Source organism: Nicotiana tomentosiformis, chromosome 4 (genome assembly GCF_000390325.3).
Source record: "Nicotiana tomentosiformis chromosome 4, ASM39032v3, whole genome shotgun sequence".
Classification (NCBI taxonomy): domain Eukaryota; kingdom Viridiplantae; phylum Streptophyta; class Magnoliopsida; order Solanales; family Solanaceae; genus Nicotiana; species Nicotiana tomentosiformis.
In genome coordinates, this window is record NC_090815.1 from 69,067,137 (window position 1) to 69,139,225 (window position 72,089).

Consider the following 72,089-nt stretch of genomic DNA (forward strand, 5'->3'; position numbering starts at 1 on the left):
TTAACACATGTTTGAGTTTAACTGTGATCATTGTCACAATAAAGGTAAATCATGCTATAAATGAGTAGAATCAAAAGAGAGTTACATGCATACGTGGTTAACTATGTATTCTTACATGCATGCTTGTTGTGCTATAAACAACTTCAATCTTCAGTAATGTCACTCTAAATGGTTCAAGGCATCAGTAGCTAGCAAAAACAAGCACATGAACTCAAATAACAATTTGGCATATGAGCAATTTGGCAATCTTAGGCACATAAAGGCTTTTCATACAATTTGGCATAACAACCTTTATTTCAAATTCCAAATCAATTAACTCCATGTGAATTCTATCCCGACCTTGTTGGGTAAAACTGCATCGACCATCCTCGCAACTCAATAGTAGTGCAAGCTTGGATCCCGATCAGTGCCTCAGCAGTAGTGTCCGTAACTCGGACCAAATGGTAAATACACCCCTTGCTGATCATCTTTGTGGTCTTAAAGCAAGAAACAAACCTACCCTTTGGCATCATATTATCATCCCTTCCACTTAAAAACTGGCTCATTAGGAAATTCAAGCCTTACAGTTCTAATTCGGCAATCGAGCTTGGCAAAACATGAATAAAGCCAATCCATTTCCATAATTACATTAAAATCAATCATCCCCAATTAAATGAGATCGGCCACGGTGTCCCGACCGCGCAGTGTGACAACACAGCCCCTATAAACCCGTGCGGCCACAATAGACTTGCCAATCGGAGTAGATACAAAGAACGGCTCAAGAAGCTGTTCCAGTTCTATTCCAAATTCCATAGCAACATAAGGGGTAACATAGGACAAGGTGGAACCGATATCAATAAGAGCATATACATCATGAGTTTGAACAGTCAATATACCTGTGACGACATCTGGAGAAGCCTCTGCACTTTGGCGACCACTCATAGCATAGAAACGGCCGAGTCCTCCTGAACCCTGTGCACCACCCCTAGCTGCACCCTCCCCTATAAGCTGACCTTCCTCCACCAAATAACTCCCCAAAGTTGCCCGCGGACCGGGCCTTGCTAGTACCCTCTCGCTCCATTCTATTCTTCAACTTACGGTTCTCTGTAGCTTGAGCAAATGCTACAATCTTCCCATAGTTCATATCTGAATTCAAGGCAGTTGTAGCGGGCTCATTGATAACCAAGGGGCTAAGGCCCTGCACAAACCGGCGCACTCTAGGTTCCATAGTAGGCAACATAAGAATGGCATATTTAGACAGACGCGCGAACTCCATGTGATACTCCCAAGCACTCTTACTCTCTTGCTTAAGATTCTCAAACTCTACGGCACGGACTGCCCTAGTCTCGGCAGGCAAGAAATGGTCCATAAAGGCATCAGCAAACTCACTCCATCTTGGTGTAATGGTAGGGTGCTCGTTTATGTGTTGAGACAGTGAATGACTTGAGGGGAGGATTTCTCAGTGCATGATTTAGGGGTTCAGTGTTTAATTCTAGCGGAGGAAAGCCAATCGGACTATAGATGTCCAGGTTTGGTTGATGAAGTAATGAGACTTTATATTTTTTAGCATTGTGGAACTCTCATTTGTGATGTGGTATCAATATCCTTGTTCGAACGCATTAGGGTTCGCCGGTGCTACGGTTTTCTTTCATTTTTCCTTCGGGGAAAGGTGTTGTGAAATGGTTCCTGAGGAGCGGTTGTCAGAGATAGCGGTGTGTAGCGGTGCATAGTCGAATTGGTATTTCTAACGTTGATGGCTTGAGAAAGATGATCTTCTAGGAGGTTTTAGAGGAGATAGAAATTCATTAGTTCCGGTGCTATAGGTATAGATTTGATTAGGCAACATTTGGGCAGCGAAGTATGAGGAAGGACATGGCGAGAGGTGTCTCGCGGTGGTTGAATTACTAGTAAGCCAAATATGAAAAGTGGAGGTCGAGAAGTTTCTTAAAGGAGAGGGTTTAACCGAAGTGGGAGTGGCAGAGTAGCATATGGACTCTGTGGTAGGATAGCCACATACCTTAAGGAAGATTAGAGTGATTTGGGAGGCATGGTGGAAAGTGACCCACGCCCACGGATTATATTTGGAAGGGTGGTTGCTGTACGGAAAAAGATTGAATATGCCAGAAAGGAGTTTGCTTGAAATGAAGAGGTGTGTGAAGATTTGATTATCGTTTCGGATGCAACATTACTTTGAGTTTGGAAGGTATTGTTGAACTTTCAGTTGATGTCAATAGGGAAGGAACAGACTAGTACAGCTGGTGGACGAGCATGGGCTCAGGAGGGTTTACTGATTTCGTGGTAGTTGCACCCAGTGCAGCTATAGTTGAACATAGTAAAATAAAAAATTGATAGATTTCATTGAAATTGTTCGTTTGGAAATTTCTCGAAAAGCTAATCATAGGTTCTTCTCTCTATCATAGCAATAGGGCCGTTATGCTCATTACTAAACTTTTTAAAGAGATAAAATATAAACAAGGTATATCTTTTTTATCAGAGGTTGAATCAATCATCAGAACAAGAATTAGGCCAAAAATTAGGATACATTCTGGGAAAATTGGGAGATGTCGGTATGGAATTCCACAAGTGGGCTATCTCATGTGAACATGTCGACTGTTGTGTGATTTTGATGAAGTTTCTACGAAGAGTTCTACTTACTACGAAGTGGAAGGTCGAGTATACGAGTATGGTTAACAATTCAGAATGTTCGTGAAAAGTTTTAAAAGAGGCTACAAGAAATTTGGCGGGTTAAAAGTGCGAGATCATGGTAATTGAGAAGAAGGAATCGTTATGGGCTCTACATTATCTAATGATAGCTTAAAGCTAAGTAAGGGAGCCCATTGTCTACGATTGGATTGCATGGTGGTCTGCTTGTGTAGTTTTTTGTTATCGATGCGTTGGTGGATTATTTATGACTAAGAAAATAAAACATCAGGGGTAATTCGAGCAAGGAACTTGATGAATGAATGCTATACTTTGCCTTCTTGATTCAGGTGCAGATTTTGAGAAAACTCGGAGTTTATGCTTCTTATGAATTTAATGTACAAGGAAAAGAATTTAGCCGATTGCTTCTTTGAGAGGGTGTTCATTTGCTAGCAGAGCATTGGAGTTTGGTTATGTACGGGATCAGGTCAGAGTGGGTGACTCTCAACAACAGTCCTAGTGGGTTCAAGAATTAAAGTGCAGTGCCTAATGATTTTGGGTCCGTTGTGTGGTTAAGGATCGAGTTATTGCAGTGGATTATGAAAGGGGTCAGAGTGTTCCATGTTATCATTGGGTCTGCGGTACAATATTAGAGGAAAGGGAGAAATAGCTTTGGATTCGCAGACGGTCTTGCAGAATGGGTGTACCAGTTGGAGATGCTATTGTGCGCTTGAGAAGGGTATGAGATAGTTCATGGGCATTGAGACGATGTGGTCTCGCGATTCGGGTCATTCGGGATGAGTGCAGATTGGGTTTGTATATTTTGAATAGAGCTATTATTATTTCTAAGGCAAGTCCAGAGTAAATTGAAAGAAGTTGGGTCGGTTAGTAATGGTTGAATCAACATGATTGTGGCAATGATCAGTTCCTTCGGCGTGTGAAATTATACATGTGGTTTGTGGTTGTATGTGCGGGCATGACAACCACCATAACTTGATTGATTTGGTAGGTATTTGATTCAAATGGCTTTGTGGTGTAAATGGATTCCGGAAGAGTTATGACAATTTATATCACGACTTGAGTTTGTATTTTTTTTGCGATTTGAAAATTCAGTTGCGTGTCTCATAGGCTCTTCTGAAATGAGCTAAGTGAAAGGTTTCTAGCCAATGAAGTATTTATTCTATTAGTAGTTCAAGGGTTATGATGAATTCGTGTATTCTCGCATAGCGGCATGACAGGTGCAGTGAGCGACATGGGGATTTGAAGTTGAGGATCAAGGTTGTGGTTCGGTGTTGACAAGAATGTTGCAAGATCGGATGAGCAGGAAGGAGTTCAGATATTCATAGTAAGCTGGTATTTTTCTTTAGTGTCACCTCGGAACGGTGTCCTGTGTAAGAGGCTTTGTGTATTGAATTGCGGACTCTTAGTTGGCTTCGCAGAATTAGTGCGGTTGGTGGTGTGGAGGTGCAGACTTTGCTACTTGGTGCGAAAGGTCGTGGGCGAGTATCCTACGAGGAAATCATATAAGTGTGATATGTTAGTCACTTGATTGTAAAAGATTGAAACCAAGCATGGAGATTATGGTACTGTCGTTAATGTGAGAGTTTATGCTTGGAAGGAGCTTTGTTCCTTTGGTTATGAATTGTGGGAGTTGTTCCGAATTGAGACGGCTTGATTATTCGCACATGTGTTGAGGTATCTTGTAGCTTGTGGTGTTATATGAGTAGGATGGCTCTCGAGATGCAGGTCATTTATCGCGCTTTAGTTGTGCTTGGGTTTGTGGAGTATTACGCTATCCGTATCCCCAGAGTTGTATATTTTGCACTTGGCGTGCTTGTGGCCGATATTCTGTATTCCGTAGGTAGAAGCATTATGGCTTGATGGGTATGCCCTTATTTAATGTTATGAGTGGATCGGGTGGCACGCCGCCATGGGTACATTGTTTGGATCGGGTTGCATGCCGCAACGGCATCATGTGTGGATCGGGTTGCACACCGCAATAGTGAGATGTTGAGTATGGTTCCCTATATCTGTTCCTGTGGATTTGGTTTCTCATTCTCTGAGAAGTGTTCATAGCATCTATTTGGCCATTTTATCCGTTACGCGGGTTGGATAGTTCTTTTTCAGAGGGCATTTTTCCTTATGTATCACATTCGAGTTTGTAGCTTGTTGGCGATTTGGTGGCGTCATATGAGATTCTAGACAGCGTTTGAGGTGGCTTATTGCCCGAGCAGCTTGTACTGGGTGAGATGAGATTATTGAACCTGGGATTAGTGCGATCAGAGTTATGTAGGTTATATTAAAGAGAAAATATCGCTATTCATTTCAGAATGAGGTAATGGTTCTTGTCAGGAGGAGAGACCCCATGATTTATTGTTTTGGCAAGTGGTTACGAGTTTCTACGCATCTCTTTCGTCATGGCGGTATTGCGAGAGTTAGAACAGGGCTCACATGTGTTGGGAAAATTTTGGAAGCTTTAAGTTGGGAAAATTATCTAAGGTTTGACTTTGAGTAAACGACCTCAGAATCGGAATTTGAAGGTTCCAATAGGTTCGTATGTTGATTTCGGACTTAGGCATATGTTCGGGTTGAGTATCGGGTGGTCCGGGAGCATTTTGGCGTCTATTATGGAAAGTTGGCATTTTTGGAAGTTCAAAATTTCATATGTTTGGTTTAAAGTGAATTTTTATGTTATTGATGTTCGTTTGGGGTTCTGAGCCTTGGAATAGGTTCGTACCGTGATTTGTGACTTGTACGTAATGTTTGGCATCATTCAGGAATGTTTTGATATGAATCGGACGCGTTCGTCGAAGTTTGAATGTTTGAAAGTTTAAAGAAAGTTTCGATCGTCGATTCATGGTTTTGATGTTGCAGGTGCGGAATATTGCGCAGATGCGCGAGGCTGTGTCGCACCTACGATTGCACAGGAGCGGAAGAATTTCCGCAGGTGCGGTGGGCTGCTGACAGTGGGATTCCGCAGGAGCAAGATGTTTTCTCGCAGAAGGGGGCTCGCAGGCATACAAGGAATTCCGCAGGTACGGAAAATTGACTGGGCAGAATATATATGCTAGCCAATACGGAATTTGCTCATTTCATCTCATTTTTCTCTCTTGGAGCCGACTTTGGGGCGATTTTGGAGAGCTATTTCATCCACCTCTTGGGGGTAAGCATTTCAAACCCACTTTTGATTATATTTCATGAATATATATGGAATTGTAACATGGAAATTAGTAGAAATTGGGGGATTTTGAAAGAAACCTAGAATTCGGTATTTTGGACTTTTGACCACGAAATTGGACATGGAATTGGAAATAAATTATATATTTGAGTTCGTAATGTTATGGGTAATATATACCTTTGAAATATTTTGGAATCCGGGCACGTGGTCCCGAGGGGATGACTTTATTGACTTTTTGAGCCGAGCTGGTAATTGTTATAAATTGTAAGCGTTGGAGTATATTTTTATTGATTTGCACGTTGTTTGGCTAGTTTCAGAACGTTTGGCTTGAAGTTGAGTGTTAGAGTGGCGTTGTAGCCGGTTATGAAAATTTCGGAGCGAAGTAAATCTCATGTCTATCTCTATGTGGGGGAAGCTACTCCTAGGTGATGTATTTATTATATGCTACTTGTTGCGGGGGCTACGTATGCACAAGGTGATGAGAGTCTGTACGTAGCTAGATTCATGTTATGTCCGGGTAGACTTAGGTTCCCTCCATGCTATAAATGTACTATTTGAGTTGTCTCTTGCCTATTAAGTTCCTTTATTTTACATTGCGACTTGAGACTAGACTTGTGTAGAGTGATAGACTTGCTATTGTAGAGATTCGACGGGCTTCATGATTAGCTGCAAAATAATTATACTCCTCTTACGAATTTCTCCTGCGTTATTCATTTTCATCTAAAGGTATCCCTTAAAATATATAACTCACACGTCTATGCGTGAGTGGGGTCAAGGACCCGTTAAAGCTTCTTATTCTAATGGGATCGGGTCGTTCGCCTCGGCAGTATAATATATACATCTATGGTTTGTGTCATTCGACCCTTAGCAGTGCGCACATTATGATGGGATCGGCCATTCGCCTCGACAGGATTTTGTATCACACTCTCATGGGAGCGGGCCGTTTACCTCGGCAATATAATAGATACATCTATGGTTTGTCATTCGACCCTCGGCACTGCGCATATTACGATGGGATCGGGCCGTTCGCCTCGGCAGGTTTTTGTATCACACTCTCATGGGAGCGGGCCGTTCGCCTTGGCAATATAAAAGATGTATCTAGTGTTCGTGCCGTTCGACCCTCGGTAGTGCACATATTATGATGGGATCGGTCCGTACGCCTCGGCATTTCTATAAAATACTTTTATGAAATCGTGCGTAATATTTGGCAAGAAGCCAGTGTATACGTGAGTTTTCCTGATTTGAACCGTGACGACCTATGTGGTAAGGTCTATTGTATATATGCTCCGACTGAGGAGGTAGCTGTTTAGTGAGAGCTTGAGTTTACCATTCAGAGGAGGATTGTACCTCGTATTTATATTTGTTCATATTGTTTAGCTGCTCTACCCCAAATTTATTTATTACTTGTTGTACTTGTCTTATTGGACCACTAGAAAGTGTCGATGTTGACCCTCGTCACCATGAGCTGCATTCCATCTTACGATCCGCAGCCTGCAGAGTCTCCATCAGAGTTATTTATATTCTCCTGTCTAACTTGTATTCCAGGTAGATGTTGTATTTTATTATATCTCCTAGTTGATGCTCATGCACTTGTGACACTGGGTTTGGGGGGTTCCTACTAGTTGTTCATTATTGTAGTTCACGTAGTTATTATCATTTACCCTGTAAATTCTATTTCATACTATTTAATTAATGAAAATTATAATTTTAAAGTAATAAAATAACTAATTAAATTGATCAATCACCGTTGGCTTGCCTGACGGTGACGTTAGGCGCCATCATGACCTATAGTGAATTTTGGGTCGTGACACTGGGGAGGTGTGGCCGGCACCCGGTGCCATACTCGGCTCGAGCGTACCACTCTGTAACTGTGAACTCTAGAGGGGTATCCCTCAACTTAGGCTGACGAGGCCTACCTGCAAGCTGACAATACCAGTTGAGGCCGACGGGGCCATATTCTGAATCATATGAAAATAACGTCTCTCTCATTTGGGGGTAAACATACCCAAAAGCTCATATACATAACTGTGCAAGCCGACGAGGCCTCCATGAATGTCTCCAACCAGCAATACCAAACTGAACATATACACAAGGCTACTAAGGCAACAATACTGATATACAAAATACACAAGACTCATCTACAAGCCTCTAGAGATAACTGAATTGTATCATGGTCAGGATAGGGCCTCGACCTACCCATCAAGCATATATATATATATATATATATATATATATATATATATATATATATATATATATATATATATATATATAATGGACTTCAAGGTCTAGACCTGGTAAAGTGGAGCTTACCAACCAAGCTGATGTGTGACTATGTCTACTGGGAAGGTCTATCCAGTTGTCTAGCAGGACCTGCAAGCATGAAATGCAGCGTCCCCAGCAAAAGGGACGTCACTACGAAATAATGTACCGAGTATGTAAGGACACATACTAACTGAAAGCTGAAACTAAACTGATAATATAATAACTTAAAGTAACTAGGAGTCAAAGATAATCTGAAGATATGCTTACCTGCTGATACTGACTCAATTCTCTCAATATAGTATGTAAAATAGTTGTCCGGCCCTATAAGGCTCGGTACATGTAATTGCTTTGTCGTAGTAGGCTCGGTCATAGGCGCTCGGCCATACTAGGCTCTGTATCTCGGCCATTCTGGCATAGTTCATAGGCGCTCGGCCACCGTAGGCTTGGTATATAACTTACCATCTAATCAGAGGTTGACCAATAGGGGCCTGCCCACCGATTATAGCTTGATGGTGGTGAAAATACTGTAGTACTTCCCAATAGGGGCCTGCCCACCGATTATAGCTCGATGGTGGTTGTTGGTTCCCCAAGTACAAGTAAGTATATGTGGCCGTCAAGTAATAAAGTTACTCGAAAGTCGGATGTCGAACCTACAAAGACTTAGATTAATCGTTAACTAAGCAAACTAAAATCAATTTACTGTCCAAGATAATCAAAAGTTTGGTTTTTCTATTACAACTACTATTGCGAAATTTAAATACGTAACCAAGGGAGATATAGATTCCAGGGTTGTGGCTGGGTTATCAATCCTATGGAGTTCGTAATTATACCTGTTAATCCGAATTATCTATGGCTGCTAGTTGACCGGATCGTTTATATAAATAGTATGTTCCCACAATACTATCCTCCTATCCATAATATATCAACCCTATATTCCTATGGTATTGAATCTATCATGAACAAATATAATACAGTATTCAACTAAGCAAGATTGTTAGGTATATTCCTATCCTAAACGCAAAATCTTTCCCCGAGCCACGGGTTTAAAAACAAGATCTCTCTAATTCTACTCTAAATCTAAACACGACTTTCCCAAGCATAGCATAGATAGTAAATAGAACTCAACTACTGGCCAAACAATTAAGCAATTATGCACAGAATTAGAGAAACAATCAAAGATAATAACTTGAATTAACGATAATGTAATTAATAAACTTCAATATTCATGACAACCACAAACATAGAACGCGAAGTTTATCTCCACATAGACATGGTAGCAAAACAAAAATTCATCCAAAGAAACGTAAAGATTACTAAGTTTGATGGAAGAAAGATGGAATCTGATGAATTCCGGCCTCCACGGCGGCTCTGTGCTCTTCCTAGGTCCAAAGTATATTCGATCCCCGTCCAAAATATGTCCCCCACCACAAAAATAGGTTTAGAACCCCTTTTATACATGTTGGGGATGTTTAGGGTTGAAATCCTCAAGTCCCAGCCAAATTAGGACAAAATACGCCCTTTGGCGTTTCGCTTGGCGCCAACCATGATAGAAAAATTTTTGGTCTTCTGTCTTTGGCGTTTTGGTTGGTGCCTAGCACCAACCTGGGCACCAAACTTATACTTCCTCCAAATTCTTCCCTTTTTGACGTCAATTTGTATGAAAACTCCCCAAATCACTTCCAATTGACTCCTACACATATAAATAACATTATTAAGCTGGAGTCACAAATATTCACACAAATATTAACAAGATCGAGGTATAATGCAAGGCAAATTACATGCAAAAACATGTAATTTTAGCCAAACATCACCACTCCACACTTAAGCTCTTGCTCGTCCTCGAGCAACCAACAATTAACATTATTCTTGAGCACTTTATATTTACCACATTTAAAGCACACTACACCAATGACCACAGTTGATAGCAACAATTAAACTAGAGCATATGCATTAACTTACACTTCCCTTATGCCTTCTTCAAAAATATTCACAACAAAGACGACATGCTTATAACAATCCTAGCCTCTAAAATCGACTCAGTGTCACCATGCACTCATGGCTTGAACACCCAACATCATAGAGAAGTCTAATAACGTTACCTATCCCTCATGAAACCATATGCCCTCATAATAAGAACATGAGAGTAAGTTGAATCTATACATTCAAATCAAATGCTCAAATATATTTTAAGGACTCATATATATCAAATAAAATCGCTCACTCTCACAAAAGAGGTCATATGCATGCAATTGGTACCATAGGCTTGCCCTTAATTTAAATCTCTACTAATATAAGCTCGCTCGATCTAAAATCAATTAGGACATTTTCATGGTTGTAATGTGGGCTAAGGGACAGGTAGGATATATTTAGGAATAGTAGCTAACCCTCCTAAGCACTTTAACGCATCATATAATTAACTTTAAGCGCATATTCTTCAATCCCAACTTCAATTTCACAACTAAAATCATCCTAAACAACACTCCCTCTTTCTTTAGGCACTACTTTAATTCGTACCCACTAGCAAGAACAAGATATCAATTTATTCATCTAAATTTTTCCTTTTCTTTTTTCAGATTTTTTTTTCTTTACAATTTTCGCTAGTGGTGTATTCTTTTACAAAACAAGTGCACATTTTTTCCTTTCATTGGTTCCACTCGAAAGCCATCCAAATTCCCTCCTTACTTCTTTTAGCGCTCATTTCATAATTAAGGTGATTTAAAAGGTAAAAGGATCAAATAATGTCAATTAAGAATAAAAAGGGATATAGGCTTGTAATGCGGGTGCCAAATAAAGGTCTAAAGGCTCAAAATTGTTAAGTAGGGATACATTTTATTTGTGATAAGCATTAAACTCAAAAAGAACAAAGACAGCCTAAAATCATTTTTCAAACCGAGTCTCACCTAAAATTTTGCTTCGACTCACATTCCGGGCAAGTTCTAAACACAAGTACAATGACATGGACTATATAAAAATCTCACTTCACACATGGCACATGACTCACTAAGGACGGTCTCATTCCGACTCTCAAACTAATGCAAGTATTCACGGAGCCACAAGATATTAAGCATTAAGCACAAAGTGAATATAAGTCAAGACTACGAGACATAGGCGCCACGAGACATGCAATCCAATTTATAAAGGCATCATGATCACTTTCAAAATATAGGTAAGATACTACACATGACAAAGCCTAAATATGCTACTATCAAATAAGTCAAGGGCGCCTAGGAATCTCATCTTTCTTCCTCCATTTTTTCCTAAGGCCTACTCTAAAAAAATAAAAATTAAACTACTACCCGGTTCAAACTATATCCCGCGAAAAATAACCGAGGTACAAAGAAAAACCACATGGATTATTACTACCTAAAGGAAACTAAAAGACTTATTTTTGGATTTTTGTTTAGACTTTAATCCCTCAAGAAAACTGTCTAAGAGATCCATCATTGTGAAAAGTTCAATTTTTCTATTTTTTTTTTTCTTATTTTCCACATTTAAAAAATCAATTAAGCTACTAAATACTACATAACTACGAAAACAAAAATAAGAAGCAAAAATCAAAATAAGAAGTTAGCATTTTTACTAACATACTACTACTAATTATCTAGAGGAATTCTCTCACCCCACACTTAAAAGAGTGCAGTGTCCCCAATGCACAAATAAAGCAAAACAATAATGAGGGTGGACAAGAAACTCCCTGAAAGGCCAAAGGCCGAAGCAATAGCGGCTCACGAGGTACTCAGACTTTCCTCAAGCATGGTCCTTTGTGTGGATACCCCACACTTAGTTCTTACCATCTAGCTCACTTTTGCACTCTTCCAATGGCTCTTCTTCCTATGCTTGTAATCCTACAAAATAAAACAACACTACAAAAATAATATAAAATAAAAAAAATAAAAAAATAAAAATAAAAAGAGCAGTAAAGCTGGGTTGCCTCCCAACAAGCGCCTGATTTAACGTCGCGGCACGACTTGAACCACTTTTTGCCTCTACCTCGAACTTATGAATTGAGCCCCTAATTTGCCTTCAAGCTTTTTGCTATGCTCGCGGGGTGGTGGGATAAATGTAATTGGGGCAAGTAACCAATTTTGCATTCTACACTTCTTGGCCTTCAGATGAGGTATGTAACTCTTTCTCTCTAGCACAATAAATTTCAGAATGTAAGCACCTTGTTCCTCGTCTGTTGGCTCCTCCAAAGGCTCGAATGACTCAATTCCCATATCATCATCCAAACACAATGTCGAAAAATGCATGGAATGATGACTAATACGCTCCAACTCTAGATCTGCGTCATTATTTACATCCTCATATGTACCCACACTAGAGTCTTCAAATATAATATCATCTACTTTCTCACATGACTCTAGAACACTCTTCTCAACATTGGCATCCTCAAGAAAAATATGGTCTAATGCTTGGTATTCTCATTTTAGCTCCTCAATTTGGTCTAGAAGATTTATTTCAGTTTCACACAACTCATCATTAAATTGTTGGGCATTGAACGCATCAACCTTTGTACTCAAATCTACATCCAAGTTGTGTAAAGCCAAGCCAAACTTGTCAATTTCTTGTGCAAGATCAGCTCTTCCTTCTATTAAGTCTTTCATCCCATCTGTAATTTTCTCACTTTGAGCCTCATATATTTCTAATCTTTCAGCTTGTTCCATTAGCTAAGTTTGGCTCAAAATCTCCTCTTCTTCAAAATTTTCCTCTTGCTGGAACTCACTCTCTTCTCCAATTTTAAGCTCTTCCTGACTATCAACAAAGGTTGCAGTTTGTTGATCATCAAATGTTTCAACCCATTCTTTTACTTTGTCCTCCATTCTCTTCATTGTGGCCTTGAGATCTGCCATCTCTTTTCGACGTACATGAGTTTGCATTATTATAAAATGAGTTTGCTCCATTATTTGCCTCAAAAGCTCCATAGTCTGAGCATCATGTTCCGCACTCTCCACTTTGTTCCTATCAAACTCACAAAAATTATCAAAAACATAACAATAAGGGTTCGAAGAAAGATAAAAAGAATTAGGACAGCCATCCCAATGGGCACCTTGACCACCAGCAATATTACAATTGTTCCACTCATAAGATAGAGATGGTGCACCGAACTCTCTCTCGAAAATATTTTGATAATTTTTCCACCAGTGGGGTCCTCCACAATATGGACAAGGATCATCATAGTAAGAATATGTAACGACCTGACCGGTCATTTTGAGCTCTAGAGCGTTGTTTAGTGGTTTGAGGCCCTGAGCAGCTTCACTTCAGGTATTATGACTTGTACGCGTGGTCAGAATTTAATTTCGGGAAGTTCGGAGTTGATTTGGAAAATAAATTATAATTTCGGAAGCCTTAAGTTGGAGGAATTGACTAAAGTATGATTTTTGATTAAACGACCTCGGAATCAGGATTTGAAGCTTCCAACGGGATCGTGTGATGATTTTGAACTTGGGGGTATGTCCGGATAGGATTTTGGATAACCCGGGAGCGTTTCGGCACCTATTCTGGAAGTTGGCATTTTGGAAGAATTTCATAAATTTGGGTTGAAGTGCATTTAAATGTTATCAATGTCCGTTTGGAATTTTGAGTCTGGGAATAGCTCCGTATGGTGATTCAGGTATTGGGAGCGCGTCCGGAAGTTTATTTGGAGGTCCGTAGGTCATTTCGGGGTCATTTGGCGGAAGTTGGAAATTTGAAGTTTTTGGAAAGTTTGACCGGGAGTGGACTTTTTGATATCGGGGTCGGATTCCGATTCCGAAAGTTAGAGTAGGACCATAATGTCGAATGTGACTTATGTGTGAAATTTGAGGTCAATCGGACGTGATTTGTTAGGTTTCGGCATCGATTGTAGGAGTTAAAGATTCAAAATTTATTAGGTTTGAATTGGAGGATGATTAGTAATTTCAATGTTGTTTCGCGTGATTTGAGGCCCCAACTAAGTTCGTAATGTATTTTAGGACTTGTTTGTATAAGTTGTTGAGGTCCCGAGGACCCCGGGTGGATTCCGGATGGTTAACTGATCTAATTTGGCCTTATGAAAATGTTGAAGCTGATGTCATCTGGTGTAACCGCACCTGCGAGGTTTTGGCCGCAGGTGCGGGGCTGCCAAAATGGCCTAGGGGTCGGAGAAGGTCAGCCATTGGAAGGACCGCAGGTGCGGAGTTTTGGCCGCATCTGCTCAAGTGCAGCAGCGAAGTGTGGGGCACATAATTGGAAAAAGGTACAGGAGCGGAAGAGAGCTTGCACCTGCGATGTCGCAGAAGTGGGGAACGTTTCTGCAGGCACGAGGCATTGTGTTTGGGTGAGTTCTGCTGAAGCGGAGGCATGGTCGGAGAAGCGACGCCGCAGGTGCGGCTACTGTTTCGGAGGTGCGAAAATATCGGCTGGGCAGATTGATTTAAGAACGGGACTTGGCTCATTTTTCTCCCATTTTTCACTTGGTTGGGCGATTTTTGGAGAGCTTCAAGGGGAGATTTTCATCATCTATGTTAAGGTAAGTGATTCCCACCTATTGCAAGTTAAATACTTGGTTTATATATGGATTTAAACATGAAAATTTGTAGAAATTTAGAATTTTTAAGAAAAACCTAGAAATTGGTATTTTTGGATTTTGACAACGAAATGGGATATGGAATTTGGAATAAATAATATTTTTTTAGTTCATAATGCTATGGGTAGTGTTATTTTTGAAAATGTTTGGAATTTGAGCACGTGGGCCCGAGGGTGATTTTTATCGACTTTTCGAGCGGAGTTGGAAATTGAATTATAATGAGTATTAGAGTATATATTTATGGGTTTGCACATTTATTGACTAGTTTTGGAGTGTTGGGCATCGATTTGAGTTGTTGGAAGGGCATGGGAGACGGTTATGGAATTTCGGAGCGAGATAAGTCTCCTTTCTAACCTTGTAAGAGGGAATTAACTGTAACACCCCAGAAAATTTCGAAGTACTTCAGCGCTATTAAGAAAGTTGATGTGTGATAATTATATTATTTTGTGTGCAGACAAGGACTATTATATAGATGATATCAATTGATCATGATAATATATGTATGAGGTGCATTAATAATGGTTTATGGTTTAAGAAGAGCCCCAAGGCTAAGTCAAGTTGAAAAGTTTATGATGGGATAAAGTTTCAAGTGAGTTCACACAAGACCTAACTTCAAACAAGTATAACTACCTTGATATGACGATTTATATGGTGTATTACCGATCAAACGAAATGTCTATGTGTCTAGTTTCTAACGCTTCAAACCGTTTGTCATTTGGACATTCCTACAAGAAGTTATGACCAAATTACCAAAGGCTGGCAGAATGCGATTCTGCGACCATTATGCGATCGCAGAAGTGGTTATGCGACCGCAAAATGGTCGCAGACCTGGCCAGCACAGTCCAGTTTTGGGCATCAATTCTTGCATCAATTCTTTGATGCATTGTGCGACCCGTATACCCATTCTGCGGTCCATTATGCGACCGCAGACTTGATTTCGGAGGGTTAATTTTTCTATCTTTATAACCCGAACCCAATTAGATAAATAGGCTTTGGGGCTTATTTTGGGGCAATCATCTGAGGGTTTTTAGAGAGAAGTGAGAGTGTTCTAGAGAGAGAAAGTAGATGAAGTGTTTTGTTCATCAAGATCTTGCCCTAGCTTTGAAATCCAACAAGGAAATCTCATAAGATCTTCATCTTAGAGGTAAGATTCAAACCCCTAGTCTTCAATTTCGAGTTTGGGGTAAAAGATAGGTGATTGGGAGTATGATTCTTGGGTGTAAGAGTATTATTTATACATGCTTATACTAATAAGGTTTGTGGAAAGATTGTTGAGCTCAAATAAGTAAAGATTGGGTTGTGGAGTGAAGAAAGTCTTGTAGAAGAACCTTGTAGTTAACGTTGCACACCTAGTGTTTGATAAAATGCTCAAATGAGCTGAGACCATGAATATCTTCTTAATTATGGTTTAATTTTGTTATGTCTCAAAATAGATTGGGATTGCTAGAATTTTCGGAACATTGTAGTAATTTAAAGAAAGCTCAAAGCAAGGTATGTTGGCTAAACTACTCTCTTAGAATTGAATTCAATGATATTCTCATAAGTGTCAAGTATGGTTGTCTCAAGTTCCTTATTATATATTCCGAGTTGTTCCCAATAAATTCGATTGTCCTCAATAAGCAAAGTGTCGAGAATTAAGTATTCAAAACGTGTTTCGAATGTTCCTAACACATTATGTTATCCTTTTGGAATGTGTTCAAGAATGATATGTGTATTAAAATGCTATGTCTTTGAGTTGTGTTTCAAATGAAGGTTATGATTCCAAATTGTGTGAGAAAACTCAATATGCTTAAGACTCTTAATTGCTCATATGTGTACCTAAACTCTTGATTGGAAATGTCTTGCTATTGATAACCTATAAAGACGGTTGGAAGTGAAATAAGTGAATTGGGATATAAAGTGTGGCCAATGTGCAAGAGTGAAAGTTATACTTATGGCCAATGGTGCCAATGGAATTAGAAGATGTGAAAGAAGTATGAAATGCGATGATTGATATAAGTGAAAGTTATACTTGTGTCCAATGGTGCCAATGAAATGAAATAATGTGAGAAAGGTTATGAAATGAGCCTTGATTCAACTATTCCGAATTGACTAAATAGAATTGCCTAAAAGCTTATAAACTCAAGTCATGCCTATATGTGGCTGTTTTAACAGACGCTATGATTTGTGAGTATTTTCAATGTGTTTTGCATTGTTACATATTCGTGAGTGAAAATTATGTATTGCCCTTTTTGGAAAAAATATGTCAAGAATAAATGGTGTGTTATTTGTTGATGATTTTAACTTGCGCATCAATTGCCAATTATTTTACTCCATTTCTCGGAAAGAAATCTATTGTGCTTAAATTGTTCATTTCTAATGAACTTAAAGTTGTGATTTTCGGAATATTATATGTATGTTGATATTTATGATGATGATACATGAGAGGGAAGAAATGAAAGTGTGGAATAACAAATATGGCCACCGTGCCTTGAATAAAGAATCTTGTGAATGGCAAAAAGAGCCAAGGAAATATTGTTGTTGTTATTGGTTGAAAATACTAGTGGAAATTTATACAATGTGGAAGATGATAAGGTAAATACATTTGCACTTATGTTATTTTGTTGAATTATTCCTCTTATTTGGGATGAGATTGATGTGATAAAATTATTCCTCTTAGTTGGGATAAGATTGATTGATATAAAAGGGTTGATGTCTCGAATAAGACAGCCTAGCCGATCGGGTCGTGATCGGACACCATGTCGCACACATGGTGGTGATTGTGCTGGAAATTATAATTGAAATTGTGATTTTGGTAGATGTCTTCAAATAAGAAAGCCTAGCCGATCGGGTCGTGATCCGACTCCGTTCTAGATTCACGGTGGTATATTTGCACAGAGATTGTGATTGAGATTGTGATTTTGGTTGATGTCTTCAAATAAGACAGCTTAGTTGATCGGGTCGTGATCGGACTCTGTGCTAAAAGTACGATGGTATTGGTATTGAGAGTGATTGTGGTTGATGTCTCTAATGAGATGGTCTAGCCGATCGGGTCATGATCGGACTCCATGCTAAAAGTACGGTTGTATTGGTATTATGAACGGTGATATTGTGAATAGTGGTATATCGGTGCTAAAGATCTCCCAACCAAAAATAATATTATCATCATAATTTGATTATCACTTCACAGTGTTATCTTCATATTTTGGAAATTATTATATTTTAACTTGGCATTTGAATATCATTGATTATGACTTGTTGTTTCTATGTATTTCCCTTTCTCATTAGTATTCTATTTAGAAAGAGGACAGTTAGCTTTTTATACTAGTACTATTCCATATGTACTAACGTTCCTTTTGTCGGGGGCGCTGCATCTTCAATGGATGCAGGTGATTCATCAGCGGTGCAGCTTTGGTCCTCGTTAGCAGTTACTCCCTATTCAACAGGTTTTGGTGAGCCCTACTCTATTCCGGGCCCGATGTCACTTGATGTTACACTTTGTGTCTTGAGGTATAGCCGGGGCCTTATTGCCGGTACTTCCATACTATTCTTCTGTCATATTTAGAGGCTCCGTAGGCAGGTTATGGGAGGTGTATGATTTTGGGAATTGAATTAGAAATGTTGCTATTTGGCAAACATGTTTTTCATTATACCTATAAACTTGAAATACTTTGGAAATTATAAACATAGTTACTAATGGAATGAATGGAAGTTGTTAACAAAACATTTTCAGTGTTTGATTAATGGAGTGTATCTCCTCTTTATTCATGGATGAGTTTGGGTTGAAGGAAATCTAATAGGCTTGCTCGGCCGAATTCACTCGGTTGAGCACCGGTCGCGCTCCCCGAGTTTGGGGCGTGACATTAACCCCATAGGTGAATCAAATCATCATGTGCTTCTATTTGTGGGGGCGGGGGGGCTACGTACGCAAGAGGTGATGAGAGTCTGTGCGTAGCTATTATTATACTCATGCCCGGGGAGTATAGGACCCATATCATATTGTACTTGCGATGTTGCACCCTACTTGTTAATTTAATTGTTTAAAACATTTAGAAACTCGATAAAGGAATTGTAAAAAAGTTAAAGTTCATTTACTTGACCGTTAAATGGGAATTTGAAATTCTTTGAATATTTGCCCCTTAATAAACCATAAATTGGTTGTTTAATGTGTTTTCTCTTTTGTGGAGCAGGCCGAATGCCTCGGTAGCAGATAGATGCATCTATGATTCATTGGCCTGAGATACAAAATGATAAACGATGAAAAAAATAAATTTGGAAATTTCATATTAACAAAAGAATTGTTTACTTATTTCATGATATTGAGCTTACAGCCGTTCTACGTAATCCATGCATAATTATATTATTGGTATTTTATTTATAGCCCATAGTAAGTACCGGAGTCGACCCCTCGTCACTACTTCTTCGAGGTTAGACGGGATACTACTGGGTACGCGTTGATTTACGTACTCACACTACACTTGCTGCACATTTTTGTGCATGTACATATATGCCTAGTGGCCTTGTGGGCGCAGAGGCATGGTTATTGCGGGGAATTAGGTGAGCTGCATTCTATACTACGACTCGCAGCCAGCAGAGTCTCCTTCATAGTATTTATATTTTTCGTATCTAATTTGTATTCCGGACAGATGCTGTATTTTATTTTACATTCCTAGTTGATGCTCATGCATTTGTGACACCGGGTTTTAGGGTGATTATGGGTTGTCCTGTATTGAAATTGTCAAAAATATTATTATTTACTCTGTAAATTCCATCTTTTACTATTTAATTGAAGGAAATATGATTTCACAAATATTGAAATGAGAACCAAATTAAATATTTATCTTTGGCTTGCCTGATAACGATATCCGGCGCCATCATGATCTTTAATGGATTTTGGGTCGTGACAACATGGTATCAGAGTACTAGGTTCACTTAGGTCTCACGAGTCATAAGCGAGTCTAGTAAAGTCGTGCAGATTGGTACGGAGACGTCTGTACTTATCTTCGAGAGGCTACCGAGCTGATAGGAGAACTTCCCTTCTTGATTCCTCATCGTGCGATTTGATCCCTTTGAGGCTTATGCCTTAATTTCCTTCCTATTCAAACTTATGCGACGTGAAGCGCTTGTTATAAATTTGGAATTGAGGCATTTTAATGGTACTACAGATATGGTGCAGGATGTTTCTCCTTGCATATTTGATTGGGCTATTGTCGTAGCCTTGCGGAAGGCCGTTCTGTCATTTCAGCTCAGTATCAGTAATACCTAAAGTTTTGAGATTTGGCATTGATTGTTATGATGATTTGTGCGTTGCTATTGCATAGTGTTTGTGTAATAGTAGGATGCTTGTCTATGCATTGAGGAAGTGAATGACTTGATAGGAGGTTTTACTCAGTGCATAATTCAGAGATTAAATATTTTATTTCCAGTAGAGGAAAGGCAGTCGGACTAAGAATGTTCCGGTTGGATTGATGAAGTAACGAGACTTGGTATTTTCGAGTGTGGTGGAATCTTTATCCGTGATGTGGTGTCGTCATCCTTGATTTAATGTGTTAAGTTCGTCGGTGTTATGGCGTTCTTCAAATCGCCTTTGGGGCAGAGTATTGTGAATGGTGCCAGGGAAGCGGCTGTCAGATGTCGCAGTGTGTTGTGGTTCAGAATCGAATCGGTAATCCTAGTGTTGATGGCTCAAGGAGGATGATCTTCGAGGAGGTTTAGAGTTGGCGGCGATCTGTTGGTTCGGGTGCTACAAAGATGAATTTTGAGTTAAGGCAACAACTAGGCAGCGAAGGATGAGGAAGGACATATGGGAGGTGTCTTGCGGTTGTTAAACTTCTAGAAAGCCAAGTGTAGGGAAACAGAAGCCGAATAGTTGCTTAAAAGAGAGGGTTTGACCAAAGTGGGAGAGTGGTAGAGTAGCATATGGGTTCTGTGGTAGGATAACTGTACGCCTTGAGGAAAGTTTAGAGTGATATGGGGGATTCATGGGGGACAGTGACTAGGTCTACGGGCTTAATTTGGAATATTGGCTGCTATATTGAGCACGATTAGGTGTGACAGGAGAAAGTTGCTTAATATGAAGAGGGATGCAACATGACTTCGGATTAGAATGTATCGTCGCACCTTTAGTTAATGTCAATGGGGAGTGAACAGACTTTTACAACTGATGAATGGGCATGGGCTCGGGGTGGTTTATTGATTTCGTAGTAATTGTACTCGGTGCAGTGCTGTTGGAAGAAGTTGGCATGTAATTTTCACAGGTGGGTTTTCTCCTGTGAGAAGGTTCGCGGTCATGTGGTGTTGACAATGCTTCTACAAAGGATTCTACTGGCTATCCGGTAGGAGGTCGGATATGTAAATGTGGCTAGTGATTTAGAATGATCATGAAGTGTTAACAGAAGGATTTTGCGGAATTTGGCGGGTTGATTATGCAAAATCATGTCAATGGGGGATAAGGTGTCTTGGTGGGTTCCAGAGTTATGCAATGGTAGCTCCAAGCTAAGTGGGAGAGCCCCACCGCCTACGATTAGATTGCATGGTTATCAACTTGTGAGGTTTCTGGTTATCGGCATATTGGTGGATTATTACAACCAAGGAAAGAAAACATCAGTGGTAATTTGAGCAAAGGATTTGAGGAATGTGTTCTATAATTGGCCCTATCGATTCATGTTCAGGCTTTGGGAAGACTCAGAGTTTATGCTTCGTGTAGATGTGAAGTACAAGGAAAGTGATCCAGCTAGGTGCTCCTTTGAGAGAGTGTTCATGTGCTAGCAAGGCCTTGGAGTAGGTTATATTCGGGACCAAGCCAGAGTGGGTGACTCTCAACAACAGTCCTAGTGGATTCAAAAGTTAAAGTACGGTGCCTCAGGATTTCGAGTCCGTAGTATGGTTAAGTATCGAGCTTTTGTAGTGGATCATGAAAGGGGCCGGGAGTATTCTAGGTTATCTTCGGTCTGCGGTGTAGCATTGGAGGAATGGGGGAAAGTAACTTCGGATTCATAGAGAAATTATCAGAGTGGGTATTCCAGTTGAAGATTCAAATATGCACAGAGGGTATGAGTTGGTTCACGGGTTTTGAGACAACGTGGTCTCGTAAAATAAGGTCACTCAGGATGAGTGCGGATTTGGGTTTGTTATGTTTTGAATGGAACCATTATTATTCCTAAGGCAAGTCCAGGGTAAATTAGAAGAAGTCAGACCAGTTAGAAATTGTTGAATTGGCATGATGGTGGCAATGATCGGTTCCTTCAACGTGTTAAGTTTTATAGGTGGTTGTGGCGGTACGTGCGAGACTTGAAGGCCGCCGTAATGTGATTTATTCGAAGGTATTCGGTTATTATGGCATGTTATGTATAGATGGATCCGGGAAGGGACATGGTGGTTTAGACCATTACTTGGGGTTGTATTTTTTGCGGTTATGAAAATTCAGTCACGTGTTGCAATGGTTCTCCTGAAATGTGTTAAGTGAGAGGTTTCTATATGATAAAGTGTGTATTTTATTAGTAGTTCAGGAGTTATGATGAAATTATTGTATTCTTGTGCAATGGCATGATTAGGTGCAGTGAGTAGCATGGGATTTGGAAGTTGAGGATCAAGGTTGCGGTTCGGTGTTGACAAGAATGTCACAAGCTCGGATGAGCAGGAAAAGGAATTCAGATGGTTAGAGTAAGCTTGCATTGTCTTTAGCGTCACCTGAGATCGGTGTCATGTGTAAGAGACTTTGCGTACTAATTGCGGATTTTTGTTTTGCAGCATTAGTATGGCCGGTGGTATGGATGTGTAGACTTGTTATCTTATGCGGAAGGAGCGTGGGAGCATGTCCCACGGGAAGATTATATAAGTGTGACATGTAGTCACTTGCTTGATTGAAGATTGAAACCAAGTATGAAGATTGTGGTACTATCTCTAATTTGAGAATTTATGCCTGAAGGGTGCTCGGTTCATTTGATTGTGGACTATGGAAGTTTGTTCCGGATTTGACGGTTGTTCTTGTGTGTCATGGGAAAAAGGGTTATTGTGGATCCTTGAAAGGTTATTAGCCCAGTGTGGTACGGTCAGAATCGGCTTGAGGCTCATAGATGGATCTACATGTGAATGTGGGCTCTATATAAGGCCGGATGTGTTCATTTTAGCATAGCGTTGTTTTCTGAGGGGTGTTCGGGCCTTGGATGTTATTTTTTTTGTAGGCCTTTTCATGTAGTCTCTATTGTGCCATGTGGGTTGTGAGACGGTTTGATTATTCGCACTCATATTGAGATCCCGTATAGTTTGTGGTGTTATATGAGCAGGACGACTCTCGAGTTGCAAGTCATTTATTGCACCTTAATCGTGCTTTAGTTTTGCAGAATATGGCGCTATATGTCTCCCCAGGGATGGTATTGTGCACTTGGCATGCTTGTGGTTGACATTCGGGTATTTCGTAGGTATAAACATTTTGGCTTTATGGGTACTTCCTTATTTATTGTCAAGTGTGGATCGGGTGGCACGCCGCCACGGGTATATGGTTGGATCGGGTGGCACGCCTCCACGGGTATGTTGTTTGGATCGGGTTGCACGTCACAACTGTATCATATGTGGATCGGGTTGCACGCCGCAATAGTATGATGTTAAGTACAATTCCCCATATCTATTCTTGTGTGTTTTGTTTCTCGTTCTAGAGAAAGGTTCAAAACATCCTTTCAGTTGTTATGTGGGTTGAGTAGTTCTTTCCAGAGTTCATTTTTTTCCTTATGTATCACATTCGAGTTTGTAGCATGTTGGCACATTGTGGCATCATGTGAGACTTTTTGCAGTGTCTGAGGTGGCTTATTGCATGAGTAGCTTGTACTAAGTGAGACGAGATTATTGGACCTGGGATCAGTGCGATCAGATTTATATGAAGCATATTAAAGAGTAAAAATTGTTATTCAGTCCAGAATGAGGTAATGGTTCTTATCAGGAGGAGAGACTCCATAAATTGTAATTTGGCAGGTGGCTATGAGTTCTATACATCTTCTCTGTCGTGGCATTTCAAGAGTTGGAACAAGACTTATATGTGTCATGAGGTGTGTTGTGAGCATCGGATTTGTGGGATTTTGGCTATTATTGTCAGAGGATGTTATTATGGTCATGTGAATAATGCGGTGCATGGTGTAAATTCAGTGAGAGTATACAATAATGTATTGGTACATCGTGTAGTGATTGAAACGGTGTTCGTATGTTGGAAGCAGGCCTAGTAGAGAATTTCGGATGTTAGAATTTGGCTCTAAGGCTTATTTGCCTAAATAAAGGGGAGGATCATCAGATTTGCTCGAGCTAATGTGCTCAACTGAGTTGTGGTAGCACAGGTAGGTGCACGAGGTGTTAAACAGTGATTTCAGACAACTCCAGACCGGTCCTTAGCACGTTCGAGGATGAACGTATGTTTAAGTGGGAGAGAATGTAACGACCCGACCGGTCGTTTTGAGCTCTAGCGCATCGTTCAGTATTTTGAGGCCTTGATCAGCTTCACTTCTGGTATTATAACTTGTACACGTGATCGGAATTTAATTTCGGGCAGTTCGGAGTTGATTTGGAAAGAAAATTCTAATTTCGGAAGCCTTAAGTTGGAGGAATTGACTAAAGTGTGATTTTTGAGTAAACGACCTCGGAATCGGGATTTGAAGGTTCCAACAGGATCGTGTGATGATTTTGGACTTGGGCGTATGTCTGGATCGGGTTTTGGATGACCCGGGAGCATTTCGACGCCTATTGTGGAAGTTGGCAAGAATTTAATAAATTTGGGTTGAAGTGTATTTCAATGTTATCGATATCCGTTTGGGATTCTGAGTCTGGGAATAGCTCTGTATGGTGATTTTGGTATTGGGAGCGCGTCCGGAAGTGGATTTGGAGGTCTGTAAGTCATTTCGAGGTCATTTGGCGGAAGTTGGAAATTTGAAGGTTTTTGACTGAGAGTGGACTTATAGGGGTCGGATTCCGATTCCGAAAGTTGGAGTAGGTCCGTAATGTCGAATGTGACTTGTGTGCGAAAGTTGAGATCAATCGGACGTGATTTGATAGGTTTCAGCATCGATTGTAGAAGTTAAAGCTTCAAAGTTTATTAGGTCTGAATTGGAGGGTGATTCGTAGTTTCGATGTTGTTTGGCGTGATTTGAGGCCTCAACTAAGTTCGTAATGTGTTTTAGGACTTGTTGGTATAAGTGGTTAAGGTCCCAAGCCCCGGGTGGATTTTGGATAGTTAACAGATTGAATTTGGCCTTATGAAAATACTGAAGCTGCTGTCATCTGGTGTAACCGCACCTGAGAGGTTTTGGCCGTAGGTGCGGGGCCGCATAAGCAGCCCAGGAGTCGCAGAAGCGGAGAAGGTCAGCCAGGGGAAGGACCGCAGGTGCGAAGTTTTGGCCACATCTGCGCAAGCGCAGAAGCGAAGCTTGGGGCGCAGAAGCGGAAGAAGGCGCAGGAATGGAAGGGAGCTCGCACCTGCGATGTCGCAGAAGCGGGGAACGTTTCCGCAGGCGCGAGGCATTGCATTTGGGTGAGTTCCGCTGAAGTGGAGGCGTGGTCGCAGAAGTAACGCCGCAGGTGCGGCTACTGTTTCGGAGGTGCGAAAATATCGGCTGGGCAGATTGATTTAAGAACGGACTTGGCTCATTTTTCTCTCATTTTTCACTTGGTTGGGCGATTTTTGGAGAGCTTCAAGGGGAGATTTTCATCATCTATGTTAAGGTAAGTGATTCCCACCTATTGCAAGTTAAATACTTGGTTTATATATGGATTTAAACATGAAAATTTGTAGAAATTTGGGATTTTTAAGAAAAACCTAGAAATTGGTATTTTTGGATTTTGACAACGAAATGGGACATGGAATTTCGAATAAATAATATTTTTTTAGTTCGTAATGCTATGGGTAGTGTTATTTTCGAAAATTTTCGGAATTTGAGCACGTGGGCCCGAGGGTGATTTTTATCGACTTTTCGAGCGGAGTTGGAAATTGAATTATAATGAGTATTAGAGTATATATTTATGGGTTTGCACATTTATTAACTAGTTTGAAGCGTTGGGCATCGGTTTGCGTTGTTGGAAGGGCTTGGGAGCCGGTTATGGAATTTCAGAGCGAGGTAAGTCTCCTTTCTAACCTTGTAAGAGGGAATTAACCCCATAGGTGAATCAAATAATCATGTGCTTCTATTTGTGGGGGGCTACGTACACACGAGGTGATGAGAGTCCGTGCGTAGCTACTATTATGCTTATGTCCGGGTAGTCTAGGACCCATATCATGTTGTACTTGCGATGTTGTGCCCTACTTGTTAATTTTATTGTTTAAAACATTTAGAAACTCGATAAAGGAATTGTAAAAAAGTTAAACTTCATTTACTTGACCGTTAAATGGGAATTTGAAATTCTTGGAATATTTGCCCCTTAATAAACCTTGAATTGGTTGTTTAATGTGTTTTCTCTTTTGTGGAGCGGGCCGAATGCCTCGGTAGCAGTAGATGCAACTTTGGTTCGTGTCGTTCGACCCTCGGCAGTGCGCAGTTTAAATATTTATGTTGGATAGGGCCGTACGACCTCGGCATGATTTGCGCATGATTGAATTGTTTGCTTTGAAATTTATGATAATTGATATTGCTTCATTGGCCTGAGATACAAAATGATAAACAATGAAAAAAATAAATTTGGAAATTTCTTATTAACAAAAGAATTGTTTACTTATTTCATGATATTGAGCTTACAGCCGTTCTACGTAATCCATGCTTAATTATATCATTGGTATTTTATTTATAGCCCATAGTAAGTGTCGGAGTCGACCCTCATCACTACTTCTTGAAGGTTAGGTGGGATACTTACTGGGTACGCGTTGATTTACGTACTCATACTACACTTGCTGCATATTTTTGTGCAGGTACATATGTGCCTAGTGGCCTTGTGGGCGCAGAGGCGTGGTTATTGCGGGGACTTAGGTGAGCTGCATTCTATACTACGACTCGCAGCCAGCAGAGTCTCCTTCAAAGTATTTATATATTTAATGTCCAATTTGCATTCCGAACAGATGCTGTATTTTATTTTACATTCCTAGCTGATGCTCATGCACTTATGACACCGGATCTTGGGGTGATTATGGGTTGTCCTATTAAAAATATTATTATGTACTCTGTAAATTTCATCTTTTACTATTTAATTGAAGGAAATATGATTTCAAAAATATTAAAATGAGAACCAAATTAAGTATTTATCTTTTGCTTGCCTGACTGCGATGTCCGGCGCCATCACGACCTTTAATGGATTTTGGGTCGTGACAGAATAACCATCATTCGAATAATTTTCATTCCAAGATGCCATGTGAAAATAAGTTAAAAATAATACTAACTAAATAAGAAAATTAAAAACTTGAACAAAAATCAACTAAAAGCTAAACTTAGATAAACAATCAATAATTAAGTCCCCGGCAACGGCGCCAAAAACTTGGCGTTCCCCAAGTACACGCAAGTATACGTGGCCGTCAAGTAATAAAGGCACTCGAAAGTCGGATGTCAAACCCACAGAGACTTAGATTAATCGTTAACTAAGCAAACTAAAATTAATTTACTGTCCAAGATAATCAAAAGTTTGATTTTTCTATTACAACTACTATAGCGAAATTTAAACACATAACCAAGGGAGATATAGATTCCGGGGTTGTAGTCGGTTTATCAATCCTATTGAGTTCGTAATTACACCTGTTAATCCGAATTATCTATGGTTGCTAGTTGACCGAATCGTTTATATAAATAGCATGTTCCCACAATACTATTCGTCTATCCACAATATATCAATCCTATATTCCTATGGTATTGAATCTATCATGAACGAATATAATACGGTATTCAACTAAGAAAGACTGTTAGGTATATTCCTATCCTAACCGCGAAATCTTTCCCCGAGCCACGGGTTCAGAAACAAGATCTCTCTAATATAAACACGACTTTCCCAAGCATAGCATAGATAGTAAATAGAACTCAACTGCTGGCCAAACAATTAAACAATTATACACAGAATTAGAGAAACAACCAAAGATGATAACTTGAATTAACGGTAATGTAATTAATAAACTTCAATATTCATGACAACCACAACCCTAGAACGCGAAGTTTAGCTCCACATAGACATGGTAGAAAAATAATAATTCATCCAAAGAAACGTAAAGAATACTACGTTTGATGGAAGAAAGATGGAATCTGATAAATTTCGGCCTCCACGGCGGCTACTTGCTCTCCCTAGGTCCAAAGTATATTCGATCCCCATCCAAAATATGTCTCCTACCACAAAAATAGGTTTAGAACCCCTTTTTTACATGTTGGGGACGTTTAGGGTTGAAATCCTCAAGTCCCAGCCGAATTAGGACAAAATACGTCCTTTGGCATTTCTCTTGGCGCCTGGCGCCAACCAGGACAACAAACATTTTGGTCTTCTGTCTTTGGCGTTTTGGTTGGTGTCTGGCACCAACTTGGGAACCAAACTTATACTTCCTCCAAATTCTTCCCTTTTTTATGTCAATTTGCATGAAAAGTCACCAAATCACTTCCAATTGACTCCTACACATAAATAACATTATTAAGCTCGAGTCACAATTATTCACACAAAAATTAACAAGATCGAGGTATAATGCAAGGCAAATTACATGCAAAAACATGGAATTTTAGCCAAACATCAGTGGTGAAAATATTGTAATACTGATATATATATATATATATATATATATATATATATATATATATATATATATATATATATATATATATATATATAGATAGATAGATAGATCCTCTACTCTCTTGACTGGAAGAAGACAATACTTAATTGAATATAAAGTCCCGATAAGGGAGAATACGATAACTTATGAGACTAGGAAAATGTACATAAATTCAGGAATACGAACTTCTCTTTATGTCTCGTTATCAAACACATGTATTTACGGGATCATGCCAAAATAAAAAAAAAGTTTAGCCTTAACGTACCTTATCACAATCTGTCCGATAACCATGTTGAACTTCTCTTGTTGCACTTCAATCTACAGTAACGATAATAATGCTATCGTTAAGGTACGAAAGATGAAACTATCGTACAACGAACGACAAGCGTATTTTATAATAAAACGGGCAGCATCTCCCCTATTTTTCTTACTTTCCCAAGTCCATCAACCAACACGAACCCATACTACTTTCACCTACCACAACACAAATCAAGTTACACAACAAGTGCATAAACATCACCAACGAAACTACTATTTAATATGACTAACGGCAAGCTCGGATTGAATCCCTTTTGAACCCTTTAACCCCAAAGCGATTCATTCATTAACTTAACAACATAGCCAGCATGATATTAAGTACAATGGGAGGAGTTCTAACCTCATTTTCATCTCCTAATTCACCCTCAAACAACCCAACAATCTAACAACAACAAGAAGTACAACTTTCCATTGTTATTGTAAGGCACCGTAAAATTTTTGCAAAGGAAAAATAATATTTCATGGTGCCGAACTAGGCACACAAAATTAGCACACTTCTTGCCGGTTAAGGCTACCGATACAGCGGAACAATATGCTCAGTTGTATATCAAAGGAATAGTCAGGTTGCATGGCACCCCAGTTTCCATCATTTCTGATCGGGTAGCACAATTCACTGCTAATTTTTGAAAGAAATTTCAGCAAGGTTTGGGTACTCAGGTGAATTGTAGTACAGGATTTCACCCGCAGACTGACGGGCAGGCAGAGCGGACTATTTAGATGCTTGAGGATATGTTGCGCGCTTGTGTTCTAGACTTCAAAGGTAGCTGGGATGATCATTTACCACTCATAGAATTTGCATACAACAATAGCTATCATGCTAGCATTCAGATGGCACCATTCGAGGCTTTATATGGTAGGAGATGTAGATTTCCTATTGGGTGGTTCGAAATTAGTGAAGCAAAGTTGATAGGGCCATACCTCGTGCATCAGGACATGGAAAAAGTTAAAATCATTAAGGAGCGGTTGAAGACTGCTTAGAGTCGTCAGAAATCCTATTCGGATGTTCGTCGTAGGCATTTGGAGTTCAAAGAAGATGATTGGGTATTCTTGAAAGTTTCCCCCATGAAAGGTGTAATGCGATTTGGTAAGAAAGGGAAATTGAGTTCGAAGTATATCGGACAGTACAAAATCATTCAGAGGATCAGTGAGGTGGCGTACAAGCTTGAGCTACCACCTAAGTTGTCATTAGTACACCCGGTGTTTCATGTGTCTATGTTGAAGAAAGTAGTTGGAGATATGACACTCATTGTTCCAGTTGAGTCTATTGAGGTTAATGAGGAATTGACTTATGAAGAGATTCCAGTTTCTATTATTGATCGGCAAGTCCGTAAGTTGAGAAACAAAGAAATTGCATCCGTGAAAGTGCTATGGCAAAATCAACAGGTTGAAGAGGCTACTTGGGAGGCCGAGGAAGAAATGAAGAAAAAGTATCCTTATTTGTTTGAATGACCATGTATTTATAAAGTTGTGATCTAGAAAAATTATAAAAATTACTTTCTATGAATTTTGTATCATTTGTACAATTGGCGTTAAGGGTATTCCTTTTTGGAAATATATTGCTTGTGAAGCCACAGTTGGTGTTGTTTTGTATTATGTTACGTTGTTGGATTATGTATATGTTGTGAGGATGTGTTTCTTGGGCTCTCTGACAGGTGGATAGGCCTAGTTACATGGGAGACTCTGGCGAAAGTTTTGGAAATTTAGGGAGTTAGTCAAATTTGGGGCTGCTGGTTTGTGGTATGAAAACTGAGTTGCATAAGATGCTAATAATATATTTTGACCCTCATTCGAGGACGAATGATCCTAAGTAGGGGATAATGTAAGGGCCCGTAAAATTTTTTCAAAGGAAAAATAATGTTTCATGGTGCCGAACTAGGCTTACATGTGTGAGGATTGTAGAACAATGCACTGGAAAGTAAAAAAAAAATTGACAGCGAAATGCGTTTCTGCGGTCCATTATACGACCACAGAATCACTTTGTGGGCCGCATAATGGCCGTAGAAGTGAGGCATGAGAGGTTCAATTTGGATGCAATTCTGTGGTCGACTATGCGGCCGCATAACTGTTCTGCATTTCATTATGTGACCGCAGAACAGGTCTACGGGCCGCATAGTGACCGCAGACACAGACAGATTTTTGCCGGTTCTGGACAGCAATAATGCAACCGATATGTGGTCCTCATATCTATTATGCGATCGCAGTCCTTGTTCCGGAGTTTCATTTTTGGATTTTTAAAACCCGGCCCTACTTCGTTAAATACACGCATTGGGCCATTTTTGAGCTAAATTCTGACATTTTAGAGAGAGAGAGAGAGAGAGAGTACCCTAGAGTGAGAAGGTGTTCTTCAACAATTATTCTTCATTCTTGCTCAAATTTTGGAAGATTAAGAAGAGAAACTCACTAGGTCTTCATCCTAGAGGTAAGATTCTACACCATAACCCCTAGTTTTGAAATTATCTGAAAATGGGTAATTAACAAGATAATTTTTGGGTATGAGGGTTGTTTATTTTATGTGCATGTGATATAAAGGGGTGTAGGAAGATTGTTGAACTAAGCATGGTAAAGATTGGGTTGTGGGATGATGGAATCCTCCATAAAAGGACCTTGAAACCTTATGCACACCTAGTGTTTGATAAAATGCTCAAATGAGCTAGAACCATGATCATCTTCCTAATTTTGGTTCAACTTGTTATATTTCTAAAATAGATTGAAGTTGCTAAGAATTCCAGAACATTTTAGAGTTTAAGGAAGCTCCATTGAGGTATGTTGGCTAAACCCTTCTTTAAGAATTGGAATTTCCATTATCCTTGTAAGTTCCAAGATATTGATTACAAATCGAGTATTCGGATAAGTTTTGTGATAAAGATATATATTCAATTTGTGTTTCAAATGCTCTTATCATATTGCATTATAAATTGAGGATATGTTCCAAACTATGGATTGCGTATCCACATGTTATAATTTCAAGTCGTGATTTATGTGAAAGTCGTTATGCCAAGTTGTGTAGAGATTGTGATTGTGATACACCTCCACCCGCATATATTGGGGTGAGACGGCATGACCGCTTTGTGTAGGGATTATGGTATTGTGGGACTGCACCTCCACCCGCATACATTGGGGTGAGGCAGTACGACCGCTTTGTGTATAGTTTTGGTATTGTTGTGGCACCACCACCCATATATATATATTGGGATGAGGAAGCATAGCCGCTTTGTGTTAGTATTGGTATCGTTGATGCATTTCCACCCGCATACATTGGGGTAAGACGGCATAGCCGCTTTGTATAGGTTATTGGTACTGTGGTTATACCTTCACCCGCATACATTGGGGTGAGGCGGCAGGGCCGCTTGAGTAGAGTTGTGGTATTGTGCTTACACCTCCACCCGCATATATTGGGGTGAGGCGCCAGGGCCGCTTTATGTAAAGATGGTTACAGAGGATCTCATTTTAAATTCTATAAATATTAATGGCAGCTCTTGATAAGTTTTCTTTGGTTTAGCAGCTATTTATACTATTCTATTGTTACCCTGGTTCATCATATTCATATTGTATTTTCGAATTCTTAAATTGATGTTTGGTTTTCATACTAGTACTATTCGGCGGTACTAATGTCCCTTTTGTCGGAGGCACTGAATCTTTAATGGATGCAGGTGGTTCTGCAGCAGGAGACATTGATCAGTGATAGCGGTGCACCCTCTTCCCAGCTGACTTGGTGAGCCCCACTTCATTCCGGGGTCAAGTATCTTTTGTTCTTTGTGTATTGTGTTTGAGGTATAGCCGGGACCTTATTGCTGGCATTATCATAGTACTCTTCTTTATCTATAGAGGCTCCATGGACATAGTGTGGGTTGTGTATTGGTGCTGGAAAAGACAAACTATGTTATGTTGTGGTTGTATTACTTGTCCCATTTGAGACTTTAAATATGATGAAAACTATTGGTAATGAATTGATATTGTAGACATGATCACGTTTTTGTCTAATTAATGAAAATATGTATTATCTTAATTCGTGGATGAGTTTGTGTAGAAGGAAATCTAACAGGCTTGCTCGGTCGGGTTAACTCGATTGAGCGCCGGTCGCGCTCCTCGATTTTGCGGCATGACAGTTATGTTGTCCCTTTCCTTCATATTCACAGTACCAACAACAAGTTCGACATGTAGACAATATTTTATAATAACAACATCATAAGAAAGTCATTTTTAAAGGTTTTCAACCATTTAAACTTCATGGAAACAACCTTACCAAACATTAAAAATAATGACATCTCAAACTATTTCGAGCCTCCTCTTGTAGTATTTTGCTCAAATAATGTAACCAACACACAAACAACTTCAAGAACATATAGTATGATGTTATACTCACCTTAACCAGTAGAAACAATACAAAATTTCAGCCAAGATCAGCCCACAACCATCCTCAATGACACCACAACTCTATAGGTGTTGTATTATCTTCTTGAATCAACTTTTGATGTTCAAGTTGGTATGTAAACACTTGTAGTTCACCTTAAAAATCTAATATATATGAAGTAGGGACTGATTAATACCTTAATAAACAAGAAAAACACGAAACCTGAGGTTACATAACTTTGAAGAACCCTCCAAAATAGCCACAAGATGAAGAACTACGATCTAGCAAATACCACGAGGTTTCTAGCGTTCGATTCATGTTATTATCTTAGGTTTTCACCATAGAATCATCGAGGAATCCTTGGAGAGAATTAGGAGGGTTTAGGAATGGTTTTGGATGGGAAAAATGAGTTAATATGATTTAGAATTGACTTAAATATAAGCTAGAGTTTTATACCGACTTTGTGGGTTCCATGGGAGCTGCTTCCATCGTCCCGCGAAAATGCAAATATCTCTTTAATACGATGTCGTATCGATAAACGGTTAAATGAGTTAGAAACTAGACTCTTAGATATTCAATTTGATAGGTAGATCACCCCGTAATTCCAAGTATATTTAGAGAAAAATGCGGTTACATTTTTCAGCACATTTATGAATGTAACTTGTGATGACCATTACCAACTTTTATTCCACAACTCGATGACTTCAAAACATAACACACGACTATCATATGACTACAATAACTCATAACATAACCTCCTTATAATATTACGCACCCTAGTCTCACCCCAAAAGTACCTGTTATAATATTCTAACTTGTCGACTTTCGACGAAACTTATTTTCTTCAATTCGTTTAGCTTTTAAGCCTTCCAACCCTCTTGGTACTTGGTATTCATGATCTTAAATATTTGTAAACTTCGCGATAACATGATTAACTTACTTTATAAATCTTTCAAAGAGGATTTCATTTCTGAGCTTACATCAATTCACCTACGACGTACTCTTACGTATAAAAACATGGGGTGTAACATACTCATCCATAAATAAATGTTTGTGTAATATAATTCTTAGTTTTGGAGACAAACACACATTAACTATAAATTTATAAAGAAGCAAGGATGGTTCGTTTCTTACATTGAATAATATGAAATTGGCACTTTCCAAAAAAAAAAATTATTATGTTCAATATAAAAACATAACATTTGTAAAATTCAAAATGTTAGGAGTAATTAAAAAGGTAAATAAACCATTCATAAGTTTTTGTTTGATAAGTAGCAAAGTTTCCGAGAATTTGGAATTGCAAATGATGATTTCTTCTTGAAAACATATTTTCTCATTTATTTAACCTAGATTTTAGAAATTAAAGACCATTTGATTCCTTCTTGAAAACTATTTTCCTCATTTATTTATGGTAGGAATTTTAGGGTATCTTTTTACCTTTTTTTATTTATATTAGAATTTTACGAATGTTCTATTTTTCTTTTAACCATGTAAATTAAAGTGTATTTCATAATTCATATTAGATAAAATTATAATTATACTAATAAATTTCTTTTTTATTTAAATTAGGAATTGTTAAATACTTTAAAGACAACTTTATTCCTTCTTAAAAAGATAATTTTCTTTTTTTATTTATATTTAGGATACTTTTTTTCTAAAAAATTATTTCAAAGGAATCAAATTAATAATAAAAGTTGTAAACGAACATAATTCAAAGGCAAAAGTAGACACAATTTCTTTCTTACGCATTTTGAAGGAATTATAGTTTAATTCAAATTATTTTTCATTTCTAAATTTTGGAGTACGTTTTTTTATGGGTAAAAGGATCTAGAAAAGTCAAAATTATTTATTTATAATAAATTTTAGTAGTTCTAAATATTATGAGTTTCTACATAGTTCAAATAAGGAAAGATTTAATAACTAAAATTTTATTTGATTTTAAAATCCTACATATTAGGAAAATAATTAAATTACAACTTTGTCTAATATGAAAGCTATTTTTAAAGAGTAAAAAAGGCAAAAGACGTTTTGCTAAGGGCATTTGTGCTTTTAATATAGTATAGAAGATAGATAAATACTAGTTTTAGGATACGTGTGTTGCACGTGTAATCACATCTATTAATAAAAAAAATTGTATAATAAGTATGAATTATATATAATAGCAATTAACGTCCAAATAAATGCAACATGTATTTAAATAGAAAAATAAGTGTAATTACATTAAAGTAATAGGTAAATTCGAAATTATTGGATAATTTGAAAAACATTAAGAAAAGAACCTATGGGTACGAATTAGTGTTACTTCTTTCTCTCGTGCTTTCACACGATTATGTTCGCACTACAAAAATATCTTACCAATTTTGGAGAGCTGTTGCTTTTTTAAACATTGGATTATTAATATAGTGTATACTACTAACATTTGTAGTAGGTAATACAAAATTTCCTTCACAAATTTAAAAGAAAAAAGGTCAATAATAATTTAAGAGATAAAGAATTTACTATAATTACAATTTCTTTTAATATACCATCTTCGTATGTTATACCCTTAACATTACGATCATATAAAAACCATCAGTTTTTGGAGCATATCACCTTCTTTTTCGGCTAGTTCTCCCCATAAGATTATAGTCTTACGATCATATATGAATTTACAATTAAACATTATATCAATTGTATTCAAATACAATTAAACATTATATCAATTGTATTTTCGTAAAAGTCAAACTTTGGTCAACATTTTTAATTTAGGCTTCTAAGCCAAAAACCAAAAGGTCCAAATCAACCAAAAAAATTTCGGAACGAAACTAACCAACCCTACAAGTCATAAAACCACAAATACCCATGTGTGAAGCATCAAATGAGAAAACAGGGCTCAAATATACAAAATGACCGGTCGGATCGTTACAACATTTTAATAATAAAGTTTGAGAAAAGGTCATTGGATTAATATGAATCCGTAACTCATACCATTTATTTGTACACGTGGATTAACGAAAAAAACAAGAGACATTTATATGAATCCATATCAAGTACAATACTGTTATACAAGTAAAATTAAAATATGTTCATTTTCTTATTATGGTCATTAGATTTTTGCTAAAATCCAAAAAAGTTCACTTCCATTCAAAAAAATAAAAGGCAGAACACATATACGGCTCCCTAAAGTTGCATGATATTTTCATTTAGCTGCCTCAACTGATGCTTGTATGTGACGACCCGTTAGGTCGTTTTGAGCACTAGCCCTAATTTTCGTATTTCGAGATATCCGTTAGTTTCGTTTGATATTTCTTGATTTGCGTGTATGATCCGTGTCGCTTTTTAAAAAGTTTTTATGTAAAAATTTGAAGAAAACATAATTTTTGGTTTAAAAATAACTTGAGTTGACTACGGTCAACATTATGTGAAAACGACCTCATATCGATGTTTTGACAATTCCGGTAGGTCTGTATCGTTATTTTGGACTTGGACGTATGCCCGAAATTGAAATCGGATGTATCTAGGTTGATTTGACTCATTTTGCCGAAAACTAGTATTTTGAAAGTTTTGAAATTTCCTACGTTTGACCGTAAGTTGACTTCATGGCTATCGGGTTCGGATTTTGATGTTGAGACTTGGTACTATTTGAAACTTGTCTGCAAATTTTGGTGCAATTCAGAGTTGGTTTGACATGATTCGGACGCTTAGATGTGATTCTAGTTGTTCTTGAGTTTCCTTTGAAATTTCATTCATTTGGATGTTCGATTTGTAGATTTAGATGTTATTTTTGTGATTTGATTGCGTGAGAGAGTTCATATGATGTTATTACACTTGTGTGCATCTTTGGTTTGGAGCCCGAGGGGCTCGGGTGAGTTTCAGACGCATTTCAGATAAGTTTGGATAGTGCAAAGATTGCTGGTGCATTGATCACTTCTGGTGTCAGATGCATATCTTGAATTTGCGAGGTCAGGCTCGCAATTGCGAACCTCGCTTTTGCAGACAATGATTCACATTTGCGAGCAGGGCCTGGGATAGGGTAACCTCGTATTTGCGAGGAAATTGTTCGCATTTGCAAACTGCCCAGGATGCCTTTGCGAGCATTTAGTCGCATTTGCGACGCGTGGCAAAATAGAACAACTTCGCAATTGCCAAGATATTGGCCGCATTTGCGAAGGTTGGTTATTCGCTTTTGTGATTATTTTGTCGCAATTGCGACATTTGGGCTCCTTATGCATAGTTCACATTTGCGACATGTGCTTCGTATTTGCGATGGTCATAATTGCGAACAAGATATTGCAATTGCAATATCTGCAGCTAGGTAAAAGAGGAAAAAATGAAATTTAGCTCATTTTACAATATTTCTCAACCTTAAATACTTTAGATGCGATTTACCAAGAACGTTTTCTTCCCAAATTCATTAGTGATCTTACCAATATCAAGTTTAGGATTTCCATAGTAGAAATTCAAGATTTGGATAGAAATTGGTGATTTTATGAAAATTATGATTTAGACCTCAAATTGAGGTCGAATTTCGAAATAAATCACATAACCGGGCTCAGGGGTAAATGGGTAATCGGGTTTGAATCTCGAATTTTTGACCAAGCGATCCTGGGGTTGACTTTTGTTGATTTTTTAAAAAATGATTAAAATTGAACCTCTTTTATTAGTACGTAGTTTCTACAGCTTATTTTGAATCATTTAATCAATAATTTGCTAGATTCGGTTGGTTTGGAGGCTTGTTCAAAAGGCAAGGCCATGGTTGGTTGATTGCTTTGATTCGCGGAGTGAGGTAAGTGTTGGGTCTAATCTTGACTTGAGGGAATTAGAAATTCTCCAAGTATGTGTTATGTGAATTATGTGGGAAAAAGGTGACGAGTGTATATATGCTGTCATGGGATTTAGCCTGCGGAAATTTGATATTTGTTTCCATGTTTTAGTTTATTACATGATATTCTTGCTTCATGCCTTAATTGTTACTTGTCGTTAATTGACTTCCATGACATATCTGTTAGTTGTCAGTTAATTGTCCCTTTACCTAAATTTGTTCGTTCTTTCCACGACTCCTAATTATTTGTTATCTGCTTCTACTTGTCTTAATTGCATACTTTAATTGTCACATGCTTTACTTATTCTTTTGCATTGTAATATTTGTTGCATTCTATAATATGGTTTCACTTGAGTGAATTGTTTAGTTGTTTGATTATTCTATGGATCTTTATTACCTTGTACATTTACCTTCTTGATGTAGAAATTCTTGTAAATTTGGTTTGTTGAATTGTTTATGTTTATAATGAAAATTGTTTGGGGAGCGGGTTGCACGCTGCAACGGAAATTGAAAGGTAATGAACTGAAATGGTGGAATAAGGACGGATTATAACATGGACAGATGATGATATGGTGGGATCGGATTGCGCGCCACAACGAATTGTATATGTGGTAATTATTTGTGATTGTTGAATTAGACTCGACATTGTGATGTGAGACTATGAGACTTGGTATTCTAGGCTCTCTAATAGTTGAATTTCGAGTTCATTTTCATGAGTTAATTGCTTTACTTCCATTTCCTGTTTTCCTATTTTCCTGTTATTATTCGAATTATTGCGTACAGAATATTGTAAGTGGCCCGCCTTAGCCTCGTCACTACTTTGTCGATGTTAGGCTCGACACTTACAGAATACATGGGGTCAATATACTCATATTACACTCTGCACATCTTGTGCAGATATCGGAGTTGATCCCAGCAGCGCATAGTGAGATTGCCCGGATCCAGCTACTTGTGGAGACTTGAGGTATAGCTGCACGACATCCACAACCCTGAAGTTCCCTTCTATCTCATCATTGTTGTTTATTTAGATTCAAACAGTTGTGTTTATTCAGACAATTATCTGTACCACTCTAGACACTCATGTATTCGTGACTCTAATTTTTTGGATTGTATTTACATTACGTTGTTCAGTGGTTTATCACCTTATTTCAAACTATTCGGTTGTTATGGTTATCATTTTGATTTGAATTATTAAAACTTTTTAATAAATTTAACTAACGTTGGCTTGCCTAGGAAGTGAAATGTTAGGCGCCATCACGGTCCCGAGGGTTGGAATTTCAGGTCGTGACAAGTTGGTATCAGAGCACTAGGTTTCCTAGGTCTCACGAGTCATGAGCAAGTTTTTTGGAGTTTGGAGGATCAGTACATAGACGTCTGTATTTATCTTCCAAAGGCTATAAGGCTTTAGGAAGATTTCACTTCTTTCTTTCTCTATCGTGCGACTATTTCCTTTATTGAAGTTTTAACTATTCTACTATTGTTCTCTCGCAGATGGTGAAAATTCGCACAGCTTCTATAGTCGGGCAGGAGCCAGAGCACCCTGCTGCAGCCACTACCAGGGGTAGAGGCCAAGGTAGGGGCCGAGGTAGAGGCAAAGCTCTGCCTAGAGCACGAGCAGCAGCACCCATGGTGGAGCCTTAGATTGATCATGAGGAGGAGGTCCTAGTTCAGATCGCACCAGTCGGACCCGCTCAAGTCCCAAAGGGATTACATTTCCACTCCCGTACTTGAAAAGTGCTAGTCCGCTTAGTTGGACTCATGGAGAGTGTGGCTTAGACCAGGGTATTTCCTATGGCACCAGCCATCTCTCAGTTTGGGAAAGGAGCACAGACTCCTGCCACTCACACTCCGGAGTAGATGGCTCCCCTATACCAGACTCCAGCAGCTCCAACAATTAGGGTAGTTCAGCTTGTTGTTGCTACACAGCCCGGGGAGAGGCCCGCGATATCTTTTGAGGGATTGATAAGGTTGGATAAGTTCACCAAGCTCTTTCCTGTTCATTTTAGCGGTGCACTTTCTGAGAACCCACAGGATTACTTGGACCTTTGCCATGAGGTGTTGCACAACATAGGTATTGTTGAGATCAATGGGGTCGACGTTGTAGTGTTCCAGATGACCGGTTCTGCTAAGAGGTGTTGGTAGGATTTTGAGCAAAGCAGACTAGCTGGTTCACCTTCACTTACTTGGGATCAGTTTTTCCAGATATTTCTAGAGAAGTTTATTCCTTTCACTCTGAGAGAGGAGTAACATAGGCAGTTCGAGCGCCTTCAGCAGGGTGGCATGACCATCACCCAGTATGAGACCAGATTTGTGGACCTAGCCCGTCATGCAGCTATCTTGATTCCCACCGATTGAGAGAGGGTGAAGAGGTTTATTGATGGTCTTACCTTTGGCATCAAGCTTCAGATGGCCAAGGAGACGGGGGATGACATTTCTTTCCAGAGGGCCATAGAGATTGCTAGATGAACCGAGATGGTTCGTGGTCAGGATAGGGGGCGGTATCTGAGAAGAGGTCTCGTCATTTCGGTGGCTATAGTGGTGCCTCATCTAGATGAAGAGGTTCTTTTGGTAGAGGCCATCCTCCCAGGCCGATTCAGTCATCTATTCAGGTAGCGCGTGGTGTTTCGGGCGGTTGTAGTTCTTATAGGTCTCGTCCTGAGCAGCCAGCATTCAGTGCAGCTTCAGCTCCTATCAGTGCACCACCGCTACAGAGTTACTACAGTGGTTATTCGGGCCATCAGGGTCAGTCTCAGCTTCAGCATCCTCAACAGCCCATAGAGTGCTTTGAGTGTGGAGGTACGGGGTCACATCAGGAGGTATTGCCCTAGATTGATGAGCAGTAGACCTCAGTAGGGTTCTTATGCCATTATGCCAGCACCGGTTGCTCCACCGCCCTTACAGGCAGCTAGAGGTGGTGGTCAGGCTGCTAGAGTTAGAGGTCAGGCCATTAGAGATGGAGGCCATCCAACTAGAGGTTGCCCCAGGGGGCAGAGGTTAGAGTGGTAGGGGCCAGCCTCGTTTTTGTGCATTTCTAGCTAGACCTGAGGCAGAGTCACCTGACGTCGTCATCATAGGTATTGTTTCAGTTTTCCATAGAGATGCTTCAGTTCTATTTGATCTGGGCTCTACTTATTCCTATGTGTCATCCTATTTTTCTTCATATCTGATTGTGCCTCGTGCTGTTTGACTACTCTTGTATTTATGTCCACGCCTATGGGAGATTCTATTATTGTAGATCATTTTTATCGCTCATGTTTTGTTTCTATCGGAAGCCTTGAGACTAGTGTAGACCTTCTACTTCTTGATATGGTAAACTTTGATGTTATTTTGGGCATAGATTGGTTGTCACCTTATCACACCATATTAGATTGTCACGCTAAGAAGATGTCCTTAGTTGTGCCGGTGTTGCCTCGATTAGAGTGGAGGGGGACTCCTGGCCATTCTACCAAGGTTATTTTTTATGTGAAGGCACGACATATGGTCGATAAGGAGTGTCTAGAATATTTGGCTTATATCCATGATTCTAGTGAGGAGGTTCCTTCCATGGATTCAGTACTAGTTGTGCGCGAGTTTCCAGAGGTGTTTCCTGCAGATCTGTCAGGGATGCCACCCGACAGAGATATCAACTTTTGTATTGACTAGGCTCCGGTCACTCAGCCCATTTCTATTCCACCATACCGTATAGCCCCAACTGAGTTGAAGGAATTAAAGGAGCAATTGTAGGATTTACTTGATAAGGTATTTATCCCTAAGGTGCACCAGTGTTGTTTGTGAAGAAGAATGATGATACGATGACGATGTGTATTGATTATCGGTAGTTGAACAAAGTCACTATCAAGAACAAGTATCTCTTGCCGAGGATTGATGACCTATTTGATCAGCTTGAGGGTGCCAAAGTATTTTCGAAGATTGATTTGAGATCTGGCTACCATCAGTTGAAGATTAAGGCATCGGGTGTCCCTAAGACAGCTTTCCGGACTCAGTATGGGCATTATGAGTTCCTAGTGATGTCATTTGGCTTGACAAATGCCCCAGCAGCATTTATGGATTTGATGAATCAGGTATTCAAGCCTTTTTTGGATTCTTTTGTGATCGTCTTCATTAATGATATTTTGGTCTACTCCTGCAGTTGGAAAGAGCATGAGCAGTATCTTCGGGTTGTACTTCAGACCTTGAGAGATAGTCAGTTATATATTAAGTTTTCAAAGTGTGAGTTTTGGTTGGATTCAGTTGCCTTTTTGGGGCATGTGGTATCTTCCGAGGGTATTAAAGTGGATCCTAAGAAGATTGAGGCGGTTCAGAACTGGTCTAGGCCTACTTCAGCTACAGAGATTCGGAGTTTCCTACGTTTTGTGGGTTATTATCGCCGGTTCGTGGAGGGGTTTTCATCTATCGCAACCTCATTGACTAGATTGATCCAGAAGGGTGCCCCATTCAGGTGATCTGATGAGTAGGAGTTGAGCTTTCGTAAGCTCAAGATTATTTGACTACAACTCCAATATTGGTGTTGCCTACGAGTTCAGGATCTTACACTGTGTATTGCGATGCATCACATATTGGGCTTGGGGCGTGTTGATACAAGAGGGTAGGGTGATTGCCTACGCGTCTCGACAATTGAAGGTTCATGAGTAGAATTGCCATGTTCATGACTTAGAGTTGGCAACTATTGTTCATGCATTTAAGATTTGGAGGCATTACCTCTACGACGTGGTGTGTGAGGTATTCACAGATCATCGGAGTCTTCAACACTTGTTCAAGAAAATGATCTAAATTTGAGGTAGCAGAGGTGGTTAGAGCTGTTAAAAGACTATGATATTACCATTCTGTACCATCCTGGGAAGGCCAATATGGTGGCCGACGCCTTGAGTAGAAAAGCTATGAGTATGGGTAGCCTTGCATATATTCCAGTTAGTGAGAGACCGCTAGCATCCGATGTTCATGCCTTGGCTAATCAGTTCATGAGATTAGATGTTTCGGAGGCTAGTCGGGTTCTTTCTTGCACGATCTCTCGATCTTCTTTGTATGAGCGCATCAGAGAGCGTCACTATGACAACCCCTTTTTACTTGTCCTAAAGGACACAGTGCAGCACGGTGATGCCAAGGAGGTTTCTATTGGAATTGATGGGGTGTTGCAGATGTAGGGCCGGATCTGTGTGCCCAATGTGGATGGGCTGTGTAAGTTGATTCTTAAGGAGGCCCATAGTTTGCAGTATTCCATTCATCCAGGTGCCACCAAGATGTATCAGGATTTGAGGCAGCATTATTGGTGGAGAGAATGATGAAAGATATAGTAGAGTATGTGGCTCGGTGTTTGAACTGTCAGCAGGTGAAGTATGAGCATCAAAGGCCCGTCGGTTTGCTTCAGAGACTTGAGATTCCCTAGCGGAAGTGGGAGCATATTACCATGGATTTTGTTGTTGGGCTCCCACGAACTTTGAAGAAATTTGACGCAGTATGGGTCATTTGTGGATAGGTTGACCAAGTCGGTACATTTCATTCCGGTGGCGGCTACCTATTCTTCAGAGCGGTTGGTTGAGATCTATATTCGCGAGATTGTTCATCTTCACGGTGTGTCGGTGTCCATTATTTCAGATTCGGGCACGCAAATGACATTGCATTTCTGAAGGGCCGTACAGCATGAGCTAGACACATGGGTTGAGTTGAGTACATTATTTCATTCCCAAACAGACGGGCAGTCTGAGTGCACCATTCAGATCTTAGAGTATATCTTCGTGCATGTGTTATAAATTTCAGGGGTTCTTAGGATCAGTTCTTTCCGCTTGCGGAGTTTGCATACAACAACAACCACTGATTGAGTATTCAGATGGCTCCTTATGAGGCCTTATATGGGAGGCGATGTCGTTCTCTAGTTGTTTGGTTTGAATCGAGAGTGGCTCGGTTGTTGGGTATTGATTTGGTTCGGGATTCCTTGGAAAAGCTCAAGATGATTCAGGATCAACTTCGTATAACACAGTATAGGCAGAAGAGTTATGCCGATCGAAGAGTTCGTGATGTTGCATTCATGGTTGGAGAGAGGGTTTTGCTCCGGGTTTCACCCATGAAGGGTGCAATGAGGTTCGGGAAGAAGGGCAAGTTGAGCCCTAAGAATATCGGGCCCTTTGAGATCCTTGAGAGAGTTGGTGAGGTGGTCTATAAGCTTGCATTGCCACCTAGCTTATCAGCAGTTCACCTGGTGTTCCATGTTCCCATGCTCCGGAAGTATCATAGTGATCCATCCCATGTATTAGATTTCAGCTCAGTCCAATTGAACAAGAATTTGACTTATGAGGAAGAGTCGGTGGCTATTCTAGCACGGCAGGTCCGAAAGTTAAGGTCTAAGAGTTATCCTTCTGTTAGAGTGCAGTGGAGAGGTCAGCTGATCGACGCAGCTACGTGGGAGTCTGAGTCCGATATGCGGAGTAGATACCCCCACCTTTTCACCACTCCAGGACTTTTCTATGTCCGTTCAAGGATGAATATTTCTTTTAGAGGTGGAGAATGCGACGTCCTGATAGGTCGTTTTGAGCACTAGCCCTTATTTTCGTGTTCTGAGACCTCCGTTAGCTTCGTTTGATGTTTCTTGGTTTGCATGCGTGGTCCGTGTCACTTTTTGAAAAGCTTTTCTGTGAAAATATGAAGAAAACATTTTTGGCTTTAAAATAACTTGAGTTGACTACAGTCAACATCTTGTGAAAATGACCTCGGATCGGTGTTTTGACGATTCCGATAGGTCCGTATTGTAATTTTGGACTTGAGCGTATGCTAGGAATTGAAATCGAAGGTCCCTAGGTTGATTTGACCCATTTTGTCGAAAACTAGTATTTTGAAAGTTTGGAAATTTCTTAAGTTTGACCGTAAGTTGACTTCATGGATATCATGTTCGGATGTTAATATTGAGACTTGGTATAGGTCAGTATTACTATTTGAAACTTGTCTGTAAAATTTGGTGCAATTTGGAGTTGGTTTGACATGATTCAGACGCTTAGAAGTGATTCTAGTTGTTCTTGAGTTTTCTTTGAAATTTCATTCATTTTGATGTTTGATTTGTAGATTTAGATATTATTTTGGTGATTTGATTGCGCGAGCGAGTTCATATGATGTTATTACACTTCTGTGCATGTTTGCTTTAGACCCAGAGGGGTGAGTTTCGGACGCATTTCGGATGAGTTTGGATAGTGCAAAGACTGCTGGTGCATTGATCACAACTGGTGTCTGATGCAGATCTTGCATTTGGGAGGTGTGGCTCACAATTGCGAGCCTCTCTTTTGCGGACAAAGATATGCATTTGCGAGCAGGGCCTGGGATTGGGTAACCTCGCATTTTCGAGGAAGCTGTTCACATTTGCTAACTGCCCAGGATCTCTTTTGCAAGCATTTAGTTGCATTTGCGATGCCTGGCAAAATAGAACATCTTCGTAATTGCGAAGATATTGGCCGCATTTGCGAAGGTTGGTTATTCGCAATTGCGATCATTTTATCGCAATTGCGACATCTGAGCTCATGATGGTCGCAATTACAAACAAGACATCGCAATTGCGACATCTGCAGCTAGGTAAATGAAGGGAAAACGGGACTTAGCTCATTTTACACCATTTCTCAACCCTAAACACTCTAGAGGCGATTTTTCAAGAGATGTTTCTTCCCAATTTCATTGGTAAGTAACTTTAATCCATTTTTTTCAATTCCCTATTACTTTTTGTGTGATTTCAACATCAAATTTAGGATTTCCATGGTAGAAATTATGGATTTGGGTAGAAATTGGAGATTTTGTAAAAATTGAGATTTAGACCCCAAATTGAGGTCTGATTTAGAAACAAATCATATAACCGGAGTCAAGAGTGAATGGGTAATCGGGTTTTGGTCCGAATCTCGGATTTTTGACTAAGCGAACCGGATGTTGACTTTTGTTGACTCAAACATTATCATAATTCAACCTTTTTAATTAATGGGTAGTTTCTAAAGCTTATTTTTAATCATTTGATTGATTAATAGCTAGATTTGGTTGGTTTGGAACCTTGTTCAAAAGGCAAGGCCCTAGTTGGTTGATTGCTTTGATTCGCGGAGTGAGGTAAGTGTTGGGTCTAATCTTGACTTGAGGGAATTAGAAATTCTTCAAGTATGTGTTTTGTGAATTATGTGGAAAAAAGGTGACGAGTGTATATATGCCATCATGGGATTTAGCCTGGGGAAATTTGATATTTGTTTCCATGTTTTAGTTTATTACATGATATTCTTGCTTCATTCCTTAATTGTTAAATGTCTTTAATTGTCTTCCATGCCATATCTGTTAGTTGTCAGTTAATTGTCCCTTTACCTAAATTTGTCCGTTCTTTCCACGACTCCTACTTATTTGCTATCTGCTTCTACTTATCTTAATTGCATACTTTAATTGTCACATGATTTACTTGTTCTATTGTTTTGTAATATTTGCTGCATTCTATATGTGGTTTCACTTGCGTGAGTTGTTTAGTTGTTATATACCGATGAATTGGTAAAGTTGAGACTTCGGGCTGTTGGAGATTCTTTGATTATCTGTGAATCTTTATTGCCTTGTATATTTACCTTCTTGATGTAGAAATTTTTGTAAATTTGGTTTTTGAATTGTTTATGTTGATGGAAATTATTTGGGGAGTGGGTTGCACGCTGCAACGTAAATTGAAAGGTAATGCACTGAAATGGTAGAATAATGACATATTATGATATGGACAGACGATGATATGGTGGGATCGGGTTGTGTGTCGCAACGGATTGCATATGTGGTACTTGTTTGTTATTGTTAAATTAGACTCGGTATTGTGATATGAGACTATGAGACTTATTATTCCGGCTTCTCTCGCAGTTGAATTTCGAGCTCGTTTTCATGAGTTAATTGATTTACTTCCATTTCATGTTTTCCTATTATTATTATTATTATTGCGTACAGGTTATTGTAAGTGGCCCGCCTTAGTCTTGTCACTACTTCGTCGAGGTTAGGCTCGACACTTACAGAGTACATAGGGTCAGTTGTACTTATACTACACTCTGCATTTCTTATGCAGATACCTGAGTTGATCCCAGCAACGCATAGTATAGATTGCCCGGATCCAGCTACTTGTGGAGACTTGAGGTATAGTTGCACGGCGTCCACAACCCAGAAGTCCCCTTCTATTTCATCATTGTTGTTTATTTAGATTCAAACTGTTGTATTTATTTAGACTATTATCTGTAGCACTCTAGACGCTCATGTATTCGTGACTCCAGTTTCTGGGATTGTATTTAGATTACGTTATTCAGTAGTTTATCAGCTTATTTCAAACTATTCGGTTGTTATTGTTATCATTTTGATTTGAATTTTTAAAACTGGTTAATAAATTTAGCTAATGTTGGCTTGCCTAGCAAGTGAAATGTTAAGCACTATCACGGTCCCGATGGTGGGAATTCCAGGTCATGACAATGTATCTATTAATATCACGACCCCAAATCCCACCTTAGATTGTAATGGCGTCTAGCTGTACTTACTAAGCAAACCAACTCACAATCAACAAATATAGTCCAAATTCATTTAATTAACAAATTCATATCATAAATAAAGATGGAAATAATCTCAAAATAGTAAAATATTTGATACAGTCATAACATGGATCGAACACGACCAAAATAGTACAACCCCTTGAACTAGTGGCACAAGACACAAGTACACGAGCAACTACTGAATAAGTACAAGTCCGAATACATGGCCAAACTATCTAAAATAACAAAATAGACAGGAAATGATAAAAGGACAGGGACTCGAGCACTGCAAAATAAATCCATGGAGTGTAGCTCACCCTAAGTCTCTGAGCGAATGCGTAGGCTCAACAAGAGGCTCTGCTAGTACCCACTAGAGGATCTGCACAACACAATGTTCAGAAGTACAGTATGCGTTCACCACAATCGATAACCAGTAAGTATAAAGTATAATCTCAAAGATGTAGTGGCGAGGCTAGAGGCATCAAGATACTCACAATCTCAGTCCATATCAAGTATCTATACACAAAATGTATGCATATGCCCACAAATTTATAGATAAAAGATGCACATGGACTTAATAATAATCATGCGGATAGGTGCTCATGAAATTTCTAGGGGTGTAAATCCATGGTGTAATAGTATAAAATTAAAACTATTGTAGAAATCCTTATCTCCAAGTAGTGGGTGAAAGTCTCCAAAACCATACGTCTAGGGCTCAAAATATGAAAAAGTGGGTAAAAGTCCTGAAATTACATCTTAAGTAGTTTGCCCAATGGTATGAAACATGATTACAACATCACCTACCAGCTGAAACTCCACTTTGCGAATGCGAAGTATCCCATAGGAACGCAATTCCCAATCCTTCCCAGCCTACGCGAACGTAACCCATGCCCCGTGAATGCGAAGGCAACCCATCTGCCTGATAATAAACCATTGTGAACGCGACCTCCCGAATGCGATCATAGTGCACCTACCCTCAGGCCTCTGTGAATGCGGCACCTCACATGTGAACGCGAAAAGTAAAACATTTCTTGCCAACTCCCGTTTTCTGCGATCGCGAGACTATGCTCCACGATCGGGATGTATTGTGTCATACCAGCAGTTGCAAACCAAATGGAAAATGGTCTGAAACCCTCACGAAACACACCCCAGCCCTCCGGGACCTCGTCCAATCATAAAAATAAGTTCTAATACTTTATTCAAACTTCTACAAATTCTTAAAACACTACGAATAACATCAAAACTAAGAATCGACACCCAAAATCCATCTCTTGACTTTTAAACTTTCCAACTTCGACGAGCGCGTCCAAATCACACTTAAACATTTTAGAATTCAACCAAACTCCACACACAAGTTCCAATATACTAAATGAACCTAATCAAAGTCCTAGAGCACCAAATGGACCCCGATAACATCAAAGTCAACTCTTGTTCAAACTTTTGAACTCTTCAATCCCTCAAATTGTAAACTTTCAGCAAATAGAGTCAAAGCCTTCTAGGAACCTCTAAATTCAACTTACGACATGCAACCAAGTACATAATCACTATACGAACCTATCTTAACCATCAAATCACCAATCCGAGGGCGTTTACTCAAAAGTCAAACCTCAATAAACTTTTATAAGTTAAGCTTCCAAAATGAGACTAAATGTCTCAAATCACTCTAAAACATTCCCGAAGCCAAACCAAAGATCCCCACAAATTACAAAATAACAAAGAAAATATGGGGAGCATCAAATAGGGAAAATGAGGCTCAAATACACAAAATGACTGGCCAGATCATTACATTCCTCCTCTCTTAAACAAATGTTCGTCCGCGAACAAGTTTTGAAACATACCTAGAATGCCAAAAGGATAAGGATGTTTGCTGTGTATATCATGCTCGGTCTCCCAAGTCTCCCTCTCGACCAGTTGGCCTCTCCGCTGAACCTTCACTGATTCAATCTCTTTTGACCTCAATTTTGGTACATGCCTATCCAAAATGGCCACTGGTTCCTCTTTATAAGCCAATTTCTCATCCAACTTCACTAAACTGAAATCCAACACATATGACTGATCTACATGGTACTTTCGAAGCATTAAAACATGGAACACCGGATGAACACCCGACAAGCTGTGTGGAAAAGCAAGTTTATAGGCCATCTCACCAACTCTCTCCAACCCCTCAAGTGGGCCAATATTACGAGGGCTTAACTTTCCCTTCTTGTCAAATCTCATCACGACTTTCATAGGTGAAACTACCCTCCATGAAAGCCACATCAAGAACCTTCCTATCAATATAACTCTTCTTCATGGACCCCACTGTACGAAGCCGCTCTTGAATCAACTTCACCTTCTCCAAAGCATCACGAACCAAATTTGCACCCAATAACCTAGTCTCACTCGGCTCAAACCACCCAATCATAGAATGACATCGCCTCCTATATAATGCGTCATATGGAGACATCTGATTACTAGACTGGTAGTTGTTGTTGTAGGCGAACTCTTCTAGTGGTAGAAACTGATCCCATTGGTCTCCAATATCTATAACACATGCTCTTAATATATTCTCCAAGATATGAATGGTCTACTTGGACTGTCCGTCTATTTGAGGGAGTGTTGCAGTGCTCAATTAGACCTATATACCAAACTCACATTGAACAACTCTCTATTAGTGTGATGTAAACTGAGTGCCCCGATACGAGATGATAGAATCGGGCACACCATGCAGGCGGACAATCTCTCTAATATAGATCCTAGCCAACTGCTCAGAAGTGAAGGAAGTCATGACCGAAATAAATGCATAGACTTGATCAGTCTGTCCACAATGACCCAAATAGCATCAAATATCCTCAAAGTCTGTGGCAACCCTACCATAAAATCCATAGTGATATGCTCCCCCTTCCACTCTGGTATATCTAACCTGTAAAGCAAACTACCCGGTGTCTGATGCTCATGCTTGACTTGCTGACAATTCAAACAGCAACACATACCCAACAATGTCATTCTTCATCCTTCCCTACTAATAATGTTGCTTTAAGTCACGATACATTTTCGTTGCAATTGGGTAAATAGAATACCGCGAACTGTGAGCCTCCTCAAGAATCAACTCCTCAAAGCATCCACATTAGGAACACAGATCTGACCCTGAAGCCTCAATACCACATCATCACTAATAGCAGCCTCCTTAGCACCACCTCGCAATATTGTGTCCTTAAGGACAAGCAAATGGGGATCATCATATACGAGCCTTGATGTGCTCAAACAAGGATGATTGTGCAACAACACAAGTGAGAACTCTGCTAGGCTCAGAAATATCCAATATCAAGAATTTGTTGACCAAAGCCTGAACAGCCATAGCCGAAGGCCTCTCTACAGTTGGAATAAATGAGAAACTCCCCATACTCTCTGCCTTTCTACTCAAGGTGTCTTCTACCACATTACCCTTCCTCGGACAAATGATATTAAATCCATATTAGCCTTCCTCAATACCCCTTCAACAACTGTAATCACCTATGCTTCCTCAAATCTAGATCCTTTTACTTGAATAAATGCTGAAGACTTTGACCCTATAAACCTCACAAGACACGCAATATAGGTAATGCCTCCAAATCTTCAGCGCATGCACAATAGTTACTAATTCCAAATCTTGTACCAGATAGTTTTTCTCATGGGGCTTCAACTAGCGCGATGCATAGGCAATCACCCTACCTTCCTGCATCAACACACAACCAAGACCAATGTGCGAAGCATCACAAATAAACGGTATACATCCCCGATCCTGAAGGCAATATCAATACTAGAGCCGTAGTCAAATTAGCCTTGAGCTTCTAAAAACTCTCCTCCCACTCATCAGACCATCTGAACGGTGCATCCTTCGGAGTCAACTTAGTCAATAGAGTTGCAATAGATGAAAACCCCTCCACGAAGCAACGATAACACCCAGCCAAACCTAATAAACTCCTGATCTCTGTAGCGGTAGAAGATCTGGACCAACTCTGAACTGCCTCAATCTTCATCGGATCCACCTTGATCTCATCACTAAACACCACGTGATCCAAGAATGACACCGCGTCCAATCAAAACTCAAACTTGGAGAACTTAGCATATAACTTCTTCTCTCTCAAGAACCTGGAGTACAATCCTCAAATGTTGCTCATGCTCCTCAGCACTACAGGAATATACCAAGATATCATCAATGAACACAATGACAAAATAATCCAAATAAGGTTGTAACACATTATTCATCAAATACATGAAAGCTTTCAGGGCATTAGTCAAATCAAAAGACATCACAAAAAACTCATACTACCCATGATGTAAGCCATCTTAGGCATGTTCGTAGTCCTAATACTCAAATGGTGATAACCCGATCTCAAGTTAAACTTTGAGAATACCTTGGCACTCTGAAGCTGATCAAGTAAATCATCAATGCGAGGCAATGGATACTTGTTCTAAACAGTCACCTTGTCAACTGCCTATAGGCAATACACATCCTCATAGAACGATCCTTATTCTTGACAAACAACATTGGTGCACCCAAAGATGATATAATAAGTCTGATGAATCCCTTGTCCAACAACTTTTGTAACCGCTCTTTCAATTCCTTCAACTCAGCTAGAGCCATGTAATACAGTGAAATAGATATGGCTGAGTGCCCGGCACAAAGTCAATACCAAAACCAATATCCCTATCATGTGGCATGCCCGGTAGGTCTGTAGGAAATACATTCAAAAGTCCCTCACTACTAGAACTAACTCCACAGTAGGAGTATCAACACTAATAACTCTAATAAATGCCATATACACTACACCCCTTCTCAACCATCTGTTGAGCCTCGCAGATGAAATCACTCTACTAGAAGTATGGCCAAGAGAACCTCTCTATTCCAACCCTGACAACCCCGGCATAGCTAAGTCACGGTCTTAGCATGAGAATCAATAATAGCATGGTACGGAGACAACTAATTCATACCCAAAATCACAGAAGATAAGATCAACACCAGTCTTATAACCTCCAATGGTAACCACACAAGATCGATACACGCGATCCACCATAATAAAGTCACTAACAGGTGTAGATACATGCACATATATATCAAGAGAACTATGGAACAAATCCAAATGCAATGCAAAGTATAATGACACATAGGAATATGCAGAACCATGATCAAATAGGATTGTTGCATCTCTGTGATACATTGAAACAATACTTGTAATAACTACACCAGAAGCCTCATCCTCGGGTCTATATGGAAATGCATAACAGCAAGCCTGACCTCTGCCCGACTGACCTCCACCTCTGGGACGTCCCCTGGCTGATTGAGCTCCCCCTCTAGCTGGTAAAACTGGTGATGTAAAAACTGGCATTGGAGTCTCAATTAGATAACCTCGCGGTGTTGCGCCTCTACCACATTTGGGGCAATCCCTCTTGATATGCCCCACATCTCCACACTCGAAATAATCGTAGGCTGAGAATGGTTGCTAAATCTGAGGCTATCTCTGGTAACCTTAGTATCCACCGGATAATCCTAGACTGAAGGATCATGGTGGGAACTCTATGCTGGTAATGCACTAAATGAAGACCGAACCGGAGCACCACGAGCGGGCTGATAAGATGGAGGAACAGGCCTAATAGAATGGTCTCTTCCAAAATGATCTCCTCCTTTAGATGAGGTACTACTGAAGTTTCCTAAATATAATCGCCTTTTGGCTCTCATCACCATGGTCCCTGATCTGACCTCGAATGCACTCAATCATGCGCGCTATATCCATCGCCTAAAGGAATGTAGTCCTAGTCTCTTCCTCCCTAGACATAGCAATCTTGATAGCAAAATTCAATCCCTCTATGAACCTGTTCACCTTCTAAACCTTGGTGGGGACCAGAAAAGCTGCCTGATGAAATAGCTCAGTGAATCTCATCTCATACTCAGTCACAGACATGCGACCCTCCTAAAGGTACTCAAACTGGCCACGCATCTCCTCCCTCTTTGTGAGGGGAATTAACTTCTCCAAGAAGAGATGTGAAAACTGACCCCAAGTGAGTGGAAGTGGGCATGTTGGCCTGCTATGCTCGTATGACTGCCACCGCTTCTTGGTTGGCCCTTTGAGCTGGAAAGTAGTGAAATTGACCCTATTAGACTAACCAAACCAAGATTCCATAAAATATCGTAACAACCGCCTAAGAAATCATATGTATCTGCTAAAGGATCACCATCAAACTGTGAAGGACCCATCTTCTTGAACCGATCAAATCTCTTCTGCGTCTAATCAGACAAAGAGACCTCCACTATTGGCCTAAAGAAACTATAGGAGGATGTCCCCCAATCGATACTATTCTTGCATCTGGTACATGGCACAAACCAGCTCAGGATTATGAATAACGGGAGTTTGTGCCCCTTCCTCGGCCTGAGAAGTAGTCGGTGCCACATGAAGTACTCCATTCTGTGACAAACCCTCCACAAGCCCAACCAGACGAACAAGGGCATCCTAAAGTACTAGTAGTAATAAACCCCCCTGAACATGAGTTGGTCTAACCGGCTCACCCTGATCAGGAACTTGCTCCTCAACGGGAGCTACTGGTGGCTCCACAATGGCTTCTCTCGCAGGGCCTCTAATATGGCGCATGCTCCTCCCCTGCCTCTGCCCTGATCCCGGCCTCTCGTGGACCTGGCCTGGGGTACTGGCACCTACTCAACTACTCGAGATAAATGTGTCCTCAAAATCTGTGAGAGAATAGAAGAGCACAGATTCAAACTTCGGAATAAACAAATCTGCATGATAAAGAATGAAAGAAAGAGAAGTTTCCTAACATCCTATAGTCTTTTGGTGATAAGTACAGACGTCTCTGTACTGATCCACAATACTCTATTAGACTTGCTCATGACTCGTAAGACCCACACAACATAGGGGTCTGATACCAACTTGTCACGACCCAAAATCACATCTTAGGACGTGATGGCGCCTAGCCGTACTTGCTAAGCAAGCCAACTCACAATCAACAAAATATAGTCTATATTCCTTTATTTAATAGACTCATATCATAAATAAAGACAGGAATAATCCCAAAACAGTGAAAAATCTTACACAATCATAATATGGCCTGAATACGACCAAAATAGTACAACCTCCAAGAACTAGGTGGCACAAGTATACGACTAACTACTAAATAAGTTCAAGTCTCAACACATTATTAAAGCTATCTGAAATAACAAAATAGTCAAAAACAAAAGGACAGGGACTCGGGCACTATGAAATAAATCCATAGAGTGTAGCTCACCCTAAGTCTCTGAGCGAATGCCTAGGATCAACAAGAGGCTCCGCTAGTACCCATCTGAGAATCTGCACAAAAAGATATGCAGAAGCGTAGTATGAGTATACCACAATCGGTACCTAGTAAGTATCAAGTCTAACCTTGAAGAAGTAGTGGTGAGGCTATAGGCATCAAGATACTTACAGCATAGATATAAATAACAAATCTTAGAACTGAAATAGTAAATAATCTCATGAATAACAAGTATCAAAGATATCAATAGTCGAAAGGTATAAAGCATGTGTTTCCAATTCAAGAGATAATCATAATGCTATTCAGATATAGTATTTAAAGATGGCATGCTTCAATTAATGGAATCAATACTCCTAACAAGCATATATAGATGACATGCAACAATTAGCATCTAAATGAATGCTTCTAATTGAGTCAAGGATATCTATGCATACTCAAACTCTATCTCTTACCATAACCGGTATACGATCTATGTACCACGATACATAATCCATGTAGTATCATACTCGATATAAAATTCATGCATTATCATACCCGATATAAAATCTATGTATCGACCATGCTCACAGGGCCCAAAATAATATGGGTTTATTACCTATCTCAAAAGAGACGGATCCTTATCTAAGCATAAAAAGGAGCTTGATAGATCACATATAATCACATATTCGTTCATCATGTCTTGTAAGCCATAATTGTACCTCAATCTCACGACTTTATTTTTCGTGCTACAATCTCAGTCTAGATCAAGTATACATAAATAAAATATATACATATTCCCAAGAATTAATAGATAAAAGATGCATAGAGACTTAATAATAATCATGCGGATAAGTGCTCACTGAATTTCTATATGACTACAAATAGTTCAAGCAATTCAACATATCAAGAATATACTCTCATGCCTTCATAAATAATCATAAATTCAGGCATGATCTCTAGCATGATTAAGAGAGTGAAAGTAGTCATATAAGCCAAACAAATTATGAATCAAGATGAGCACATAATCAAAACAAGGCATAAAGTATCTAAATTCTACCCCTGACATGATATAAACTCGATAGATATATATAGCCACTCCGTATATACACCACCCCCAATACCTAAACGCATAGCAATAAAGTCAAATACTAGTGGTTTCGCTCTTAACAAGGTTAGCCAATAGATATACCTCCACCCGGTAGCTAGAAATCAACCAAAAATGTCATATCGTCAATAATCAAACTCCAAAAGATTCAAATCTAGTCAAATATAGCCCAATAATGTCAAACAAACCCATAAAACTTAATTCCAAATAATGAAGTTCGAATTTTTAATCAAATCCCCAAAAGTCAACAAAAGTCAATCCGGGCCTACACAGTCAAAACCCGAGTCAAGGGATAGATCCTAATTACCCATAAACCCATGAGTCCAAATATGTCATTTATATTCAAATCCACATCCAATTGTATGATCAAAACCCCAATATTTATTGTCTTATTCTCAAGTAAAAACCCCAATTAGTTCCATCCAAATCCTTAATCTAGGGGTGTAAATTTCATGGTGTAACATGATATAAAATCAAAACTAGTGTAGAAATCGTTACCTCTAAGTAGTGAGTGAAAGTCTCCAAAATCTGAGGTTTAGGGATCAAAATATGAAAAAGTAGATAAAAGTCTCGAAATCATATCTTAAGTAGTCTGTCCGATGATATGAATCACGATCGTGGCATCACCTACGCGATCGCGAAGGCGAAAAACTCTACCAGCTGAAACTCCACTTCGTGAACGCGAAGCACCCCATGAAAATGTGATGTGCAGTCCTGCCCAGCCTACGCGAACGCGATCCATGCCCCGCGAACATGAAGGCAACCCATTTTCCTGACCCCAAACCATCACGATCGCAGTGCACCTGTCCTCAGTCCTCCACGAATAGGGAACCTCACATGCGAACGCGAAGAGTAAAACTTTGCCTGCTAAATCCCCTTATCCGCTCGCGAGATTGTGCGCCGCTATCACGATGCACTGCATCACACTAGCAAACCAGCAAGTGTAAACTAAAGGAAAATGATCCAAAAAAAACCTTAAATACACCTGCGCCCCCCAGAATCCCGTCCAATCATACCACAAAGTCATAATACCCTATCCAAATACTTAAAATACCACAAATAACATCAAAACCAAGAATCGATGCCCAAAATCCATCTCTTGATTTTCAAACTTTCCAACTTTGTCGAGCATGTTTGAATCACATTTAGACATTTCGGATTTCAACCAAACTTCACACAAGTTCTAATACACTAAATGAACCTAACCAAAGTCCCAAAACATCGACGGACCCCGATAACATCATAGTTAACTCCCACTCAAACATATGAACTCTCCATACCTTTAAATTTCCAACTTTCGGCAAATAGAGATAAAACTTTCTAGGAACCTCAGAATTCAAATTCGGAGATATACCATACGAACCTATTGGAACCATCAAATTACCAATCTGAGGGCATTTACTCAAAAGTCTACCCTCAATAAACTCTTATAACTTACACTTCTAAAATGAGACTAAATGTCTCAAATCACTCTCAAACTTTTCCGAAGCCAAATTAACCATCACTTAAAGTCACAAAATAACAAATAACATACGGGGAGCATCAAATAGGGTAATTAGGACCCAAATACACAAAACAACTGACCGGATTATTTCAATTAGATACTTTAACTTTATTGTTTTTATTTGACTACCTTAACTAATGTTTGTACCTATTAAATTCTTCAACTTCAGTTATTGATACAAACATCTGATATGTGCAAAAGAGATGTTTTAAATTTCTCTTAAGCGCGTGAGAAGTTCAATTATCCCTTTTTTTATTTAAAAAGGACCTTTTTGGAAACCACCATTAGTGCCACCCAACCCTCATTGCTCTGCCATCGTCGCCACCAAAAGTGTCCTAACACCGTGCCAACACACAAAAACCATCCATTGGCACAACCCGCCTCCCTTCCACCATGGATTAGCTTTATGCCACCATAATGTTTTCCTAAACCCACTACCATCTTGTTACAAAGTCCAATACTCCAGTCACTATGAATATCGCTTGAGCCACCGCACAATTTCCTTTTATCACAAGCATCTTCTTCCTTCACCTCAATGAGTCATCCATTAGATTATTCATCACCATCGAACAACCCACACAACCAACTCTTAAAATTTTAACTCACTCAAATTCACAACAAACAACTGCGCTATTACTAGAAAATCATCTATAACTACCATCTCCTTTTTAGTTCTAAAATTAAACACACAATATATATCTACACCTTGAGAGTATCATTTTTTCAAGATAAAGTTAAGCTGACAAATTTTTTAGTTTGGGTTTCAGGTTTTCTGGTCCAAGATGAGGCTCAAAACTCCGGTTGGCTTCAACTTCGTTCAAGATTGCTTTGTCTAAATTTTTGCTCAAGGTTGTCTGTTGGGTTTCCTAATCATATCAACTGAAGGAGGTGAGTTGCTGGCGACTGAAATGGGCAGGAGGTGCTTTTCTTTTTTTTAAATAAATTTTCCTTTTATTTTTTGGGTAAACAATATATTTTTTGGATCCACTCCAGACAAAAGCCATGTGTTTTTTTTCATTAATTAATTTTTGCTACGTCAATGCATATAAAATAGTGTATTTTTTGTATCTAATAGGCACATAATGAATAAAGTTGGAGTATCTACTAGGTACAAGTGATCCTTGAGGTAGCTAAGTAAAAATAATGGGCAGCTTTAAGGAGCTGTATATGTAGAGTAAATTCACTGGATGGTCGTTTAAGTTATAAAAATAACATAGTAAAGTCACTTTAGTTTGTTTTTGTAATGACCCGACCGGTCGTTTTGAGCATTTGTACTTCGCTCGATAGTTTGAGGGCATGAGTAACTCTGTATGATGTATTATAACTTGTGTGAATCGTCGCTTTTGATTTTCAGGTTATTCGGAATCGATTTGGAAAAATAAATTTCATGATTAAAACTTTAAGTTAGAAGAGTTGACCAAGTTTGACTTTTTTTAGTATTTGACCTTGGATTGGAGTTTTGACGATTTAGTTAGGTCCGGATGGTAATTTTGGACTCGGGCGTATGCCCGGATTTGTATTTGGATGTTTCTAGAAGGTTTCGGCGCAAATTGGTGAAAGTTGGAAATTTGAAGGTTTGGAAAGTTCATAAGTATGACCGAGAGTTGACTTTGATAATATCGGATTCAAACTGTGGTTTCAGAAATTGGAATAGATTTGTTATGTCATTTGGGACTTGTATGCAAAATTTGGTTTCATTTCGGGTTGATTTGATATGTTTCGGCGCGAGTTTTTGGAAGTTGAAACTCCAAAGTTCAGTTAAGTTCGAATTAAGGTGTGATTCGTCGTTTCGTTGTTGTTATATGTGATTTGAGACATCGAGTAAGTCCATGTTATATTATGGGAATTTTTGGTATGTTTGGATGGGGTCCTGAGGGGCTCGGGTGAGTTTCAAACAGGTTTGGGTTGTGTTGCGCTCGTTTTTTTATGTTTCAACGTTGTTTATTCAAGCATAAATGATACCGCATTAAGCAAATAAACTCCAATTTTTATTTTGATTGAATAATTAGATCCGTATCATAATTTGGGAACTATAGCAACTGGAATTATCAAGTTTTGACATCGTATGAGGAATTTATGATCATTTTACTAAGAATTGGGTTGCTAGATTTTTCAGATTAATTACGAAATTACCATTGAATTCATATTTCAAAAATTTGCACTATTTGAAAATATTGAAACCAACATATCTCCTTCATTATAAGGTCAAATAGAGTGATTCAAAAGCCTAACTTGACTGGCATTTCACAAGAAATCCATTGGAGGCATCAAAATTGAGTTTTGGGATCGTTTGTCATGAGAAACGAGGCAGAACAACTGGGCGGAAGCATATAAATCAAGGGTTTGTTCATTTGGTCATATTTTGAGTTGAGGTGCTCGAATTTGGACGATATTTGAAGTGATTTTTACCACATGGATTGGGTTAAGTGTTCTATACTTATTTTATATTATATTTCAAAAATATATCTTTGTTTTTGGCAATTGGTTGATGATTTCAAAAGTAAAATTTAGGGGGGTTTGTCTAAAATTTCATAAAGTGAATTTTTGAGTTTTGAACATTGATTTGAATTCGGATTTGAGTGAAACTAGTATGGTTGAACTCATAATTGAATGGGTCGTCGGATTTTATAAGTTTCATCGAGTTCCTAAGTGCGGGCCTGGTTGGAATGTTTGGTTGATTTTGGGCTTTTGAGTAAAGATTCGACCTTTATCAATTGGAATTGTTTCCTTAGGCATTATTTGACGTATTTGAGTTACTTTTGGCTAGTTTCGAGCCGTTCGGAGGTCGGTACGCACGGGATAGCATTTTTGGAGCATCATTTGACTTGCTCGGTGTTGGATTTGGCTTGTTCGAGGTAAGTAAAAATTCTAAACTTGGTGCTGAGGGTATGAACCCCGAATATACGTGATATGTGTTTTGTGTTGAGGTAACGCAGATGCTAGATGACGGGCGTGTTGGCGTCCACCGTGTGAATCGTGACTCGGTTATTTCTGTGGTACTGTGTAGTCACCTAATCTTATTTGTATCCATGAAATCTCTACGTGCTAGAGTAATTGAGCTGTAATCCATGTTAGAAATAATATCTAGGCTATATGTGTATCCCGTTGGGACCCACTGGGGTCATTTCTGCTGTTGAGTTACCTGTTTTTATTTAAATTACATACTCAGTCATACGCATTCATCCACATATCATATCTCAATCTCTGTTACCATTTATCGATATATCACATCATTATTTTTGGGTTGATCTTTCATGACATTGTGAGCCCGAGAGACTGGAGAGATTGATGACTGAGTGAGGCCGAGGGTCTGTTTGTGAGTGATATTCATGGGAGCGGGCTACACGTCGCAGCATGTTATTTTGATTTATGCCATGATTGGCTTATTATAGAGCTTGGGCTGAAGGAGCCCCTCCAGAGTCTGTACACACCCCCAGTGAGCACAGGTACCTACTGAGTGCGAGTGCCGAGTGATTGAGAGGATTGAGTGACTGTGATGACTGAGTGGCTGTGAGGACTGAGTGGTCGTGAGGACTGAGTGACTGAGAGGACTGAGTGAATTGATACTCTGAGAGTATGCATATGATTTTATCACTGAGTTGCATCGCATTCAACATGCACACTTGACATACAGGCATAGAGATGTATTTTTCTCATGTTGTACGGTATCATGTCATTCATGACTTCTCATACATATTGACATGTAGGCATAGAGATGTATTTTCCTCATGCCATTTGAAAATAAAACATTTATATGTTGAAAGCTTTGGGAAAATTTACAGTTTTCAAACTTACTCATACATTTGGTATTTTCGGTGAAAGATTTGAGATTTATTGTTATACTTGAAAAGCATGCCTATTTTTTCATAACTGTGAATGAGCCGAGCATCATATCTCTGAGTTAATTCGTGTACCATTTTTTACTATATTGTTATGCATTGTTGCTGGTTATTAGAGTTGGACTCTGACCCTTATCCCAGCTCGTCACTACTTTCAACCTAAGGTTAGGTTTGTTACTTATTGAGTATATGGAGTCGGTTGTACTCATACTACACTTTTGCACCTTGCATGCATACTTGGATGCTGACGTTGCTGTATATGACGGGAGCTAGCATTGAAGACGTACCTGCATTTCGGTAATAGTTTCCTCTTGTTCATGGTAGCTCTAGACTTATGAAAAATCTGTTTATGTATAATTCGAACAGATGATGTATTTATTTTACACTAGCTTTGTAAACTCTAAATCTTAGAAGCTCATGATTTGTACTACCAGTCATTGGGAAATGTACAAGATTCAGATATTTTCTTTTATTTATTTGTCTCATTAAATTTCATTGGAATTGGTTTATTGTCAATTGGCTTACCTAGCGGGTTGGGTTAGGTACTATCACGACTAGTTAGATTTTGGGTCGTGACAGTTTTATACCAATAAAATCACTCATCTTCTACCCTTTATCCTACAAAATAACTCCTACATAAAAAGAATTAGAAAATAACATAAATGGTCCTTTAAGTTTGAGAATAGGTCTACTGTTGTCCTATAAATATTCCTTTTTACATATTAAATCATTTAGATTAATCAAAATTAAGCATTTTTAGTCTCCTGCTAATAACGGTAGTTACAATTGATGGACAACAACTCGAGAAATTATTATCCAGATCAATTTATAGTAATCACTTAAAGCATCTCTAGGAATCGGTTATAGGTGATAACTATAGATTTCTACAATTATTATTTAAAATCTTTTGTTCTTATTTTTTGTTTACCCGTAAAACGGTACAGTTAAATTTGTTATGTGGTTTATAGACAAGTAAACTGATTTGATCCAAAAATAATAAAGATATAAGATTAAAAATGAGATTTAGCAATTGAAATTGAAGAAGATGACAAGCCTGGCTCCGAACGTAGTGTCTCCGAGGACAAAAGTGAAAGTAACGACAAAGCATAAATAGAGTTGTTTAATTGAGAGCAAAAGTAATAAAATAAACCCTTTTTTGTGCAGAAGATTTTGGTGTCTTACAATGATTGTTGAGCCTGCTACTTATAACTTTACATAGGGAAACATGATCCTAGGATCAAGCTCCTCTTAAATGACAATAAAAGAGACATTGATGAACGCGTAACGGCAGACCATAAATACAAATATTCTCTGCAATGGTCGCTCACTTAATATAAATAAATATTTTCTCATTGAATGCTATCCGATGACATACCCTCGATCTCTTCCTGCCGACTACACTCCCTTCGGGATTTATCCGATATCAATTGCATTTATTGTATTCGGAATTGGTTATTCTCTTACTTGCTCTCTGCCTATCTTCGGTTTCATGCGTCATGTTACCATTCGAACATTTGTTATAAACCGATTTCCTCCTATGCAGACAGTCCCCCTTCTTTCCGGTGACATATCTGTATGTTATCGGAAAGTTAGTGAAGATTCCTTTCCTGGCGGGAAAGTTCCTGAACAGTCTCTTACGCTTGAAAGGACGTACGTCTTCTCACATTTAATACCTCGAACACGTGATGCCCCACAATTCAGCAAATATTTTTACCAGTTTTTGAGGTAATCATGACCACGATTTTTACCGTCTATAACTTCCTTGCTACTCAACATTTTTACTTCTTCACTTTTACAACTTTCAAAAGCCTTTCTTTCTTTTTGCATATGTTTAGGAGTTCTTCCATCTTGTTCAACTTTCTCAACAAAAGTTTTATTGACCTTTCATCACCATGGCTTCTTCCAATGCTTTTTCTGGAAACTGGTCTCCTCTTTGGTGTAGGCCTAAAGAAAAACATAAACAAGGAGGTCGAAGTTGATTCTGAACCTCTCACTATTAGCACCATAATACCACAACATCTCAGTTCACGAACGATTTTCAAGAGAAGGCTTATTCTGCCTCTTCACGAACTTGGCCTGTTAGCAGGTATCTGTCATGCCCAAAAATCGGAGAGCGTGACCGACGCTCAACCGAGTGAACCCGACCGAGCAAGCCTGTTAGATTCCTTCTACCCAAACTCATTCATGAATAAAGAGAATATATGTTTTCCTTAATTAAACAATAAAGTGGTCATGTCTGCAATTACCAATTTCTTACCAATAGTTTCATCATTTTTAAAGTCTCAAATGGACAAGTAATAAAACCACAACATAACATAGTTTGTCTTTCCTCAACACCAATACACAACCCACACTATGTCTACGGAGCCTCTATGGATATAGAAGAGTACAATGATAATGCCGGCAACAAGGCCCCGGCTATACCTTAACCATAATACATAAAGATCAAAAGATACATGCCCCCGGGATGAAGTGGGGCTCACCAAGTCAACTGGGAAGAAGGTGTACTGCTATCACTGATCAATGTCTCCTGCTGTGGAACCACCTGCATCCATTTAAAGATGCAGCGCCCCTAAAAAAAGGGACGTTAGTACCATCGAATAGTACTAGTATGAAAACTAAACATCAATTTAAGAATTCATAAATACAAGATGAATATGATGGACCGGTGCGGCTATAGTATAATATAGATAACCGTCTCAACCATAGCAAGCTTATTAAAAGTTATCAACAACATTTATAGGATTTAAGATGAGATCCTCTATAACCATCTTCACAAAAAGCGGCCCTGCCGCCTCACCTCAATGTATGCGGGTGGATGTATAACCACAGTACCAAGAACCTACACAAAGCAGCTATGCCGCCTCACCCCAATGTATGTGGGTGGTGGTGCCACAACAATACCAAAACCATACACAAAGCGGTCGTACCGCCTCACCCCAATGTATGCGGGTGGACGTGCAGTCCCACAATACCATAATTCCTACACAAAGCGGTCATGTCGCCTCACCCCAATATATATGCGGGTGGAGGTGTATCACAATCACAATCTCTATACCACAATCCCCACACAAAGCGGTCATGTCGCCTCACCCCAATATATGCGGGTGGAGGTGTATCACAGTCACAATCTCTACACAACTTGGCATAATAACTTTCACATAAATCACGACTAGAAATTATAACATGTGGATACATAATCCATAGTTTGGGACACATCCTCAATTTATAATGCAACATGATAAGAGCATTTGAAACATGGATTGAACATATATCTTCATCACAGAACTTATCGGGATACTCGATTTATAATCAACATCTCAGAACTTACAAGGATAATGAGAATTCCAACTCTTAAAGAAGAGTTTAGCCAACATACCTCACTTGAGCTTCCTTACACTCTAAATGTTCCAAAATATTTAGCAACTTTAATCTATTATAGAAATATACAAATTAAACCAAATTAGGAAGATGATCATGGTTCTAGCTCATTTGAGTATTTTATCAAACACTAGATGTGCATTAAGGTTTCAAGATCTTTTTATAGAGGATTCCATCATCCCACAACCCAACCTTTACCCTTTTTAGCTCAACAATCATTCTACACCCTTTGATAATACATGCATGTAAAATAACCAACCCTCTTGCCCAGAAATTATCTTGCTTGTTATCCATTTCTACACAAAGTTTGAAATTGAGGGTTAGGGTGTAGAATCTTACCTCTAGGATGAAGACCTAGTAAGTTTCCCTTCTCAATCTTCCAAATGTTAGGCAAGAATTGAAGAACAATTATTGGAGAACACCTTCTCACTCTAGGGCACCCTCTCTCACTCTAAATTGTCAGATAATAGCTCAAAAATGACCCAAAGTGTGTATTTAATAAAATAGGGTCGGGTTTTAAAAACTCAAAAATAAAGCTCCGGAACAGGTTCTGCGGTCGCATATGTGACCGCTTAATGGTTTTGCGGACCGCATATCGGTCACATAATTGGTTACAAAATAGCCAAAAGAACTGCCTATGTATGCGGTCACTATGCGGTCCGCATAACTGTTATGCGGTCGCATAATGCACCGCATAACAGTTATGCGGTCGCATAGTGGATCGCATAGCTGCTTCCAGAATAGCCCTCTCCGGCTCACTTCTGCGGCCATTATGCGGCCCGCAGAGTGATTATGCGGTCGCATAATGGACCGCATAAACACACTTTTCCGGAAAAACATTTCCTTTACTTTTCTGTGCATTGTTCAACCCAAAAATTCCAAGCCGCGGCTCGCAAGCTCGCCGCGGAGAATTTCTAAAATCTTCAAACATGTAAGCCTAGTCCGGCACCATGAAACATTATTTTCTTTACATATTTTACCGGGCTTTATACTTAAGTACTTTGAAATTTTCCACCGTGTTACATTCTCCCCCGCTTAGGATCATTCGTCCTCGAATGAGGGTCGAATTCTGTTATTAGCATCTTATGCAACTCAGTCTTTCATACCACGCACCAGTAACCCCAAATTTGACTAACTCCCTAAATTTTCAAATATTTCGCCAGAGTTTCCTTTGTAATTAGGCTTATCCACCTGTCAGAGAGCCCCAGAAACACATCCGAACAACATATACATATTCCAAAGACGTAACATAATACAAAACAACAACAATTATGGCCACATAAGCAATATATTTTGTTACAACCCAAATTCGGATACCATAGATCATGCCGTAAGTTAGTCGATGTAAATCCAAGAAGATATTATCTTTGAGATGATAAGAAGTTAATCCTATTGGTCTTAAACGATACAAGGGTGTATAAGAGTGGTTAACAAATATTAGAAGTTAAACGAATCAAGGATGTTGTAACCCGTATTTTCGGGTAACACTAGAGGTGATTAACTGTCCCAAGAGGTCTTGTTTTAATGTATTTGAATCATATAATATCCGCATCATAAGTCTTGAAGTCAAGCGAGTTATGAAACAAAAGTCGATAAAAGTTGTCGCAACTTAGGTTTATAATTTTACTTAAACTTTAGGTCAAATGTTACTGCATTTTTCTCCCAATGTGCTTGGAATTATGGGGTGATCTACCTATCAAATTGAATATCTATGAGTCTAGTTTCCAACGCATTAAACCGTTCATTGATACGATCTCGGAATAGAGAGATATTCGCATTTTTGCGAGAGTGCGCCAAGCTGCTCTCTATGGGGCCCACAAAGGCGGTTTAAGACATATGGACATATATAAGATACCTCAACCCCGTTTTAAGTCATTATTTTTCAGTATATTCAGACCTTATAACCCTAAAAACAGTCTCTCAAGGTTCTCTCATGATCCAAGACCCAAACAAAGGGCAAACAACACAAATCAAATGTCGGGAATCCCGTGGCGCTAGTAAGTTTCTTGTTCTTCTTGTTGTTGCTGATTTTTGTGTTGTTCCAGCTCTTGTGGGAGGTTGTTTTAAGTGTTTTATGTCCTGTAAATACACCTTCAAGTTTTTAATATCAACCCTAGGTGATTTCAAGTCTTCTAAAGTAATTCTAGTGCCGAAAAACCCGAATTAATTGCTAGTTTCGCTTCCTTGTTCTTGTGGCAGAATTGAAGGGATATTTCGTGGAAAATTAAGGTCAAATTGGAGTTGTTCTTTCTGTTTAAAGGTAAGGAACCTCTTACTCTATATATATTTAAGATTATCCAAGTTGCAGCTAAGTCGTTGAAGCTAGAACTTGTGAAATATATATCGAAAAGCTTGGTAGTAATGTTGTTGGTTGGTGGACTGTTTTGGAGGCTCAATATGATTATTAATGATGTTGTTTGGGCTGTTTGGTGATTGTATTGACTTGTGGGAAGTCATATAAATAGGGGAGGTGCTGTCCGTTTCATCGTAAAATAGGTTGTGGTCGATACATAATAGTTACGACGCTTAAACGATAATGATAGTGTCATTTGTCTTATTGTAGACTAAGGAGTCGTGACATTTGCATAGCTTGAGGTTGGGCAGTATATACAAGGTATGTGAGGCTATCCCCTTCATTCTTTTGCACGACTCCGATTGTACATAATGTAATGAACGAGCTCCCAAAGATACTCTACTCTTAGAAGCTAGCAGTACTTACATTGCTGCCCTTCTTATGAAACGATTGGTATTGATGTTACTTCTCTTATTCTTATATTATCAATGTTGTTGGTAGTTCCTGATTCTTATAAGATTCTTGATGAAGAGTTAATCCTAATAACGTGTACGAAGGATACCGACCTTACGTCACTCCGAAAGGTTCAAAATGTGATTCCAATGAGTCCAGCATGCATCATATATATGTATCTATTTTACTCTACCGAGCCGCGCTATAGTCGGCCGGGTACGGCACCTATTGTGCAACCACTGATCAGTTGGGTTTTACCGAGCTCCACGTGGCCGGGTACGATTCTACCGAGCCCTATGATGGCCGGGTACGTTTTACCGAGCCTATTATGGCCGGGTACGATATGATGATGGTGATGCCCACAAAGGCGTATGTTTTAAAAGTTTATGTATATATATGTATGTATCATGTATTTCATGTCAGTAGCCCTCAGAGGTACCCAGATGTCACAGGTTGTATATTCTCTATCCATGTTTACATTACTGTTCTTACTTATGCTTTCTTGCCTCACATACTCAGTACTTTATTCGTACTGACGTCCTTTTTATTTGTGGACGCTGCATGTCGTGCTGCAGGTCCTGATAGACAGGTAGACGTAGCTCCCCCACCACAGTAGGCTGTCCAGTTCAGCGGTTATTGGCGAGATCCCTTCTCCGGACTTGCCGTGGTCTTGGTATGCATTTTTGTTATAGACCTTATGGGTATGTCGGGGCCCTGTTCCGGCAATGTTGTAGCACTTATGTTCTTTTAGAGGCTCATAGACAGGTGTCGACTTATGTATGGTTTAGAATGCCTTTTCGGCTGATTTTTGTTGTATAGTCTTTCATGGCATCATGATAGCTCGTACCTTATATATAGTTTCTTGACAGTCTTGTCGTCCCATGTTATGTATGTTCATGACATTATCTTTCATTGTTGGATGTTCATGATCCATGTCTACTATTTATATTGATCTTGTCAGCCCTTAAAGATAATAAGGAAGGTTAGATAAAATGTACGTTGGTGCTCGGCAAGTATGGCCCGGGTGCTAGTCATGACCCTCCAGTTGGGTCGTGACAAACTTGGTATCAGAGCAAGTCTGTCCTAGGGGTTGTCTATGAGCCGTGTCTAGTAGAGTTTTGATTATGGATGTGTAGCGCGCCACATTTATAATCAGGAGGCTACGTGACATCTAGGGTTGTTACCTTCTTCCTGAATCTAGATCGTGCGTAGAGTTGAGTAGTAAGTGTTCATATCTAATATTCACCTTGTTTTCTTTCAGCGATGCCTTCGACTAGGAAGCAAGTGATTAGTAAACGGCTTGATACAGCTGTGGGAGAGGGTAACATTCAGGTGCCTCCAGCCAGAGCAGGCCAAAGTGAGGCTCAGAGTGAGATGCCGTCTCATACCTCTCTGTCTCCTCCCGAGGATATTAGGAGGCACCCAGTACATCCAGTTCCTCCGTCTGGCACTACAGACCATGATATGCGCAGTGCGGTGCAATTGTTGACTAGCTTGGTAGCTGCTCAGGCTCAGAGGCAGAATACCGGTGCTGCTGATAAACCGGTTAGTGCGAGAGTTCGTGATTTTATTAATCTAGACCCTCCAGTGTTTACCGGATCAGACCCCAAGGAGGACCCACAAATATTTATTGATCAGATTCATCGTACATTGCGGGTTATGCATGCTAGTGATACGGAGGCAGTAGAGTTGGCTTCTTATCGGTTACGGGATTTAGCGGTTTTCTGGTATGATAGTTGGGAGAGATCTAGGGGTCCGAACGCTCCTCCAGCCGTGTGGAAGGAATTTTCTGAGGCCTTTCTTCGTCACTACTTGCCAGTTGAGATACGACGAGCTAGAGCTGATAAGTTCTTGAACCTTCGACAGGGTAATATGAGTGTACGAGAGTATAGTATACAGTTTGATTCTTTAGCAAGGTATGCTCCCCATATGGTGTCAGAGATGAGTGATAGGGTGCATCTGTTCGTGAACGGGTTGGGACCACATCTGATAAATGAGTGCACAACAGCCTCCTTGGTAGAGGGCATGGATATTTCCCGTATTCAGGCTTATGCCCAGACCCTAGAGGATCGTAAGCGCCAGCAAAGGGCAGATAGGGAGCAGGATAGGGGCCAGCATAAGAGGGCAAGATTTGCATGGTATTCTGATGAGTTCAGAGGCAGTATCAGGCCCCAATCTTCGAGGAGTTCGGCACCACCTGTAGCTAGTGCTCCTCCACAGTTTCAGAGGCCTCGGTATGATCGATTTACCTATTCTGGTTCAGGTCAGAGTTCGAGGGCATCAGGCTCACAATTTCATAGAGATACTAGTCAGACGAGACCCCCAACACCTCGTTGTGATCAGTGCGGCAAGGCCCACTTTGGAACTGTGCCGTCGAGGTTCCGATGCGTGCTATTCTTGCAGACAGCGTGGCCATATGATGCGGGATTGTCCTAACAGAGGAGGTGGTGGTATGGCTCAACCGACTGGATCTGTGTCTGGTTCTTCCTCATCAGTTCGACCTCCAGCACAAGGTTTTCAACAGTCGACAGGTCGTGGTAGAGGTAGAGGTTCAGTGCCGAGTTCGAGTGGTGCTCAAAATCGAACCTATGCTCTAATAGGTCGACAAGATCTCGAGTCATCTCCGGATGTTGTTACAGGTATATTGTCTGTGTTTTCTTATGATGTATATGCGCTAATTGATCCAGGATCTACCTTATCATATGTTACACCCTTTGTGGCTAATAAGTTTGGCATTGAACCTGAATTGATAAGTAAACCACTTGCGGTATCCACTCCGATAGGAGATTCTGTGATTGCTAGAAGGGTTTATAAAGGTTGCACTGTGATGATTTGTAGTCGTCAAACCTCGGCAAATTTATTTGAGTTAGAAATGGTTGATTTCGATGTGATAATGGGAATGGACTGGTTGGCCTCATGCTATGCAAATGTTGACTGTCGTACGAAGATGGTTAGGTTTCAGTTTCCTTGTGAACCCGCCATTGAATGGAAGGGGAACATTGCTACGCCGAAAGGTAGGTTTATTTCCTATCTTAAGGCAAGGAAGATGATCTCAAAAGGTTACATTTATCATCTTGTTCGCGTTAGGGATGCGGAGGCGAAGCCGCCTACTCTACAATTAATCCCCGTGGTCAATGAATTTCCAGATGTTTTCCCAGATGAACTCCCAGGCCTTCCTCCTGAAAGGGAGATTGAGTTTAGCATTGATGCATTGCCTGACACTCAACCGATCTCTATCCCTCCATACAGGATGGCCCCGGCAGAGTTGCGAGAGTTGAAGGCACAGTTGAAGGACTTGCTGGATAAGGGTTTCATTAGGCCTAGCACTTCACCTTGGGGTGCGCCAGTCTTGTTCGTGCGGAAGAAAGATGGGTCGTTAAGGATGTGTATCGATTATCGACAGTTGAATAAGTTTACAATAAAGAACAAGTATCCACTTCCAAGAATTGATGACCTGTTTGACCAACTCCAGGGTGCCAAGTATTTCTCCAAGATTGACTTGCGTTCAGGGTATCATCAGGTGAGGGTTAAGGAGAAGGATATTCCAAAGACGGCCTTCCGGACAAGATATGGGCATTTTGAGTTCTTGGTGATGTCGTTCGGGCTAACAAATGCCCCAGCAGCTTTTATGGATCTCATGAATAGTGTATTCAGGCCCTATCTTGATGTGTTCGTGATCGTATTCATTGATGACATTCTGGTGTATTCTCGTTCGGAGGCGGAACATGCGGGCCACTTGCGGATAGTATTACAGACCCTTCAGGATCATAAGTTATATGCTAAGCTCTCTAAATGTGAATTCTGGCTGAACTCAGTAGCATTCCTTGGCCATGTGATATCTGATGAGGGTATTAGTGTCGACACTCAGAAGATCGATGCAGTGAAGAATTGGCCGAGACCTACAACACCGTCAGAAGTCCGCAGCTTCCTGGGGCTAGCAGGATATTATAGGCGGTTTGTAGAAGGGTTTTCCTCTATATCAGCACCATTGACTAAGTTAACACAGAAAGCTACCAAGTTCCAGTGGTCTGATGCTTGTGAACATAGTTTTCAGGAGCTAAAGAATCGATTGACATCCGCGCCAGTGCTCACTCTCCCAGAAGGAACAGAAGGTTATGTGGTATATTGTGATGCCTCAGGTATAGGTTTGGGGTGCGTATTGATGCAACGTGGGAAGGTGATTGCTTATGCATCAAGACAATTGAAGAAGCATGAAAAGAATTACCCGACTCATGATTTGGAATTGGCTGCAGTAATATATGCTTTGAAGATATGGCGGCACTACTTATACGGCGTCCATGTTGACATCTACACAGATCACAAGAGTTTACAATACATCTTCAAGCAGAAGGAGTTGAATTTGAGGCAGCGTAGGTGGCTTGAATTACTGAAAGACTACGATGTCGAGATATTGTACCATCCCGGTAAAGCTAATGTTGTGGCAGATGCTCTCAGCCGTAAGTCAATGGGAAGCTTAATACATATTGAGGCAGGTAGACAAGGGTTGACCAAAGAGCTTCACCAGCTGGCCAATATGAGAATCAGATTGTTGGACTCTGATGACGGAGGTGTTACTGTACAGAATACAGCAGAATCATCTTTGGTAGCCGAGGTAAAAGCACGGCAATATGAAGATCCTACCTTAGTAAGATTGAGAGAGGGAATTCAGCAGTGTAAGATTACAGCTTTCAAGATCGGAGGAGATGGGACACTGAGATACCAGGGCCGATTATGTGTACCTAGTGTGGCAGGGTTGCGAGAGAAGATTATGATTGAGATTCACCAGTCCCGATATTCTATCCATCCTGGCTCGACAAAGATGTATCATGACGTTAAGGAGCAATATTGGTGGGATAACATGAAGAAGTCTATTGCAGAATTTGTAGCCCAGTGTCCTAATTGTCAACAAGTAAAGATCGAGCATCAGAAACCTAGTGGATTGATTCAGAATATAGAGATTCCGACCTGGAAATGGGAGGTGATTAATATGGACTTCATTATTGGATTACCTCGCTCTTATCATA